Source organism: Olea europaea, chromosome 10 (assembly GCF_002742605.1).
Source record: "Olea europaea var. sylvestris chromosome 10, O_europaea_v1, whole genome shotgun sequence".
In the NCBI taxonomy this organism is placed as follows: Eukaryota; Viridiplantae; Streptophyta; class Magnoliopsida; order Lamiales; family Oleaceae; genus Olea; species Olea europaea.
Window position 1 is genome coordinate 28228952 of NC_036246.1, and position 72089 is coordinate 28301040.

The 72089-nt window shown below is 34.5% G+C and overlaps 4 protein-coding genes and 1 long non-coding RNA gene across 5 annotated transcripts; 4 read left to right on the top strand and 1 right to left on the bottom strand.

The window, feature by feature from the left end:
• The first annotated feature begins 7573 nt into the window (after positions 1-7573).
• Positions 7574-11757, top strand: LOC111400490 (aldehyde oxidase GLOX1-like). The gene is made up of 5 exons (XM_023027903.1): positions 7574-7598; positions 9092-9329; positions 9417-9958; positions 10064-10401; positions 11191-11757. Exons 1-5 carry the CDS (start codon positions 7574-7576, stop codon positions 11563-11565), a joined length of 1518 nt encoding a protein of 505 aa, XP_022883671.1. The 3' UTR covers positions 11566-11757.
• Positions 11758-26871: 15114 nt separating this feature from the next.
• On the top strand, positions 26872-30736 carry LOC111401714 (protein ABHD17C-like). The gene is made up of 5 exons (XM_023029571.1): positions 26872-27432; positions 28988-29024; positions 29291-29527; positions 29685-29732; positions 29941-30736. Exons 1-5 carry the CDS (start codon positions 27131-27133, stop codon positions 30430-30432), a joined length of 1116 nt encoding a protein of 371 aa, XP_022885339.1. The 5' UTR covers positions 26872-27130; the 3' UTR covers positions 30433-30736.
• A 4638-nt stretch (positions 30737-35374) lies between these two features.
• Positions 35375-37096, top strand: LOC111401715 (vignain-like). The gene is made up of 4 exons (XM_023029572.1): positions 35375-35965; positions 36150-36385; positions 36469-36609; positions 36710-37096. The coding sequence occupies exons 1-4, from the start codon at positions 35527-35529 to the stop codon at positions 36974-36976; spliced, it is 1083 nt and encodes a 360-aa protein (XP_022885340.1). The 5' UTR covers positions 35375-35526; the 3' UTR covers positions 36977-37096.
• A 24503-nt stretch (positions 37097-61599) lies between these two features.
• On the bottom strand, positions 61600-64354 carry LOC111401716 (BTB/POZ and TAZ domain-containing protein 1). Its single transcript, XM_023029573.1, has 5 exons — positions 64099-64354; positions 63862-63995; positions 63226-63529; positions 62634-62950; positions 61600-61980 (listed from the first exon to the last, which is right to left on the bottom strand). The coding sequence occupies exons 1-5, from the start codon at positions 64237-64239 to the stop codon at positions 61824-61826; spliced, it is 1053 nt and encodes a 350-aa protein (XP_022885341.1). The 5' UTR covers positions 64240-64354; the 3' UTR covers positions 61600-61823.
• Positions 64355-69774: 5420 nt separating this feature from the next.
• On the top strand, positions 69775-70806 carry LOC111402710. The gene is made up of 2 exons (XR_002704337.1): positions 69775-69934; positions 70438-70806. It is a non-coding gene; the product is annotated as an uncharacterized LOC111402710 (long non-coding RNA).
• Positions 70807-72089: the final 1283 nt, after the last annotated feature.

Sequence of the window (72089 nt, forward strand, 5' to 3'; positions counted from 1 at the left end):
GGTTATCTGCTCCGTAGATTACATTTGTACATCCCAGATTGTTCACTGAGGAAGCAGATTATTAGTGAACTTCATAATGAGGGACATTTTAGGCGAGATAAAACGTTGGGCTTGGTTTCTTCTAATTATTGTTGGCCCAAATTGAGTAGTGATGTATCGCATTATGTAGAGCGGTGTTATGTGTATCTGCGTTCCAAAAGAGCTCTAACTAATGCTAGATTGTACATGCTTTTACCTACACCTGAAGCCCCGTGGATCGATGTCAACATGGATTTTATGTTGGGCTTACCCCGTACACAACGGGCAATAGATTCTATTCTTGTTGTGGTTGACAGGTTTTCAAAGATGTCTCATTTTGTAGCTTGTCTGAAGACAATCGGATTGTTCTTCTTTATTTCAAGGAGATTGTGCATTTACATGGTGTTCCCCAATCAATTAGTTCTGATTATGACACCAAGTTCATGAGTCATTTCTGGAGAAGTTTGTGGGAGAAACTGGGAACAAAGTTAAATTTTAATAGTGCCTATCACTCCCGATAGATGGTCATAACGAGGTAGTGAATCTAAGTTTGAGAAACCTTTTAAGGATTTTGGAAGAGACTAAACCGAAACAGTGGGATTTGGCATTGCCTCAGGCGGAATTTTTTTATAATCGATCAAAACAAGAACCATAGGATTAAGCCCATTTGAGGTTATCTATGATCGAAACCCATTCGGAGTACTTAACCCCTATTCCACATTTGGGTCAAGTCAATCACAAGGTCGATGAGATGGCAGAACATCTTCGGGGTATCCATAAGTATGTGAAGTTATTCATTCACGAGAGTAATGTTTATTACAAGGCTCAGGGAGATAACCATTGTCGTCAGGTGCTTTTTGATGTTGGTGATTTTGTTTGGGTAGTATTAACTCATGATCGTTTTTCAGTTGGGGAGTATAATAAGCTTAAGGAGTGGAAGATTGGACCTTGTGAGGTGCTACAGAAGATCAATGATAACGCTTACAGGTTGCGCCTTCCTAGTCAATTGAAGACTTCCAATGTCTTCAATGTGAAACATCTAAGTCAAATTTTCAATTTTTAGTTATTTTTTTCATTTATGATAATATTTTGTTTACTTTTTTCTAGTTGATTACAAATCCGATTTGAGCCAAATCTTTTTCAAGTTACTTCTTTTATTCCATATTTTAGTTTGGTGTGATTTCCGGAATTTTTCTATTTTTGGTAAAATTTTCATAATTATGTATTTTTCAACTATTTAACCCGACTTGTGGGTTAATTTTCGTAATTGTGGAGTTTTAATAATATTGAGTAAATTTCGGAGAAGTTTCTTTGTGTTTCGAGAGTTACTCTTTTGTTTACTTTTTTTGTGAGTTGTCTATTGCAACAAGCCCGCAGGATAATCGTTATCCTATTCGACATCATACATTCTCTCACAAACGCAAGTCTACATTAAAAATATGCTGAGAAAATAAAATTTTAAAACGAAATTTAGACATAGAAGAGCTAAAAAAAAATAGTTCTTCAGCCAATAAATAAGATCCATTAACCAGGCACATTATGAAAATTATCCATATGAGTAAAGAGTTCAAAAAAGAACAAGGAAGAGAAAGGTACGACCACAAGGCATATATATTTTATCTTCCCAATTTCTGCTTTGTAACTGGACTGGAGAAGAGCCAAAGAATGAGTGCACAAATAATCAAGACAAGTAGGATTAAATGAACATATTATCTGGAATTATCTTTTTTATATTGCAATCCAATCCTTCTTAGTGAAAAACTCTTCGAAAATAGATATGTAAATCAAGAACTCACATGTTATTTTGAGAGAGAGAGAGAGATTTTGGAAAATTTTGGACAAATAAATATCTGAGATGTATCATCCTTAAATAGGCCAAATGATTCGCCTTTGCTACTTCTATAACCAAATTCAAAATAAATATTGAAGTCTATTACTGGGGTGGATGGAGAGAGGGCTAGCCAGCCTATAAGCAAATTGGTATATGAAAAATGAAAATCTTTGTCCAAGTTCATGGTGAAATCAAAAGGAATAAAAATGTGGAAATTACACTAAACCATACTTTAAATATTCAACGTTCAAAAATCAGGTTAGAAGTTTGACATTTCAAAAATCAGATTTTTTATTTCAATTAATATTATTTTTAAAATAGTTTTTTTTACTAACTATATATACTCCAATACACACAAATCCTAATTAATTCCCACTCACTCTCTTTCTCTCTTTACATGTCCTCCACAACCTCTTTCTCTCTACATTTCTCCTACAACAACCTAGTCGCCTCCCTCCATTTGTGGTAGCTGTGGTTGGTGGTGTCGAATTTGGTGGTTGTAGTGATGGTGGTGAATCTGGCCGTGAGGTACGGCAGTAGGTAGCAACACAAAGTGGTGTTTGTGTGGTGGTGTTGATAGTGGCGAAGTATATCTATGACCTGTGTAGGCGAAGTGGTGCTGATGGTGTTTGTGTGGTGGGGATGTTGTGGTGGTGGCTAACCATGTTGGATCTGGTGGTTGATGGTGCATTTGGTGATGAGGTGCGATGCAAAGTGGTGTTTTGTGGGATAGTGGCAATGGTGTGTTCGTTGTGTGGAGGCGAATTTGGCAGTTGTGGTGTGGATCTGGCGGTGTGGTGCGATGGTGGCACAAGTGGTTGATGGCAGGTGTGTTGCAGTAGTTGTGGTGGTTTTGGTTGTTAAGGGATGATGGTGGCAACTTCCATGTTTTGAGGGTGGCGGTATTGGGAGACGGGGTGGTCATGGTAGTGGGTGAGTGGTGATGGTGAGATGTTAGTGGTCGTGGTCTGTCAAGGTGGATGTGTTGATTTTGTTTGAGACAGTAGTGTTGCTATCGGGTGATGGTTGTCCAGGGGTGACGGTAGCGATGGTGCTATTGGAGACAGTAGTTGTTTGGTGGGGGTTACAGATTAATTGGTTGATTGTGATCATTAAATTAATTAATCTGTAACCAATAAATAATATGTGACCAATAAAAATGATAAATTGTGATCAAAAAAATGTGTTACCTAAAAAATTAATAATATGTGACTGTTTAACAAGTTGATATATAATATTTGTTATTGTGACGCATAAATTTTTGATATGTGATCGATAAACAAATTGTGACTGACAAAATTTTTGAATTGTGATTGTAAAATAATTTGTGACATTAAAAAATTCTAATTTATGATCGAAAAATAATACGTGGCTAATTAAATTGTAAATCTATGACCAAATTGTATAGATCTGTAACCTTAATATATTTAATTAATTAAATATATAACTAATTAATTAAATTTTAATGAATACATGATTTTTTAAACTTTAATTATTACTTTTGAAATGGGTAATAATTATCATCTTATTTATGAAATTTTCCCAATAAAAATTTTACCCAGCCCAAAAATTAATTTTAACCCAACTAACTTTATTTTCAACCCAATACCAATGTTCAATTATTCAAATTATATATATATATATATATATATATATATATTCTAATCAAATTAATTTACTATATAATAATTAATTTTTATTGATTAAAGTAAAGAAAAATGACATTTTAACTATATGAGATATCACATTTTTGACTAAGCTTAAAAGTAATTAAATTTTTCATTATGTATTTTTTCATATATTACTTATTTATACTTATGAATTAAAATTTTATTTATATATGTCATTTATATAAACCAAGTTAGTCCTCAACCTTTGAATTAGTTTCCAATTGATTAAATTATTGTGTAGTCCTCACATGTTTATCTTTATGAAATTGGATTTTCTTTTTTTCTTTTTCTTTTTTTCAACTCGAAGTGATGCTCATAAAATTGAAGTGCAATATCTTTTCAAGACAATCATATGACGATTAATTTAGATTTGTGCAATTAATAGTGAAGGAGTTGGACGGCAACGATTCTCACTTCCAAGTGAACTTTCGTAGTCAAAAGGAGATGTGGGCAAGAAAAGCAAGACACTGCGAATTCAGGGCCCGGATAATAAAATTTTAAAGTTTGTCTAATATGAAAAATAAATAAATTTACATTAAAAAAAAAAATACACATCAAAACAAAATTGTTATATCCGAGCACGTGGGGCACGGGCAGGGTCGGAGTAGTTGAGAGATTAAAAAAGTCCTATTTACCTTCCGTTTACTTATTTAATTATTTCTTGTTATTTTTTATATGACTTAAACGTTGAAATATAGAATAAAGTAATAAATAATAATCCGAGTGGATTTAGGATATGACTATATTTTCCTTTCCCACTTTAATTACTAAACAAGACATGAATTACCCGTCACCGGGTGCATGGGCTGGTCGCGGTTGAGTAATTTACCATCCTTGGACGAAGTTTCCAAATAAACAAATAAATAAATAAATTTGGTGTGTGTGCCCATCAATTAGTTTCATATATTCTAATTATGTATAAATGCATATAAATTATGGATTAAATGAGCGATTCTTATATTTTAAGACCCAGAATAAGATCAATTTTAAGTCAATCTTTTGGCTGAATAATCTTTCCTTAGGACATCATTAAATTATATAGTTATAATATATAATCTAAATATGATAAACGCAATCTATCTATATATGAACAATTATAAAGATAATATAAATGTCAAGCAATAATCTTATTCCATCTTATTGACATCCCCCTCAAATTAATGTTGATAAAAGCATCAATTTGTAGTTATGAACTGATGACGATGATAATGTTCGTGCCCACGAAGAAGATGCCTAAATCAAAGCAAACATCTATTGAAAAAAGAACAAAAAATAATGCAGAATCAGCCAAGAACCGCTCCAGAGACCTTACACCTCAATAAGAAGTTTCGAAAGAAATTCACGAATTGTGCCGACCATACATAGCGAGCTCTATTAGTTTGGAGAATTCAATTAAACACATAATTCGGGTTCTGTGAAAAGCTCTAATGACAAAAAATTTAGCAATATATTGCGGCCAAAATGCTGCAATTGGAACAAAATAGAGCACACCAAAAATCTAAAGATGATCCTCCTCTGAGAATCTAAAACTCTAGCTCATCATTCGAACAACCAAAACTCAAAGGTCTACACTCCATGTCTCTCTCTGTCTCCCCTCAACCAAAAACGAATTTTTTTTTCAGCGGTGTCTTTGCAAATCCAAAATTTCTTACGTGACTTAGTAATTTCTATTTGTCACACCTTAAATCTCATATTAAACCCAAACAAGCCTCAAAACTCCAAAACTTCAACCACCAAACCTAGATCTAGATCGACCATCCAATCCACAACCCATTACCCACAAACCCTAACTCAGCCCAAATGTTAACCCACAATACACATACACTATTCATTACATAACAGCCCACATTAGTTCAAAAAAAGTCGGCCCAAGAAAAACACCTAATAGCCCATAAAACTCATGGCCCAAATCAAAGTCCAACAGCGAACAACAGTCCAACAAACAGCAATAGTCCAAAGCCCAATAAAATAACTACTACAACAACACACGAACTAAATAATCTAAAGCTTATATTAATTCAACCCAACAAGGAAAAGCCTAAATAACACTTAACTACAGCCCACAAATGAACCACATCCCAAGTACACCCAACCTAAAACTACAGCAAGTCCCCAAAACCAAAATAATAGCCCATTTAGCTAAATGTAAAAGGGAAAATTCATGAGTAAAAGTTTACATATGACACATTTCAAATCAAGAAAACCAAGTTTCAAACTTCAAAAATTAAATATTTATTAAATTTTATTTATGATTTAATTAATTGATAATATATTTTATTAATTAAATATATTTAGATCACAAATCTATACAATTTGATCACAAATTAACGATTTAATTAGTCACATATTATTATTTTTTTATCACAAATCAGAACTTCTATGTCACAAATTATTTTATGGTCACAATTCAAGAACTTTGTAGATCACAATTTATTCATTGTTCACAAATTAATAGTTCACGTATTATTCTTTGATCACAAATATCAAATTTTATAAGTCACAACTTATTTTGTGGTCACAAAAATATTAAATTAATTTATCACAAATTATGTTATGTTTAGGTCACAAATTAACAATTTTTTAGGTCACAATTTATGTATATTTTATTGGTCACACATTAACCAAGTTAATGATCACTATCAACCAAATCATCTATGACCACCTCAACACTTGTAACCACCACCTCACCATGCCACTACCTGCATCGCCATCGAATCCACTGTTGCCAGACCCACCACCACTACCTTTTGGCAGCAAAACCATCATGCTAGACACACCAACTATGATCATGGGCACCATTGTCTCCATAATTACCATCAACTCACCATAATACCCGCAACACCGCCACTATGCCCACAACGCAACACTATTGCACACCGCACTACCCACGATACACCACCACCACCATCTCCATTTGCACGACACACAACCACTCTCACAAAGGATCCACAACCTTGTCTCCGCCTCCACCATGAAAACACACTATCATCGTCTACACAACCACCACAACAAAAAATTGCAACAAAACATGCCGAAAAATAGCCATAAAAATGATTGCAAAACGTCACAAGACCACCATAGAAACCTCCACAAGCGGCGCTGTGATCCATAAACTGGAGAAAAGTTCAAGTTATCACTGTGATCTGTAAGCCGAAGAAAGTTTAGATTCAGGTAAAACCACTGAGACGTATTGCATTGCTGCACCTCAACTCCATCGGCGCTATGACTTAGGCAAAATGACAGAGTTGCACATCCTTTGAGATGAAGGGGTGGTTGCGCCTCCAATGCCATACCTCAACGCCGGAGTTTTTTTTCACGGGGAAGGGTTGGTGTAGAGAGAGTGAGTGAAAGAAGGTGGTAGGTTTGCATAGAGAAAATGGAGAAATGTAGAGAGAGATCGGTAAATGGGAATTAGTTAGGATATGTGATGTGTGTGTATTGGAGTATATATATTTAGTAAAAATATTAAATAAAATAAAACATCTGATTTTTGAAAACCGAAACCTCTTACATAATTTTAGAACACAGATCTTTAAAGGTATAGGGTGGGGTATAATTTCCTCCAAGTAAAATGACCTACATATCTTTATCAATTAACTTGGCCCAATTACGTCCAAAACCCTTTCCCTTCACATCTCTAAGCCCAGAGCCGCCGGTCATTACTACTAGTTTACCATCATCAAAGGAACGAATCTCTACCTTCAAGGCTTCATCCCCATCTTCATCGATTGTTGTCGAAGTACCGCCCACAAAAATCTTCTTTTTTCTAAAATCTATGATGTTTGCTCATCTTGGAATAGTCCGCTTGATTTATACTTGCTTTCTATTAATAATATGAATTTCCTCAATGACTCTATCAACCGCAGATGGGTGTGCATAGGTGACAAACTCCAACCCGAACCCACAAGGATGCCCTATTTTCCTATCCTTCATTATTACAGAATCCTTAATATCTCCATATTTACCAAAATATTTGACAAGTTAAGCAAAAGTCGTTTCACGAGCAAGACCCCCAATGAATATTTTCTTTTTCAAGACTAGCTCCATCTTCAGAATGAGGATAAGAATTTTCAAAGATGGTGTGTTAAAGGGTTCTTCCAATGCCGCTATCTTCTCAGTTAACCACTTGAGAAAACCTAACCAATAAAATGAGAGAATATTCTTACCAAGTCAATCTTTTCGCTGAATAATCTTCCCTTAGGATCATTGAATTATATAGTTACAATAAATAATCTAAATATTGTAAAAGTAATCTATCTATGCATGGTACAATCATGGGCGGACCCACATAGGGTCATGTGGGGTCAAATGACTTTACAAATTTTTGCCTTCGTTTTTTTTTTTAAAAGAAAATAGTTGTTTTAATCACTTTACGACCTACTTTGATGTACTCAATACAAGATATCAAATGAAGTCGAAATATTCCATTCCTAAAACCATTTCAAAGTGATCAGGGTCTAGTTTTTTGTTAATTAATGACATGTTAAATGGTCAATCATAGCAAAAGTTACGAAGCCTCAAAATAGACCATTTCAAACTAGTATTTCGAGAATTTTGATAATTTGCTAACTTTCAAAATATATCAACAATCATATGCTATCCGAATCCACAAGTTGTTTGTGTCATGTAGAAGCTCGTTTTAAAAACTACATTGTTGTCATATTGAATGGTTCGAACGAATACTGAAAATAGTTAAATATATGTCAAACATACATCTCAAAAAAGGTCGTTTAACTCGTCTTTTTTTTTTTAAAAAAAATCAATTATTTTATTAACGTTTATTATTTTTGCACGATAAATTGTTCAATGTAATTTGCCCCGTTTGGCCCCCATTTTTTCAAATTAAAATGGAAGGAATAGTATATTTTTTGAGAATGAGTGGTTGAAAAAAATGAAAAGTTTTCGGCTTATTTTATTGAAAATTGTGTGATTGAAAATAGAAGAAAGAAAAATAAAATTTAATTTAATAGAGACCAAACATGGGCTTTATATCATTTTATTAGGAAATTTTACATGAAATATGACGTCAAAAATTTTAAAATTGTTACTGATTAAATATAATTTAAATTACTTCTGAATTATATTTGCTTTAAATTTGAATTTCACTTTCTGGAGTAAACTTGGATTTTATTTTAATTCATTTACTTTCTACATTCAATTTAATTTATTCATTGTTGGCTAAGAATTTATCAATGAAATGTTGAACAAAACTATACAAGTAACAAAATTTATTTAATAATATTGACAATGATATAATTAAATGACGTTTTCAAGGTATCAAAATGAGTATTAACTTATTTTCATTAATATTATGTTGTTTTATTTTTTTTTTAAAAATTATATTTTATTTTGACCCTACAACACTAAAAGTCTGGGTCCACCTTGGATACAATTATAATGGTAATATAGACTTCAAACTGTAATATTTAACGATCTCCATAATTTTATTCAATCTCATTGACAAACTAGAATTAAAGTAATTTTCACTAGAATAGTTTCTTCACGAGTCCATAATCCAAACCCAAGAAAATAAAACTTGAGGTGGAACCTTTTTTTTTTTTTTTTTTTATAGAATCCGGGCAATCAGGTTATAGATTGAGCCACCGCCACAATGGGACGAGATGTAGGGGTACGCGTGAGGATTTAGAAGACTCGTCATGCTATGCTCATTCGGTTGAGTATGATTTTTTGAGGAACAAAATTAGGCCTCTACATATTGAGACTGATACTTGGTGTTCTTCGGGTTCCTTCTTGAGCAATGGGACGTTGATTCAAACCGGCGGGTTTGGACATGGTGCTCGAAGAATAAGGTATTGTTGAAACTTGAAACACATCGTTTAGAAGTTAAAATGGTTAGAGAGCAAACAAACTTGTTATTGATTTTATGTCGACAACAGGTATCTTGAGCCTTGTGCACATGGCCATAATTGTGATTGGAAGCAAACAAAGAGACTTTTGGCTGATGATAGATGGTATTCTTCGAATCAAATACTCCCGGGGCATGACCAGATCATTGTAGTGGGAGGTAGAAGGGTTTTTACATACGAATTTGTACCAAGATTATCATCCAACAGTTTTAAATCTTATGACCTTCCATTCTTGCACAATACCTATGACAAAAATGAGGGAGGAAATAATCTCTACCCTATAATCCACCTTTCTTCTGACGGTCATCTTTTCATTTTTGCCAACCGGGATTCAATCCTTTTCAACTATAAAATAAACAAAGTTGCCAAAACCTTTCCAAGAATTCCTGGAAATGGATCTAGGAGCTATCCAAGTACAGGTTCATCAGTCATTCTCCCTTTAAGCCATTCTGATCTCTTCGAAAGGGTCGAAGTCATGATATGCGGAGGGGCGGCTTCTGACGCATTTTCAGCAGCCCAACACGGCAGATTCTTACCGGCATTGACATCATGCGGGAGAATGGAAATAACAGGTATTGAGTTTTTACTTTTTAGTCTCCATCTTAAAACGTGAGCGCTGTCAATCGGAATAGTCCAATTCTTTATATTTAACCATTGTGGGATTTTGCGGTTGACAGGAAACAAACACGAATGGAAAATGGAGAACATGCCCGGGCCTCGTCTAATGAGCGATATGCTAATTCTCCCAACAGGCGATATACTAATAATCAATGGAGTGAAAAATGGTTCTGCGGGGTCGAATTCCGCAGCCAATCCTTCCCTCCAACCCTATCTCTACAAACCAAGAAAACCGTTCGGCAGGAGATTTTCTGTCTTAAGATCAACGAAAATTGCCAGAATGTATCATTCATCTGCCGTTCTATTACCTGATGGGAGAATTCTTGTTGCAGGAGGTAATCCTAATAACAGATACATATTCAGGAATGTACCTCATCCAACCGAACTCCGGTTACAGGTAAGAGAGATAAATATATATGACTAGTTTTTTAGCAAATGCTGTGATTAAAGCAAGTTTACAGCGGTTATCTTGGTAGCATGTAGAAACGTCCTATCAACTAAAACAGCTAAAAGAGCGTCTTTGCATGCTACCAAGAAAAGCGTCTAAAAAAACCACATTCTAAGAGCAGCCAAACATCTTCAATACATGTTTTCGAGCGTGTTCAGAACCTACTTATAAGTGATTAAAATATCTTATAAGCAGGAAAAAAAAAAATACTTGTCGACTTAACAACAATGGGACTTAATTGTCACGACAAAAGGAGGATAAATACCTCCACTCCTATTTATTATCTTATTTTTTAAGTTGATCAACATATTTAGCATATTAACCTAAAATTTCTGGAAATTACTAAAACATCTTGATAAGATAACTGTACCAAAAAAAGCCAAAAATTAGGTAAATTCTCCTTTTGATTATGCTTATAAATAAGTAAGTTCCCAAACATGTTGACTTAACAAGGATTATTTTACTTGTTTTACTTATACGATAGTATCTTTTTTTTTTTTTTTTTTTTTTTAAGCAAATTCAGACAAGCCCCGTTCATCTGTTTTTATCACGTTGTACATCCTTAAAAGGGACATTTGCAGCTTTTTTTGTAAGCGTGAAGAGATTTACTTTCAAGAAAGTATCTAAAAGAGCATCTCTACATGTTCTTTACCAAGAAAAGCAGCTACAATTGCCCCTTGTTTGCACAACCAAACATCTTCAATACCTGTTTTCATCGTCTCTATTTCTCCTTGAAAGGCATTCGTCCCGGACCATATGGACAAGAAATTCGACAAGAGCCGGCCTCATAACGTTTCCATATCCAGCAATGGTAACGACGGCGTGGGATATGGAAAGGAATTTTCAGTTCAGTTTCTTCTGAGGAATACAAGGCTAAGAAATGTAGTGTTCACGGCATACGCACCTCCATTTACTACACATTCAATTTCAATGAACCAAAGGATGCTTACACTTAGGTGCAGAAACTTGGTTAGGGCTGCAAATGGGTTGATAAATGCACGTTTGGAAGCTCCTCCTAATCCAAATGTGGCACCTGCTGGTTATTATATGCTTACAGTTGTTAATGATGGGATTCCTAGTGTTTCTCAGTGGGTTAGGTTCATCCATGCTTGAGTTTTTTTTACTTTTATACTCGTCTCTCGAGAAATTGTACGTGAAACGACCGCACCATTTAATAAGATTTAAAGTGAGATACTAAATGTAATAGTATTTGTCGGTCATGCTAGTTTAGTCGGTTAATCCCCATAGTGTCGATTTTTTTTAAAATGTTGGTGGTGAAGAAATAAATCTAAAAAGTTTAAATTATTAAAGTGCAAAAAAATATATATTAATTTTTTTTTTTTTTTTTGATACCCAGGCGTCCCAACTTTGTCAGACTAAATCCTGGACCTCAAGTCTCCAGTCCCTCATTAGCTTGAGTTTTGGGCTTTTCTACATGTACATTAAGAGTTATATTAAGGGTTAAATAATAGACAAGTAACATTTGATGAACAAATAGAATAATTCTAATTTTTTATGTCATGTTTCCTTACTTTTAAAACTCGTTTTCCATTTAAAAGCCTAACATAATTCTCATAATTAATCGGCATTGAGACTTCAATTTAATACTTTATATGAGCGGATAAATCACTCTGTCTAGAAAGTTATTTGAGTGAATTACCCAAATTGTCACTAAACTGTGGAAAAATTTCCACAGGGTCACTAAACTTTAAAATTTATCAAATTCATCATTGAATTTTGCAAAAAGTTTCCACATGGCCACTGAACTTTAAAAGTCACTTAATTAATCACTGAACTTTATAAAATGCTTCCTAGGGGTCACTAAATTTAGTGACTTCTGTGATACCTTTTGCAAAATTCAGTAATCTCGTGGAAACTTTTTGTAAAGTTCAGTGATAATTGAAGTGATTTTTAAAGTTCAGTGACCTCGTGGAAACTTTTTGTAAAGTTCAATGACCATTTGGAGGAATTCACTCAAATTATTTGATATTGGAGGTCACGTCATATCCCCTCATATGTATGTACCTTTTTCAAATTTTGTCAAGGGTAATTGACATAAAATTTCCCTACCTTTCAAGATTTCCATGGTCACTTCAACGTTTAATATATATTTGGTATGGAGTGGTAACAGCATATAAGGCAAAAATATATACAAATTTTGTTTGTAAAACTATTTAGTTTATTGTAAGTAATGCATGTTTTTCAAAATAACAAATTTCTATCCTTTCGTGAAATGGTTTTATACTTTCTCTTCCGTTTAATTGTAATTTTTTGAACAAATATTAAGAGATTAAAAGTAACTCAACATAACATGGTACTGAGTTTGGTAAAACTAGATCTTACATGAACCAATTTTCCATCCATGAACTATAGCAGTTTCGGTATGATAATTACTATTGTGATTCTTGTAGAAATGATAAGCTGCCCAAGTTCTTGAAATTAGTACAGGATCAATAACCATTGATGAATAGGAGAAGAAATATTATCCAAGAAATTTCAAAGTATGCACATGTTTTGGTTGGTAATGAGAATGCAATGATTTGAAGATGGTTTGAGGAATTAAGTTCGTCTTTAAGTCTACTAGAATTACAAGAACGGGTCATGTCAATTCAGACAGTTCAAACCACCTTTACATAATAACATTTCCAGTTTCCATGCACGAAAATTACTGATTCTGGTTAGTGAAACTGAGGTGAGCTTTGTCCAATAACCTCTGTATGAAACATCTTACATGTGAGAATTCATTAATAGTGTCGGCAGAGATTACAATTTTGAGTAAAACTGCACTGGTTTCACGCGGAATGAAAATAAGGACAACTCGATTTCAATAATAGTTTCACTGGTATGAAACTAGTAGATTTCAACGGAACAAAAATAGATTTCAACGGAACAAAAATAGGGCTGTATGAAAGCTTGAGAAAATTACTGCAATAGATTACTTGTTATTGAAAAACAAGGGAAACAGGGAAACTTCACAAGATTTCTTCCTTACAACTCTTTTTCCATACATATATACCTTTTAGGGCACATTTGCTACTTAGGTCATCTCCAACCCTTTACCAAAATTTGTACCATTTTATACCAAATTTTGCACCAACTCTTGCACTAAACTAAAATTTATCTGCAATTCATTACACCAAAAGTTGCATCAAATGAACAGTGTTTAGTCATTTTCTTCCTTTCTTTTATTTTTAACAATTTATATAGATGAAAATTATTTATTTATTCGATTTACTACTACATAAATTAAGCATACATAATTACATTTTGTTTACGAAAATATGAAATTATTTAATATATTTTTAAAATGTAATACAATTAATAAAAATATCACAACTAAGAAAATATGAATCTCGAAATTATGGTATGGAGAAGTCAACCTAGTGTTTAATTTAATTATCGAAATTCATATATCATCCCACAAATGTTTAATTAATGCATTTCGTTTTGAGTACTTTTATTTTAATTTGCTCATCTATTATTATTAATTATGCTATTAAAGTTTATTACAAATGATGATGATCATCATCATTATATTATTAATTAACCACTTAATTATGATTTAAAATTTATGTATGATGTAAAATGACAAAAATACCTTTCGTATCAACTTGGTCATACATGAAAAAAGGGCAGAATAGACTTTTATCACATTTGGTACAAAATGGTGCAATATTTGTTGTTGGGTTGAAGTGGTGTTTTTGGTGAAATTTGGTGGAAAATGATGGAAGGGTTGGAGTTGCCCTTATACAAACTTAAAAGCATACTACAAATTATATTTTTAACCCTCACCCGTTTTACAATTTTCTTTGACTTTTTAACTAAAAAAACATTACACATTAACAACTAAGAATTACTAAGTGGTATCGCATGCTTTATCCCGAGATCCTTGTTTAGATAAACTAAAGTTTTGACAATGCAAGCGGCCTCAACAAGGCTACGAGTTCCATACTAGAAACTGAGTGAATCAAACTATCAAAATTCAGATAAAAATAAATAAATAAATTGAAATCTTTTCTGTACTAGTGTCCAGTCAAATTGACTACTCGGAAACCCAATACCTTATAGCAAATAATCAACTCAGTACAACACGATTAATAGAAGACCTACAATAATAATACCTTCGATTGAAATCTTTATACAAGAAAAGATGGCTCAGAGGCCACCATAGAAATTCCTTATCCAAATGAAAATGGCTTTAAATCTTTAATTGTTTACACCTCCTAACTACCAAGGAACTAGTTCAAACTGGGCTTTATTCCCTATTCTTATCACACTTCACTCTTTATAAGTGCCATTATTATATTCTTTAAAAACCACAAAATCCAAATCATTGACCCCTTTTTACTTCCCACCCCCACCAAAAAAATGGTGAAACTGACGGCAAACGTTTATCAACCAGCTAGGATTAAGAATATAAGTAGGTTTAACCAGTCAGTGGTAGATCCAAGGGACGGCCAACTAGGGCGAGATATATATATATTTTTTTTTTTTAGTAATAGATTAAATTTTTATCTTATATTTCTGGTAATTGACTTTATTTTCAAAGATCCCTTGTAGTTTACTTGGTGAGAGTCAACCTTAACATTCTTCAAGTCTTAGGTTCGAATCCCTATCAATGAATTTGTTATGTATTATTTTTATTCTATAATTTTTACTAAAATTCAATGAGAGAGGAATAATTAGGATTTGAACCTGTGATCTCAAGTAAGGGTTGTGGTAAACTTAACCATTATGGCACCTCTTGAATTGTATTACTAAATTTAACAAAATAATATTTATTAGGTTTTGGTTGTTTCAATGTAAACAAATTTTAAATATTCGAATTCACACTCTTCCTTTGAATTATACAAAACTTGGCAACAATATTATTTGATGAGTTCTATTTGTTCTTATAACAGAATTATATATATTCAGTTTGAACAAAATAATTATTATATTTATATTTTAGGCCATGTTCGATTCTCCCTTTTTTTAAAACTATATTTTTATTTCTTTTTTTCATTCATACGTTCTTCAATAAAATAATATTACATGTAAATTCAAAATTTTTCTTTATTTTTAGTCACATGTTCTCCATCAAATCACCATTCCAAAATGTATTTCTTGCCAAAAAAAAAATGGATATCAAAAGAATTTTTAATATTTTATTGCGGACAATGGCAGATGGTCAACGGTCGTCCGTGCTGACTCAAACTCCTGAATTCGTCTCTGTTGGTTAGTAACCATAGAAATAACTTGTTATCAGATGACAGTGCAATGATGCATGAAATTTTTGCAACTCATGCTAGTAATGGTTATGTTGGTAATGTGAATCCAATTCTCCACGTCATAGAGGATATTTTTTATTGTGCTTTTCAACGCATTGTCGCTTTATAAATGTATGGTCAATTTTGCTTTCTTTCTTTGGCTAATTAAGTTATTTTTGGTAATTTACTTCTTCTAATATCGTGTCCAGGGCTCTCGCCAGCACAAAAATAAGCTGGACGAAACGGATGCATTGTTAAATCAATGATGAAATCGATGGAGCATTGGCTTTTTAATTACAGAAAGTATGTTGGTGAGGTTAATCGCCATTCCTTTTTAAGAAGTTCCGTGTTCACTGTTTGATAAGTGCTTTTTTTTTTTTTTTTTAAGTGTAAGCAATTGTCGCGCAAGCGCACATAAAATAACAGTGGCTATTTGCAAAAGCCTCCGAGCTATACATGGGATGCAAGGCGGTGATCTCAATAGAATCTTTTGCTATGAAGTATTCGTGTTAAAAATGAATCCACTTGCCAAGTCTGTAGCTTACCTTAAACATGTGTCAGGCATCATCGACCAATCAAGTCCGCTGAAATCCCAATTTGACACGATTAATGATCATGTAAAAGTTGCATTGGATTTAACATAGTGCATTTGTGAGTTCAGGAAGCTTCCATCTGAGTACATTTTAGACGACAAGCCACCTAAGTCATCTGACACGACCCATCCCAAATCATCCCAGTGGGCCTGAAATGTGATAGGCGCCGATGAGGAATACTAACTAGATGTCAGAATCACCATCCAGGCTGACTACGTGTTACCATTAAATATGCACTAAATAAAGTGCTTATAAAAATAACGCAATGGGCCCAAAATAATTAATTGGTGCTTTATCAAAATGAATCATATTACTCAATATATGATGTGGCTATCACCTGAAAATCATCAGGCTCCTCCACCTATGAAGAATAAACTGCTACTTGTAGGAAAAATCGTGGAAAAATATACAAGTTAATAGTTCAGTGAATAGAGAATTTGAAAATAATTATATTTTCTCATAATATATGAATTGATAGCACAATGAGTGGAGAATTTTGAAAATAGATATACTTTCTTGTTTGTACATGTTTATCGAAAATCGAGTTTACATCACTTAACATTTCAAGATATAAGATCAAATAACAATAATCTAGATATGAGACACCTAATAATGCTGAAAAATATCATCTCATGGACAAGATATAATCATCATCTCAAATTCATATAATCATCTCATCACATCATATGTAATTCATAAAAAATATACCCTCTGAATGAAATTTGTAATCCACCCCTCGAACTAAGTACTTTCGCCACAACCCTTTAGCCGTCTCCATGAACGAAAGCTGAGCTTAAACACCTCTGATAATCTATTCTAGAATACGGCCAAGACCCTTCTGTGAATTATATGTTGGAGGAATTTTGTGAATAGTGACGCCAGAATAAGTATAATGATGGTTTGTAAATCCGTGCCGAAAATTGGAAAGAGTAACGGCAAAGAAAACACGAACAAGAAGAAGAAGAAACTAGGGACAAAGCCGAGGCAAGAGTTGGACTCTTTGTCCTTAAGTCGAATTTGCCCCGCAACGGTGCCTACGGATTTCGACAATCGACTCCCAAAATACAACGGCTACACTTGTGTTTGTAGCACTCCAAAACACAAGTACAACGAACCAAATTTAGACTTATGTACTCCAAGGATGAAATGAAGGAAAATCAAAATAAATGAAATGATTTTGATTTTGAATAGAAGAGAGGATGAGAGATGTTTTGTATATCAAATTGTGAGGAATAGGACACCCAAAGGGTCCTATTTATAGACCATGAAAGGGTGTGGACGAAATGGTTGAGGCCAAACCATGCACCATTTCCAAACAATGCACCTTTATGAAAAGGTGTCTATTCGGTTTACCAACCATGCGGTCGCACGGTCAAATATTTTGACCTGATTTTCGTCCTTTTTCGTAATTTCTCATTCATCCGATATTGATTTTCGAAATGCCAAATATACCCTTCAATACATGCAGGTCGATCCCCATTTGTGCGCCCCGAAGCGGCGAAGTGGCAAACAATTTTGCCTAAACGGATTGAGTCAAGCTTTTGAGTATTTGGCCGAAATCGATACGAAGTCACTTTAATCGATTTTCAATTCTCGATTTATTTAACCAATATCAAACATTATATAGACACGATCAAGACCAATGTCCAGTCAAAATCTTTCCGTGTAAAATAAAACACGGTCAAGGCCTTTCTGTAAATTATAAGAAGTATATAATCACAGATACATTTGTGGTCAATCTCAATATCATGTCTTATATTTCAATTTACAATTAATCCATATACGATCTGGAATTCCACATTCATCATAGTGAAAGAGCATTTCCATATTAATCATGTAATTGAACAAATAATTCACATAGTCACGCCTAACATAATAGTATAAGTATTTTATCAATATTTGAAATATATAAGTTCTTCCACTTATTGATCTGTGGATAAACATCTCGTTAAATTGATGAGAATTTCCAAATATATAAGATTCAAGTACTGCGTAAAAAATATGTCCTTTGTGTTTTATATTAGAGTGTGAGACGAATTGCCATGAAATGCATATGACAGGAAGCACAAAGAATACTTTCATAAGCTCGTCGTCTATTTTAGAAAACTCCCAATATCAACAACCACAAGACAATTACACATAATCTACCTCAAGGATGATCTATTGCCACTTGAAGATGGCACTACCACGACAAAGTATATCAATGATGCTATATATTTTTATTCAAAACCGTTTTATATTCTGCGAGAAACAAGTATATTGACTTAATTTAATTTGAATAACATGGAGTAGAAGTAATTAAAGGGAAAATAGCCTTGTTACTAATATTGGATCTCGACATCTCTGGTGAGCTTCGCATACTCGATCATGTCTATAAGGAATCAAAAAGTAGGTTGGAATTCAATAGGAAATCGTGTGGCTCCCAATTGTAGACAGGACAATTTCATGGAAGGAAAAATACAATCTAAAGTTTCATCAGCTGCAGTCGAAATATGCCATGGTACACTACATTATCCTAACATACTAGAATGGGTCATAGTAAGGTACATCAAAGAGGTGCAGCACTATGTAAAGGAACCGATTCTTGTGGCATGGGATCTACAAGGTAAAGTAGTCAACCAAAATGTATTCTATATACTGTGGATATGGGATAATTTGGCCTATCCTTTACACTAGCATGAAAGAGGAAGTGTTATGGAGGGATGAGACTTGGACACTTCCGCTTCTCGTGGATGGCATTGATCAATTTTCATTGGATTGGGTAACTATTTTTTATTTATTCTTATTACGGTTTTTTTTTTTTTTGTTGGAGAGGACATACTAATCTTAGTTTCTCTTATTTTAGATTGTCGACGATAAGTACATCTGTTTGTTTGGGGGAGATGACATTAAATGGATCTGAAGATTTACAATGATAGCGAAGAAAGTTGCAAATGCAGCTGATATAAGATTAGAATGTTCGTGTGGGAAAAAATGGCTGCAGGGAGAAAGTTCAGAGGATGAACAAAATAATATCCTAGAATCATTATAATCGATTTTGGACTGATATCACGTCGGATTGGTATTTCTAGACAAGTCTCAAAAGCATGATGCACACGAAGATTCAATGACACGGGGCTATTAAAGACGATCAAATACAGAAAGAGGTGCTGACTATTCTTACTTATGGCGATAGTACTAATTAGGCTCTAAGTTGTAGGGGTCATCGACTTAAATAGCTTGAAAATAATTTCACTATGAAACGTAAATAAGTAGTTCGCATTGTACTTTTTGTGTTAAAATAATATATTTAAATCTCATAGAAGTACGAAGCATTTGTTAGGTTGTAATATGGGTCGAATTGTTGTGCGAAGATTCTACTACGGGGGAATGGAGATAATGAGGATGGCAAAAATGATCAATTTTTTCCATGTGGCGCAATAGAAAGGAATGCTGTAACCAGAGTGGGTGAACCCTCAGAGATATCAGGTGCCCACATATATAGAGTCAAAAATCTCTTGAGGTTGCAGAAAGGATTGACGGCCTGTTGATCAAGGAAAGCCAAAATGAAGTCTTGCTTCTCTAGCTTGGTTGTGGATCTGCTTCTCCAATGATGGGCGATAGAACACTGTGAACAGTGCACTTTTTGATTGACTGAAGCGGGAATATAACCCCTAGGAATAGCCTAATGGAATCGCCCCTTCGAGCCTACCTTCAGCTGTAGGTTTCAGTGATCGAAGAGTCCTTAGACTCGTAGGGGTTTACCCATAGAATCGGTAAACTCCAAGAGCCTTAGAATAGAATCAATTACAACAGTTGCAACAGAAATAGAGGCTTCAATTGCTTCTTTAGGAGCTTGGTATATCTCATCCTCAACCTATGAAGCTCTACTGTGATAATCAAGCGGCTCTTCACATCTCCGACAATCAAGTTTTTAAAATTTCCACGTCTAGTAGGATGTAGGAAGACCGCCCCTCACTCTCGTCAGCTGTACATATGTCACCTTCCATTGTCTTAGCAAATCGGACCAAACCATTTACCAGGCTACTGTTCCCTCACAATTATGGAGTAAGACATCAATTTCTCAATAAGATGAATTTTTTTTATTGTATGATGGACCCCTTGAAAAACATTGGCGTGTGTGTTGGAGAAGGTGATGCTGATGAAGAGGAGTTTAGGCCGATAATGAAGTATGAGGATGCTTCTAGTTGTGGAGGTGCTTCTACTTTTGGTATTGGAGGGGTTGGTGGTGCGTTGAAAGTGGAGGTGGTGGTGGATTTGAGATGCATGTGAAGTCCACTGGTCGTGAATGAGATAATGGTGGTGGCGATAGTGGGTTGTGGATTTGAAGTGATGACAACGATTTGGGGGGCGGTGGTGGTTGGGATGAGATAAAGAGTGATTGTGACAAGCCAATTAGATAGTTTGAACAAATAAATAAATTGTGACATAGTACATGTGTTAATTGGTGACTTAAATAAGTAATTGTAACCCCTAAATTGTCATTACAACTGTGACCTTGTGTGCTTTGTGATTAATATGTGATTGTGATAATAAATTGTGTGTGATTGTGATGTGATTTGTTTAATTAAAGTATATCACAATATTTCATTAGATGTCAAAAACTGTGATTATCTGGATTTTGAAAAAAGGTTCATAAATTTGTTATTTTAAAAATATATTTAAAAATCTTTATGATTATGTATTTTCCCCCTTACTCCAGATTCATTAGGAATATACTTTGGGTTCGCCTTTTGGGCTATTTCTTTTCCAATTGGCCCAAAGTTGAATTAGTTTTTAATTTAATAAAAAAAAATTATACATAACCCTAAATTCGACTAAATATATTATGTCAATTCAACGATAAATTGTCCCAAACAGAATTTAACTGAGAAATAGTTGGAGACTTCTAAAATTCATACATTTGGAAAAAGATTCTAGATATATTTGATAAATTAATCGCCTAATCATTTTCGGGGAAATTATATATACATTCACCGTGCTAGTCATGAAATTATAAAAGGAAAAGGAAAATGATGAAAAGAAAATTTAAGAACTCAACTGTCTTCCGTGTGAAACCCTATCCGACAATGAATTTTAGTATTTTTAGATCGTTGGTTCCCCTAACATCAAGTCACTAACTCTCTTTATTATTATTTTTTTACTAAAGAAAAAGAGAACAGAGAAAAATATAAAAACCAATTATTCTAAAAATCATGCTTGGAAAAAGATTCTACATATACTTCATAAACTAATCGTTTTTGAGAAAATTATGTATACATCACATGCTTTTTCAGGAAATTTTCAAAGGAAAAAGAAAATAATATTTATTTTAAGAACCCAAATTTCTTTCGTACAAATAGAAACTTACTCGATAAGGTATTTTAATAATTTTAGATCATTATAATTAAAGACCTTACAGCCACTATTCACAAGGACTTCTGTTGGGCTGTGATACCAATCTCTTTGGAGGCAATGATGAAACAATGGACTAAGGCCCAAAATCAATTTTTTAATCTTTAGGCCCTTGTCCAATAACGTGACCTGATCCAAATTCGAGCCAAAACATTAAAGCGTGTTTTAGGGTGTGGCATTTAGTGCAACCCAAATGCGTTTATCTTTATTTTCTAAGGAGCCATCTGGATCATTAGATGATGTTCTGATCAATGGCTGACTCTTAGTGTATAAATAGCACCTTTGGTTGTCCTATTCATTCAGCTCGCCTTTTCCACCGTTTGAGTGGTGCTTTTTGTGAGACTCTTCTTCTCTTCTCTGTGTTCGATTGGAAGTATTTCTTTATGGTTTTCTTTGTGAAATCCAACACTAGTGTATTGTAAAAAGGTTGGTGTGAGTCTTTTACCCTTGTGGCTTCCTTTAATTAATAGAGGAATGCTTTAGGGTTTCGAGTTAGGTTTTCTTGGTCACACAGATGGGTACGACCCTATTTTACTATGTCTGAGCCCTAAAATTGTAACATTTCCATTCTTGGTGCCATGGTTACGATTTAAGAAAGCTTGAAAGGAAGTTGTGTATTTTCTCTAAGTTTTTCTGCAAATCTCTTAAGTTTGATAGTTGTTTGGTTTGATACTTTTATAAGCCAAATTGAAACAAAAAACCCGTGTGTACAAGACCAAGATCAAATAAAGACTAATAACCCCAACCAACAAAATGATCTGATTGAGTATCAATTGGCTAGGGATAGGCCGAGAAGGAACATAAGAGTACCTGTTAGACATAATGATTATCTATCTTTCTCTATCTTGTTTTATCAAGATCTTGCTTATAAAGAGTCTAAGACCTAAAATGAAGTTGTGAGCTGTAATCAATCTAGCAAGTAGGAATCTACCATGAGGGAAGAAATGAGTTCTTTAATGAAAAATAAAACTTGGGCACTTGTTCCAAGATCAAAGACAAATCCATTGTTGACTCTAAATGGATTTACAAGGTAAAAGAAGGCAGATCTGATAATGAGCCTTTAAGACCGACTTGTAGTTATGAGATTTACACAAAAATAATGTGTGGATCAACGAAATATTTTCACCTATTGTGAAATATACTACTTTTAGAGTTTTACTTGCATTAGTTGCTCATCATAATTAAGAACTTTAACAAATGGATGTAAAGATAGCTTTCTTACATGGTGATTTAGATGAAACCATTTACATGTCTCAACCTGAATGTTTCCAAATCCCTTTTCGTGCGTCTGCTTAAAAAATCTTTGTATGAATTAAAACAATCACGTAGACAATGATATAAAAGATTTGATAACTTTACTGTTACTGTTGGTTTTGTAAGAAGCTCTTATGATCATTGCCTTTATTTTAAAAGGAATTCTAAGTTTGTCGTATCTGTCCATTTGTTACTATATGTTGATGACGTGCTCCTAATTGGACTTGATTTGAAACAGATGAATGATATAAAAGAAGTTTTTGGATCTGTATTTGAAATTAAAAATTTGGGTCATGCTAAAAGGATACTTGGGATGAACGTTGTTAGAAAAATGTTTTAATTTATGTTAACTTTGAAACAGTCTGAATATATTAAAAAAAATTTATTTAAGTTCTTCATGCATGAATCATAATCTATTTCACTGCCTTTAGCTAGTCATTTCAAACTTAGTGAAGAGTAATGCCCAATTAATAATCTGATATAAGACACATGGAAAAGGTTCTCTATGTTAATGCTGTACAATCTATTGTGTATACTATGATCTATTCTAGACATGATGTAGCTCATGCAATTAGTATTCTAAGGAGGTTTATGGCCAACTTTGGAGAACACTTGGAAGCTCTTAAATGGCTTCTTAGGTATTTGAAAAAGGCACTTCCCAGGTAAGATTAGTGCTTAAAAACTACAATGATGGGATGATACTAAAAGTCTTTATTGATGCTGATTTTGCCGATGATAAAAACAATAGAAAATCTACATATGCTTATATGTTTACTCTTTGTGGTACTTCTGTAAGTTGGGAGTCCTAATTGTAGGCAACGAAGGCTGAATATGTGGTAGCTATAGAGGTTGTAAAAGAAGCCTTGTGGTCCAAAGAGTTGTTAACTGAAATAAATATGCTTACTGAATTTGTGATTGTCTACTCTGATAGTCAAATTGCAATACATTTGTATAAGAATCCTATTTTTCATTAAAGAACAAAACATATAGATGTAAAAGTGCATTTTATTAGAGACGTTATTTCTAGTGGATCTATCTTTCTTGAAGAAAGTCCTACTCGGTTCAACCCATCAAATATGGGGACAAAGGTATTGTCTTTTTCAAAATTTAAATGATGTTTGACACTTCTGAACATTGATACTGGTTAAATTTTGACTTGCAGGTATTACTTGGTGTCAATTGGAAAACTGCAATTGTGTCTGAAAACCCATTTACATCAAGATGGAAGTTGTTGGGTTGTAATGCCAATTATCTCTTTGAAGGCAATTAAAGCGTGTTTTAAGGCATGGCATTTAGTGCAGCCCAAATGCGTTTATCTCTATTTTCTGAGGAGCCACTTGGATCGCTAGATGATGTTTTGATCAATGACTAACTCTTAGTGTATAAATAGTACCTTTGGTTACCCTATTCATTCAAATCGCCATTTTCATCATTTGAGAGGTGTTTTCTTAGCGACTCTTCTTTTTCTCTTCTCTATGTTCTTCTCATCTCTAATTGGAAGTGTTTCTTTCTAGTTTTCTCTGTAAAATCTGATACTCAATGTATTGTAAAAGAGTTGGTGTAAGTCTTTTCCCCTTGTGGCTTCCTTTAATCAATAGAGGAATGCTTTAGGTTTTCAAGTCAGGTTTTCTTGGTCACACAGACAGGCATATTCCTATTTATAGCGTCTCAGCCCCAAAATTGTAACATCACCGTTGTTGGTGTCATGGTACGGTTTGAGAAAGTTTGAATATTTTCTCCAAGTTTTTCTGCAAATCTCTGAAGTTTGATAGTTGTTTGGTTCAATACTTTTTATACCAACTTTGTTGTCACCTCCGACTCATAGAGTCCCTAAAAATTTTTTATTTTTTATTTTTTTTCCCCCTAAAGAAAATGACGAAATATAAGAACCAATTATTCTATGCTACGTAATAAATGTTTCCATGTGCTTATCCACCTTAAACTATATACTGTACTATAATTTAACAAGATCCGAAGCTTCGGACATCCCTCTCTTCTTTCTATAAAAATTCTCTACTTTACACTATTTTAATCGCACCATTTTTGCTGTATCTATGAAGGAAATTCAATAGGAATAGAGGAGACATGTGGGCTATTTCTGTACACCTCAAGAAAGTGTCTTCAACTTTCTCAACATTAGTGTCTGCAACTTCCTTGACGCAGTCGTATACAATTAATCTAACTGAAGTTGCCATTAAAAATCGGACACGTAAATTAGTTTCTATAAGTAGTTTTTAATGTTAGAGCAGAACTTTTCACTTATTTAACCGAGTATATTTGGGTTAAATATTGTTATTCAGTTGTTTCCCATTTTGAAGCTCACTAACTGTCGTGTCAACCTCTTCTGAACAATTGTTAAAGCTCTTGATCATGAAATGATCGTTATGCTACTTCTCGAGACCATAGTCAAAAATTAATCGAATATTAACGATGGTCGCGTTGCAGTAGGCTAACATTGGTCATGGCTCAAAACTTTTACTTAAAATCAAATTGGATCAATTTATTTAAACAATTAAATCATATGAAAAGACAAATTTATATATTAAATTTGGTATTCAACGTAAAATCATTGTGGTCACTTTGCAGGGACCACCAAACAACGTGGTTCATTGCACCAAAATTTATTATATACATTTTTGATATGCAGCATTATATTTTACAAAATATTATTACGATCAATTTCTTATTTTTCCTTTCTTTTTCAATATTATATAATATTATTTAGTTCGTCGTACAAAATATTGACTCTAATGGTCTAATAGAGTACATCTTCCTAGACAGAAGAACAAATATTCTATAGAAAGAGACATGTGAGGCCAATTCCCAAGCACCGGCCCCAGCACTCCCAACTAGAAACCAGCTCATAATCTTTGATTATTGTGGTAATTTTGACCATTTTTGGTGTAAAACAAGCAATGATCCCATTTCTATGGGGTAAAAAGTGTAATCATCAATGCATTCTTGATTCCTCGAGATTTTGAGCAATTCTCGATATGTCAAATAGAATTCAAAAGTAGAATATAGGGGGAAAAAACTTCTTTTCCGTTTTTAATATTGTGCACTATGAAAGTAACGATGTTGATATCCCAAACTCGAAATATATCGTATAGCAAAGGCAAAAATAACCCCCCAAAAAGTTTAAATTGAGAATGTGGTTAACAAATTTGTGTTAAGAAAAGATTAGAATCGAATCAAGAAGTTCATATAAGTATTGATTAATTTACTTTATTGGGTAGCGATTTTAAGATATGTTTTTCTATTTGTCGATGAATGAATTTTCACCTAAAAAAAAAAATGTTTTTGTTAAGTGTTGTTTAGTTACTTGATGTAATTATATTATTATTTTGAATTGAATAACAATGGATAAGAAAAAAAATTAAATCTTGTATATTGTTTTGCAAATACTTTCCGTTGGTACGAACTAAACATGTCATCATATCCACTAAGCCATTTCGATAAGAAAATTTGTTTTATTACCCTAGATGTCTAAAATAATTTGGACAAAAATGAATCTCCAACATTCAACTTATAAACCTAACATGCGGGAACATTTCTCCACAATTTCTACCACCCGTGAGCTCATAAAAATTATTGTAAAATATTTCAAGCAAAGAACCAACACATAAAAGAATTTATATTTGTTTATTCTTCGCTTAAAAGTACTTCTCCACTTTCCTATTAGATTAAAATTATTTATACACGAAAAAAATATTTCACGTCCCTTCCAAATTTGGTAGCAAATAGGTTTTTCATTGAGGATGAATAAGCTATTGCAATATGAAGACTCTTCAAATTAATGTAGTCAAATGTGATTTCTTCTGAAATGTCGAGAATTTTCTTTTGGATATAAGAGCATCGTGTGTGATTTGAGATACAGTTCGTGTTATTTTATTATCATCTTCGATAATACTGTAGCACATGAACCCTCGCGTAGAAGGCCTATGGATTAGATGGAAAGGAAAAAGAAAAAAATAATTAAGTGTTGTAGTTGCACATGTGACCATCCTCTCATGAACAGTTAACTTCACAGCTGGTCCATAGTATATCATCACTATCACTCTGCACCAAAGCCTCCCCATTCTCTCTTTCTTTTTCTGTCTGTACCTACATTTATGCATACACGAGCACATAGTCTTTCCTCTTAACTTCAAGAATCAAATCTCACAATTCACATATTGATAAAGTTCAATGGGAGGGGTGACGTCGTCAATGGCTGCGAAGCTAGCATTTTTCCCTCCGAGCCCACCAAGTTACAAGGTAATTAGGGATGATGTCACTGGGTTGTTGCTGTTGGACCCATTTCCGCACCGTGAAAACGTCGACGTTTTGAAGCTGCCGACACGGCGGGGGAATGAGATTGTGGCTATATATATACGGTACCCTATGGCGACCTCGACCTTGCTTTATTCCCATGGAAACGCCGCGGATATTGGGCAGATGTATGAGCTTTTCATTGAGCTCAGTATTCACCTCAGAGTCAATCTCATGGGGTAAGTCAATTATGATCAAATTCTGGTTTGATTGAGTTGGAATTTTGGGGAATTTTATGATGATTTTATGAATTTATGTGGTTTTGGAAGTTGAATTTTTTTCGATTCTGTACTGTTTTGTGTATGTATGTGCTGTTTTGGAATATAATTGATGGGCTGTTTGTTTAATTGTCTTATGAGCTGCCATTTTGGCCTTTTTATGTGCGTTGATGAAATTGATGTGAATTGAATTACCTAGTAGGAATTTGGATATATATTTGTGTATACTGATAATTACTGATTAATTTAGCTTATAATTACCAAAAAAGGTGTCTACTTGTGTAGATATAGAATGTCTATTTATAAGTGTCTTGCCTATATTATATTTGGTTTGTTTGTATTGTAGACGGGGTAAATTTGGCGTTCGCTGTCCCATTTTTGTTCCAAGAATCTAGTTTTGTTCACGGGTGTATTCAGTGGGGATAATATTTGTGAATCAGACGATGCCTAACTGGTCATATTATTGAATCTGCAATAGGTGGTATAGAAATCTTAAATGTTTGCAATACCTGTTTGAATTATTACTAATAGTGGAAAGATAAATACATAGGTTCTTTAGGTCGTCTATGTAGACTCTGGCGGTAGGAACAGATTTCCATCTTCACAATGTTGAGTTTTGTTTGGCACATTTACCATCTGATATTGTATTGTCCACTCGAAAATGGTTAGGGATTGTGGTTTTTCTCTCTTTCCATTGCCATATCATGGTTCATGTATCATCTGGTCTATGACCATACTCTACAATTGGGAATATATCTGCGTATTAGAAAGTACAACACAAGCAAAGTAATCAACTTGATCTGGGGAGTTGGTCAGATCGAGCATTTACATGGCTATCATGAATCATATTTGATAAAGCTCAAAGTCTAGTTTGATGGCAAATAGGCTATAAAATAATCAATTTTTATCAGCGAAGGAAAGACATAACTATAATTTTGCAAAGTAAAAAATAAAATAAAAAAAATCTGTTATGAAAAATCATAGCTGATTTCCAACAACAAAGCAAGGAAGAGGATAGGGAACTGAAAGTTTTTGGAATAAAGAATTTGCTGAATGGAATTGATTGGTCAATAGCATTCAATGGCATAATTCAAAACTCAGTTAATTCCTCATTTTGAAGGAAAAATCTGTATGGAAGCTGTAAACGTCTCTTCTTCTCATTTTGTTCTGTGCATAAATTAAAAATTATAGTTTTTGAGTTTGTTATTAATCCTTTCTACTTCAAAGGCAACTTATAATATTAGATTGGAAATATCTCCTCGTACAATTCTAATGTGTCTGTTTCGTAAAACTATATATAAATCTTTGAACACTGCCTCTTGTGCAAAAATGAGATTCCATGTTCAATATATACGACATACTCAGTTCATATTAATCCTTGTTATTGGTTCCAGGTGCTTTTATTATGCTATAATCTGCCTTGTCAGATTATGATGCTTGGTTTCACATGCTACTAAAACTTAATTAAGTTAAGCTCATTTCTTGAAGTCTTTTACGCACGTTAAAATTTATGCAGGTATGACTACTCAGGCTATGGACAGTCATCTGGAAAGGTAACGTTATTGATAGCAAATCTCTTTCTTTTGTATTATGAAGGAACATTTTCGTTTCAAAACATATTTGGACATATTATACTTCTTCTTACTTATATAAAAATAAATAAATATTACTTATTTCCAACTTTGACCAATAAAATATGTATTTATTTTAAAACTTACTTATATACTTGTCATAACTTTTTTAAGGTTTTCAATCATGCAAGAAAGTGATTGAATACCTGAGAGCGCCTGTTGATGTCAGTATGCTTACTTTACTGCAGCCGAGTGAGCACAATACTTATGCAGATATTGAAGCTGCATACAAGTGTCTCGAAGAGAGCTATGGGGCTAAGCAAGAAGACATCATCCTATATGGGCAATCTGTTGGGAGTGGTCCGACCTTAGATCTTGCCACCCGTTTGCCTCGACTAAGGGCTGTTGTTTTACATAGTGCTATCCTGTCAGGCTTAAGAGTCATGTATCCTGTGAGGCATACATACTGGTTTGACATTTATAAGGTAAATTTCTATACAACTAATTCAATTATATTTCTTAATATCATTCTTCCGCCATACTGGTTTTGATGCCTTGTTATTTTACGCTTTGTGGATGCCCTTGTAAAAATGTCGTCGGTTTCTGTATTTATAAATATGACTTTATGTTGGTGTTTTGCAGAACATTGACAAGATCCCATTGGTGAAGTGTCCTATTCTGGTTATTCATGTAAGTAATATATCTTCTCTTTGTGATTGCATAAAACTATTCAATATTTTGCATCATCATCACTCCACTGGCTTTTCGAAGCAACTTCATTCTCATGAGAAATATCTATACCAAACCAGTGCCATACTAAGTTGGATCTTAGCACCCGAACAGTGTTATGATATAGCTAATTGAATTCACTCTACTTCTTTTCAATGTTTTTATGCAGGGCACTGCTGATGATGTTGTTGACTGCTATCATGGGAAACAACTTTACGAACTATCTCAAGAGAAATTCGAACCATTATGGCTCAAGGGTGGAAACCACTGTGATTTGGAACTATATCCTGAATATATTAGGCACCTAAAGAAGTTTGTTTCTACAGTTGAAAAACCACCCTCCCAGAGGAACACTGCCCGAAGAAGTATAGACCGGCCCGAACATTCCAGGAGGAGTACTGACTGTTTTGAGGCTCCAAGAAAGAGCACTGACAGGAGGGAGAAACCTAGAAAAAGCACTGATAGGCCAGAAAAAATGAAAAATTATGAGTATAAAATGCATTCTGATGACAAACTTTCTAAGTTGAGAGTATCATTTGACCAGACAGAAAGATCTCGGAGGAGTGTGGAATATCATGAGAAGTCCCGGAGGAGTATTGATCATCAACTGGAGAAGGCACGAAAGAGCGTGGATTGGCTGGACAGAATACGAGCTGTGTGAATTTGTCAATAGTGGTGTAGATCTTTGTGTTTTGTTTTGATTGGTGTGAAGAGAAGAAATGGGGAAAAAAGACGATTTACGATTTAATTTATGGTTGTGGGTCATGTATCTTGTTCTCGTAATTTCCACGATGACCCCATCGAATAACTTTTCCATTTTACTTTTCTGTTGTGAGGAAAAAGCTGGGGGTATATCATGGTATAATTCATCACTCTGAGACAAATTTTACTTGTCCTTTAGGCAGACCTGTATAAAGAATGTTTAACATCCGATAGTATTGTATCTCATCAATTTGTGCTTCTCATCCTTGTGCAGTGGCTATATTAATCTTCTATGTATCGTTCAAGTCTTATTGAATATTCCTTAAAAACTTGTATATGCTTAAAAAGGGCTGAACACTGTTCAGAGAGGTGCCATACCATATCTGGTTAATGAGCTTGAACTAGTAAAAATGGAGCTGAAATATATTGTCCATTGCCTGATGGGAGCGTTGTAATGCTATTTAGCACCAGTTTATATCATGCCACATAGATTGGAATAGCATTACTCGATGGAGCAAGAGAGTTGTGGAACAAGATTCAACTTCTTATTTGGCTAAGCTTAAAAGATATTGTTTTAGAAAGTAAGTTAAGAAAAAATTTCTAGTTAAAGAATAAAGAATTACTTTAACACTATGGTTGACAAAAAGAAGCCTAAATGTAACTTTTACTTTTTTTTTTAAAATAGAATAGCGTAACAAACTCGTCTCAAGGAATCGGCTTCTTTTGTAGCTGTTAGTGCTTTAGAGCCATATTGCCCTAGTGCACAAGAGTGGGAATAAGTATGTAAACGAGGGATTTTGCTACTTATACATTAAAATAGTACATAAATAGTTACCGAAAATGATATGGAGGGGAAAAATTGAATGAAAAAGTTGATTGTGTTTTAAACTGACAAATAGTATAATGTCATGTAACATATGTAATCTCTTATGTAAACCTTGATGTACATGTAGCAAGATCCGTAAAAGAGTATATAATTTGGACGATGCTATATGTACACCTTGGTGTATATAATGCATTTCACCCCCTTACATGGAAGAGAGCCCACATATAATTTATTGTATGCAGGTCCTGTTCATGTGAGGGGAATGTAATTCATTATATATACCAAAAGTATACTAGTAGAATGATCTGTATAATATCTTAGACTTTGCCACATTTACATCAAGGTTTATATAAGGATTACCTAATCTCTACATGGTACTCTATTATTTGTCAATTTAAAATACAATTAACTTTTTTATTCAATCTTTTCCCTCCACATCATTTTCGATAAACGCTTATATACAATTTTTATGTATAAATAGCAAAATCCTAATTTCCTCTATAATATCCCAAAGTCAGCCAGAGTGTAAAACCCTATAACATAAAACTTTATTGAAAACGAAACTACCATTAACTAAGAAACTAAATAAGTAAAAATAACACAGACACACATATATATAACACCCTAGTCAAACTTTCGATGAAAAACATCGAGGGTTTGCCAAAAAGAAACCAAAAACGACTCTGCGTATGTCTTCAAGAAATTGCGAGCATCCCTCATGTCATGGTTACGCCGAACTAACTAGTCACTGCAAAACCGGCTTAACAATACTGAATTTCCTTCTTTAGAACGAATTACTCCTCCCGACATGACTCAGCTGCAGCCACACAGGGCATAGACATTTTACGTAGTCCACGAGCATAACTCAGTAACGTCAAAACAGCTTGACAATATGAGTTTTGACATCATTGCTGAAGCCAAAATGGTAACCTGAACATAGCCAATAACCGAACCATTCAAATGCAAATGCAATAACTAAATACCAAATCCAAAACAACTCTATATAATTAAATATCTTGTGCCAGATTCCCAACGGTTCCAAAAAAAATATAAGTATCAACCTTAAATTATGATTTCCTGAATCAAACCAAACAGCCACCATTAGTATAGCGCAATACACATGTCGTTGAGGGATAAAATCCACGTCCAATAAAAATGAAAATATAGACCAATTTATCAATTTATAAAGGTTAATTTGCATATAATCGGCATCACATCAGAACAAAATTACAAGATTGCTTTCAGAACTTACTGGAAAAAGGTGAAGCAACAAGAATAATTAAAGCCCGCCTGCGGCAGTGTGCAGAGTTCGATTCCCCGCAAGGTGGAATTGGTTTTGTTGCAAGCGGGAGTTACCATATGGGTTAACAGCCTTGGCCTATCCATATGCTCTCCACCCTGGCTCCTGGGAGGCACATCCTGCGATTTATCTCCTCCACGATGGCCCAGGACAAGGTCGGTGGAGGCCCTTAAGGTTGGGGTTCAACTTTTTTTTTTCTACATCATAGCCACCATCAGAAGAATACGTTTTTATATTTATTCACTATGACAATTAACAAAGATTGAAGATTTCCATCCATTTTTATCAAATGATACTATTTGAGATCGATTATTTAATTGGGACCTAAGCATAAATTAATAATATACATGTCAATTAAATAATGATAAAAATATTGAATTTCATATTTGAGGAGTAATAAAATTTTCTCGACTAGTGGCAAATTATCTCACGCAATAGTAGTCTTACAAGCAACATCTTTTGAGCCATCAGCTTGGAAGTTAGAAGGAACTCGTTTCTTCTTTATCTATACAAACCGATCAAGAGTTAACAAAACTTCAAACACTGAAATACTCAAATTAAGATAGGAATTCGTGTTTATTTTAGTGTAATATCTAATTATCATACAGTCTGATTTTGCAAATACTTGAATTTTTAAGGTCGCTTATTGTAGATTCTTGATCGAATACGGGACAATGGACATGATATTGAAAATAGAATTTATGTTCAATTCAACACAAGCTACCAAGAGGACTAATTCTTCTTTTTATGAGAAAAACGTACTACTTGAACTCAACTTCTATAAAAATTGCAAAATAACTCCTACACTTTTAAAAATAACGAAAGAACTTACTTTTACTAAAAAATAAAAAATAAAAAAAATAAAAGAAATAAAGTTAAAAAAGAGTCATGACTATATACAATAGAGGTTCACAAATACAAATCCAATTTATTAATGGACTGATTTTACCATAGTTATTAAACCCGACTCGGTAGTCGACCTGAAAAAATCATCGGGTCACCGGGTCAGTGGTTCAACCGATGACTCGGTGGTTGAATCGATGAGTCATTGTTAAATTGTAATTTTAATTAAAATATATCTTTGAAGTATAAGAAAATCTATTTTGCTAAATCTAAATATATATGTTTGACTCCTGCTATATGACCAAATATCACAAATTTCCCAATGATCGAGGAAATGAAATATAACCTTGGAAGCCAAGGTTTGAACCATTCTCGGTCCAAACCGACCGATCCTATTTTAATAACTGTGGGTTATACTTTGTGAATGACGATTATATTTTATATTTTATTTTTAAATAATAAAGAAGTCTTGAATAGTTTATTATATTTCACAAAAATAATGAACATCTTCTTCCAATTTTTTACGTACAATTGATATTATAAAAGATTTTAAGTTATTCTATTAGCAATAGAAGTTTAGTGGAATGATTGTTATTCTTGAAAACAAGTGATATATATTACAGTATGAAGCATTAAGACAATTGCCAATTGTATTCCAGTGATCCTAACGAGTGTTTTTTTGCTAAACAGTTCCCTCATGAGACTCGGACCAGACCATGGTCTGGTTCACCGGGTTTCCAGTACCGACCGATCCGGATTTAATAACTATGGATTTTACCATTCTTTAATGTATTTAGATAGAATATATAGGTTTATAACATAGAGTTGGGGAAGTGTGCAGATTTCCTGTACTTATCTCATCTTCTTGTCACTTTTCTCTCCATAAAGCATTTTAAATATTCGTTTTCAGTTATTTACAAAAAAAAGACATATTTGATAAGTTCGACAATATAATATTAAATTATAAAAATAAGTTAAAATCGTCTTTATTACATTAAACAATCTTAGTAGTTCGTACTTTTCTCGCCCTTTTGTATCCTCTCTCTCCATAAGGCATTTCAAAATATTCCTTTTCAAGTCACCAACAACTATGTTCCATAACCTCAGTCGAACAACATTAAGTCATTAATCGCTTTATAATGCTTAAAAGTTTTTTTTTTTTTTCAAGTAGATAAAGTAAGAATCACAATTATTGTCAGGAATCATAATTTGTTTATTTTTAGCCTATAAAAGTGAGTGGCAATACTAATAAGCACACCCAAACATGAGCTAAATTGAAAAATTAGTTAAAATTTATCTATTCATGTAATATTTAATCATGTTTAGTATTAAATACTACACATACCCATCTCTTTTATTACATTATTCAATCTTAGTGCTACTCGAGAACTGACAATTTATTATTAGACAGAGAAAGCTACTAATAGAATTTGTTGTATCCGCCCTTTTGTCACCCTTTCCCATAAAACACTTAAAAATATCCATTTTTCAGTTATCAAAGACGATAACAAGCTCGATTGAACAATTGTAAATTACAAAAATTAACTTAAATCTTATCTACTTCATTACTATTTTATCATGTCATATTAAAAATACTCGTGAAGTGCTCGAAAACTTTGGTCTCAACTTGCAAGAAAGCATGCCAAAAAAAAAAACTAACCACATAACTAATGCTTGCATCACCTTCTTTCTTTTCCCAATATCCTACAAAGTTAACTTTCTTTGCATGGAACCTCACCCCATAGTTTACACACTTGAACAATTTGTTATGTATGTATGCATGTATGGTCCCACTCCCTACCCTCCACCAAAACGTACCCCACCTCCCCCAACCCACCGGCCATCCCATCCCCATTTTGAAAGTTTGTTGTGTGTGTGAACTAAACCAATCATAAGAATTCTTGCTTGTATAGGCAAGTTTTATATCCATTAATTGCTCCTCCATAACACCCATATCCATAATTCTTGATCGTTCTTTCCCATAAGGCATTCCATCCCTTTGTGATTTCAATGAATCCTCTTTTATATAAAGGTGTCTTGTATTTTACAAATTTTCATCTTGTGACAACTTTGCTCACTAAAAAATGACGAAGTTTTTCGTACTTTTCCTCTCTTTGGCTTTAGTTTTCACCCTCGGGAAGTGCTTCGATTTTCATGAGAAAGAACTCGAGACGGATGAGAGGCTTTGGGATTCGTACGAGAGGTGGCGGAGCTACCACACCATATCAACAAATTTAGACGAAAAGCATAAGCGTTTCAATGTGTTCAAGGCCAATGCTCATTATGTTCATAACTTCAACAAGCAAGATAAGCCATATAAGTTGAAGCTTAACAAGTTTGCAGACATGACTAGCCATGAATTCAGAAGTATCTATGCTGGTTCTAAGATTAAGCATCATCGAATGCTCCGAGGTACACGAGGAAATGGAATGTTTATGTACTCGAATGAAGAGAGTGTTCCACATTCTGTCGATTGGAGGAAGAAAGGCGCTGTCACCGATATCAAAGATCAAGGCCAATGTGGTAATATTATCGAGTATTCCACGAATATAGCACGATTAACTTAAATTTTATTTTAATTCTCATACTCGTTCATTGCTATCTTTGACTAAGGCGGCCCAAAACACTTGTTTGGACCTAGGGGTTCTTCCAATCTAGCTCGGTTTACACCTCTAATAGATCTAAATTTTTGTGATTGATGTTACAGGTAGTTGCTGGGCATTTTCAACAGTGGTGGCAGTTGAAGGAATAAACCAGATTAGGACAAACAACCTAGTTTCTTTGTCAGAACAAGAACTTGTTGATTGTGACAATACAGAAAATCAAGGTTGTAATGGAGGTCTTATGGATCTAGCATTTGATTTCATCAAGAAAAAGGGAGGCGTTACAACTGAGAAAAACTATCCTTATACAGCTGAAGATGGAACGTGTGATTCCAAAAAGGTAATTAAACCATCTCGCACGAATATTTAGTATGCAATAATGGATACAATTCAATAATATAATGAACGGAATTTTAAATTCAGGAAAATTCTCCGGCCGTGACAATTGATGGGCACGAGGATGTGCCGGCGAACGACGAAGATGCACTATTGAAAGCCGTGGCTAATCAGCCTGTATCAGTTGCCATTGATGCCGGGGGTTCTGATTTTCAGTTCTACTCTGAGGTAAACCTGTACACTGAACGCTCAATTGATTCAAGCACAATCTCTTATCGATCCCGATGTGTTGACTTTGGTTTGACCAACTGATCGGCTTGTGTGACAGGGGGTGTTCGATGGATACTGTGGGACGGAGCTGGATCACGGTGTGGCGATTGTGGGTTATGGAACAACACTTGATGGAACAAAATACTGGATTGTGAAGAATTCATGGGGTGCTGAATGGGGAGAAAAGGGTTACATTAGAATGCAACGTGGAGTGAAAGCTAAAGAAGGACTATGTGGTATAGCAATGGAACCCTCTTATCCAATTAAATTTTCTAAAAATAATCATATTGGATATGAAAAATCCATCCCCAAAGATGAACTCTGATTGAATCATAGCCATTTATACTTGATCAATAGTTGAAGTTGTTACAAGCTTCATTTGATGTATTTGCTCACATTATGATTGGAGTATGATCAAGAAAATAAATAGTTTATCTTTGGAACATTTATGTGTATAAAGAACTTCAATTCTACTAAACACCTATTAAGTCGTCTCAATGATTTATCGGTTTATGAAGTTGAATCGAAAACAAAGTTCTAAGGCCCACATTACCCTGGATGTATAGCACTTCTCTGAATTTTTTTTCGTTCTTTTCAACGATTCTTTTATTTCATTTATAAAGAATTTAATTCTGTTAAACACCTATTAAATCGCACCCAACACAACTTTACGCTATTTTCTCACCATAGTCAATGGTATCTAATGGCAGGAAAAATGATAACACAAAATTTAAAGTGGCTTACGTATTGTGAATTCAGTGTTGAGCCATATGACAAGTGGATTGGGCTTTAAACAATCCTGTCGATCTTTCTGAGAGAATTTTCGTTGATCTTATCGTTGATTTTTTAATGGGAAAATTTCATATCTAAGATATTGAGTATAATCTATTTCAAAATTAAGAAACAATGTATATCATTTCAAAAATCAGATATTTATTAAATTTTAATCATGAATCATTAATTAAAAATATATTTTATTAATTAAATATATTAATATCACAATATTATATAATTAATGGTCACACTTATGTATTAGTCACAATTATTAACGTCATCGTCACAAATTATAAATTTTATAGATCACAATTTATTTCTCAATTACAAATTTATCAAATTAATAAGTCACAAAATATCAAATTAATTGATCAAAAATTATTTCTAATTCACAAATTATCAAATTATTGATCACAATTTAACAAATTTTAGGTCATACATTATTTATTAGTCACAAATGATCTATTTATTGGTTACTTATTTTTATTGATCACACATTAATTAATTTATTGATCATAATCAACAAAACAATTTGTGTCCACCACCTCATCACCGCTTCTAAAAGCTTCGCTGCCAAAACCAACATCGCCACCACCACCATCTCCACCATTCAAACAAACCAACATCCACTACCAAACATCACTACTAATTCACATAATCATCGTCCCACTGCATGATCACCATCAAACTACCACTGCATGATTTGTAAAACCAATTAATTGTGGCCCATGTGAAATTGTTAAAGAATTAATTAAAGTAGTTTATATATTTTTAAAATTCAATTAGCCCATTGAAAAGGAGAGTTTTATAACTGTCCAATTTAATGGAAAGTTGATAGTTTTTATGACCCACGAGAAACTGTCTCTCTCTACCTATAAACGTGAATGGAATCCATCAAATTAAACATTCAAATATAGAGAGGTATAAGGAGAGAATAATTTTTTTATTTTACTAGTTTCTCTTTTGCAGATTTAAATCTTTCAATTATTGCCATGGATCAATGTATGTTTCTTAATCAATTAAATTTATATAAGAAAATCATGAATTTTAAAGATCTTGGTAATAGGGCTTAATTGTTTGCATGTGGTATCAAAGTCAAGTTAGAAATTTTTTAGTTTTCCTTTAAAAATTAATATTTTTCTGCTTATCAATTTATAGATCAAGGTCTAAAATCACTGCACAATTAAGCTTCTGCTCCAGACTCAACTTTCGTCAACATTGAATTGATTGTTGTGTTGATTTGTTTTCTAGGTGCTTATTTTCTTCTTAATTATTGTTATGGAATCAAGAAATGTGACTTTAACATGTGGCAGAAAAAGGAATAAATTGTTTACATTTTGGTCAAACGTTCTAAAGCTTCGATTTCCAAATGGCAGATTATGTATATCTTTGTGTACAGTAATTACGAAAGGACCGTTTAATTCGAAATGGCAGAATATTGGTCCCTTTTGAATAACAGAAAGTAATGATGGGTTTGTAAAAAAAGAAAAAAAAAACGATTAGATGAATTGTTTCATTCAAAATTAAAGTTTTGATGTATAATTTATATAAATATTTTATCTATGTAATTAATGTTCGATTAATGTTTTTTGTTAGTCACCAAAGTGGCCAAATATTATGGTATTTCGAACACTAAATTACATTTGTCAATTACTCTTAATAATTTGATGCTTATAAATGAAAATTACATTAGGATTATTGTTGTTAAGAGTATATTGACGTTTATAGAATATAAAATTGTTATGAATCGCCCAAAAGTTGATCAATTAATTTTATTAATTTTGAACATAATCGTGGTTAATTAATATACTTTGTCAGATATGTTTTTTATATCCAAAGATAACGGACATGTCGGATTAGAGTATATTTAATTACTAATTAAATGAAATTAAATTAGTATCAGTTATGTTTATTATAATGGCATAACGTAGTGTCACCCAATGGAGAAGTACGGTATACAATTAATTTTATCTGAATTTGAACTTAAGTATTTAAATCAAAACATAAAACATTAATGTTAAAACATTTTATATTTTGCAGTATCTGTTTTCGTTTATCTGCATTCGCATGCTTCATTTGTACCACTGTTCAATGGGTTATTTCTCTTACTGGTGTGAACAAGTCCAGTTCGACTTAGGTTTTTGGACTTAAACTTGGCACTTCAAGTTGAGAAACCTGCTGATCTCATTAATGAGAGCAATGCTGATCAAAGGTCTTTCCATAATGCTTGGGAAAGGTCAAACAAATTAAACATAATGTTTATGCGGATGACCTCAACAAAAAATATCAAATATACTATCCTTAAAATTGAGATTGCTAAGGAATATATGAATTTTGTGGAAGAATGTTGCCAAATAGCTAACAAGTCACTTACTGGCACACATTGATTGGTACTTTAATCACCATTAAATTTGATGGTTCTCATATCGTGCATGAGTATATTATTGAAATGAGTAACATTGCAGCAAGACTTAAGACTCTTGGGATGATTGTGAATGAGAACTTCCTAGTACAGTTTATCATTAACTCCTTGCCTCACGAGTATGGTCCATTCCATATGAACTATAAACCTTAAAGTATAAATGGAATATAAATGAATTGCACAGTATGTTCATGCGAAAGAAGGCAAGGCCTAAAAATCAAGGAACTCATTGTGTTCATCTCATAAGTCATCAAGGAGCCGGAAAGAAATATAAGAAAATGTCTAGAAAAAGCATTAAGTAAGGACAACTAAAGATAAATGAGTCTTCTGCCCAAATCCACAATAAGGAACACAAGAAAGATACATTGCCATATTTGTTGCAAACCTAGGCACCATAAAAGGACTGCCTAAAACGTAAGGAATGGTTTGAAAGTAAAGGTAAGATGATTTCTTATGTATATTTCGAATATAATTTGGTAGAAGTTCCTTATAATACTTGGTGGATTGATTCCATATGTAACACTCATGCTACCAATATGATGTAGAGATTCCTTTCAATCTAGACCATAGATCCAAATAAAAATTTTGCTCTAATGGAAAATTGAGCCAAAGCTCCAATTGAAACCATTGGAACCTTACGTTTGATTCTAGATATTGGACATCATTTAAATTTATTTCAAACTCTTTATGTACTTTCTATTTCTCGCAATTTAGTTTCGTTATTAAAAGTTGATTCCATTGGATATTCATATAATGGTGGAAATGGATGTTTAAGTTCGTTTAAATAAATCATCTTATTTGTTTCGCTATTCTTTGTCATGGTTTATATAAATTAAAGATCGATAACCCTTTTTTGAGACTTTTTTAACTTTGCATCATAATGTTAGTACTAAACGTGGTTTGTTAAATGAACGATCTACTAATTTGTAGAATAAACGTTTGGCTCACATATCCAAGAAAATGATAGAAAGATTAGTAAAAAAAATGAAATTCACCCTGACTTGGATTTTAGTGACTTTGGAACTTGTGTGGATTGTATTAAGGGTTAACAAACAAAACACACAAAGAAATGTGCCACAAGAAGCACGCAGCTTCTTAAGACAATATATACCAATATGTGTGAGTCTTTTGATGTCCTATCCTTTGGTGGAGAAAAGTATTTTATCACCTTTATTGAGGAATTTTTAAGTTATGATTATGTCTATCTGTTGTATGAAAAGTCTCAAACTGTAAATATTTTTGAGATCTTTGTTAATGAAGTTGAATGGCAATTAGACAAAAATGTAAAAATTGTTAGATCTAATAGAGATAGTGAATATATTCACCATTCTTGAAAGGCGTGGCATTTGCTAAAGGGTAACACCTGTTCCATTTGCTAAATTTCTTGAAAGGCGTGGCATATATTCTCAATACACTATGTCAAGCACACCACAACAAAATTGTGTAACTGAAAGGCGTAATCGTACTCTAATAAAAATCATTATGTGTATGTTAAGCAATTTGTCTTTACCCATTTCTTTGTAAAGGTATGCATTAAAGACTTTTATGTATTTGCAAAACAAGATTCCTAGTAAGGCAGTTCCAAAAACACCTTTTGAATTGTGAACTGGAAGGAAACCCAATTTAAGGCACTTACATGTTTGGGGTTGCCCGACAAAATCAATAATTTATAATCCACATGAAATAAAATAAAATAAAATGAAAAACACCACCAGACTCAAAAACATTCAGCAGATTTTTCATGGCTTATACGGAAAAAAATCGAAGTTGTATAAATCTTATTGTCCTAACCATAGTAATAGAATATTTGAAATTGGAAATGCTAGGTTCATCGAGAATGGTGAAGTTAGTGGGAGTTTGGAACTACGAAATGTGAAAATACAAAAAATTAGAGTTCAAATTTCACTATCCTCAACTTCTATAATATTGTTGTTTCTCGAATTGTTGAAAGTATGACAATTTGCTGAAACGGCAAATAAATAATCAAACATCTCACAATGAAGTTACAATCAATGAACCTGCATTAATGAACAACAAGAAATAGCATTAAGAATGTCACAAAAACAACGTGGACCTACTATTTTTTATGATTATGTGGTTTATCTGTAAGAATCTGAATTTTGACTTGGGAATTGTTAGTGACGATCCAGTTTCATTTCTACAGGCCATTGGGAGTGCTAATTCTGATAAGTGGTTAGATGCTATGAAATATAAATTGATATCTATAGAGCATAATGAAGTCTAGGATCTCGTTGAAATACCTGAATCGTGTAAAACAGTTTGGTGTAAATGGGTCTTTAAGGCCAAGCGCAACTCTAGTGGTAATATCGAACGATATAAGACTAGACTTGTTGTCAAAGGTTTTACTCAGAAAGACGACATTGATTATAAGGAGCCATTTTCACCAGTCTCCGAGAAAGACTTACTCAAAACTATAATGACCTTAGTAACTCATTATGATTTTAGCTACATCAAATGGATGTGAAAGCTATTTTTCTAAAAATTAAGAAGTTTATATGGATCAGCTTGAAAGTTTTTCAATTAAAGTAAAGGAACAAGTACTGTGTAAGTTAAAGAAATCAATATACAGACTTAAACAAGCTTCTTGTCAATGATATCTTAAGGTCAACGATACCAGTACTTCTTTTGAATTTAAGAAAAACATCTTTGATCACTGTATTTATCTAAAGGTCAGTGAGAGCAAGTTTATATTTTTTATTCTGTGTGTTGATGGCATCTTGCTAACTACTAATGATCTTAGTCTATTACATGAGACTAAAAAATTTTTCTCTAAAAATTTTGAAATGTAAGATATGGAAGAGGCAACCTATGTGATTGAAATTGAAATATTCCAAAATAGGTTACAAGAATTATTAGGATTGTCTCAGAAAGTATACATCAATAAAGTTATAGAGAGATTTAAGATGGAAAATTGTTTAGCGAGTGTCGTTTCAAATAAAAAATGAGATAAATTTAGTCTCATGCAATGTCCTAAGAATGAATTGGAATGCAAACAAATATCAGCTATTTCTTATGCATATCTTATTGGGAGTTTAATGTATGCTCAAACTTGCATCATGTCAAACATGAGTTTTGCTGTCGAAATGCAGGGCAAGTATCATATTAACCCAAGACTTGATCATTGGAAAGATGCAAAGAAAGTATTGAGATACTTGCAAATAACCAAAAACCACATTCTCACTTATAGGAAGTCTAATAACTTGGAGGTCATTGGGTATTTGGATTCAGACTTTGTTGGATGTGTGGCTACTAGAAAGTCTACATTTGACTATTTGTTCCTCTTAATTAAAGGGGCTATATGTAATGCCGCGTTCATCTTTTGTAAATATATATATATATTTTGTAGTGGAATGTACCTTGACAATCTAGACAATTGACGTGCAAATTCAAGTTGATTATAATATACATATAATTAATTATCATGAAATATATAGGATATAATTATTTTATAGTAAGCTTATAATGTTATAACTTGCTGTTAGGTAAAATGAACCTACTTAGAAATATTTGTTTATTTTTATTTTAAATTGAATAAATGTTACCTAACTTAATTGGGCTTATATGTTAATTAGCTAATTATCACAACTTTATCCTTAAATAAATGACCTAAATTCGGAAAGAAGCTTTATAATTAGTGCGCCTTCCTTTACCAAATAGACCATTATAGTTTATTTCTTATAGTTAAAAGGACACTTCAACGGCTCAAAAAGACTTCCGCCGTAACGTTCTTGAAATCCTCGATCATGTATCAGGCCTCCCATAAGGTACTAGAATAGTTAAATTATTTTACAATGATTTTATCGTTGAAGTTATATTTTATAATATAAATGGGCTCCTGCATTTTGTTGAATAATAGATATTATTATATGTTTCATAAAAACGAATTAAATCATGTAGGGGGTTTGGGTCTTCCTTACGTTTATGAATTTATGTTATTTTAAGCGTATGTTATAGCTATGTGAAATTGTTTGCCGTCAAAGATAAATGAAAGTTTCATATTTATTAATTATAACTTATATGTTTATATGATTTCATTTTATTATTTTACATCAAGTTTTACAAACAAGGTACCCTTCTTGTTTTAATACTGTAAATGTTTTGTTCATTTAACTCATCTAGAGCATGCAAATATGTTGCTAAGTAAATTTCAGTATACATGCGTGTGCAAATAGGTACTCGTGTGTGTATGTGTATATCCATGTTTGTGCTTATATAAGTGTAATTTTCTTGAATTAGGTAAGAAAAAGGATTATTAATTTAATGATGATTAATTCAGTTAGTACCTACTCGGATTAATAATGTCTTTAAAATGAAGATTTCACTTGTAATCCTTATGAACCTTAACACTATTATTTACACTTCGGATTCTACAACAATACTAATAAATTAGTTAATTTAATAAAGCAATTCTTCGTGTTACATTTAAATTGTAAATATGTCAAGGCACATAATGAAGCAGTATTACACATGCAAAGTGGGAGAATGTTAAACAAATTAATTGTGGCCCATGTAATATTATTAAAGAATTAATTAAAGTGATTTATATTTCTAAAATTCAATTGGCCGATTAAGAAGTGACAGTTTTATAACTATCCACTTTGATAGAAAGTGGGTAGTTTTATGGCCTATGGACAACTGTCTCTCTCCACCTATAAACATCAATGGAACCTATCAAGTTAAACATTCAAATATAGAGAGATAAATGGAGAGAACAATCTCTTTATTTTATAAGTTTCTCTTTTACAGATTTAAATCTTTCAATTATTGCCATGGATCAAATCACATGATCACCAAACCAACACCAACTATTCAAACAACCGCTGCATAATCGCCATCAACCATTGCATATCTCGCAGTGGCTTAAAGCCAGACTTCCCCCCAAACTCTCGTCATCATTGAACCTCTTTTCCTTGCATTACCATCACCAATTCCCTACACAAATATCATCACTAATAGATCACCACCGCCTCCTAATCGATCTAGCCCAAACTAATCTGGAACTAATTAAAAAAAAATTGCAATTGAAACCTTAAGCTTTTCTATTCATCCACCGCATTGTAACAACCTCGTCACCAAAAAAACACAAAACTATAGCCATGACATGCAAACCGCCACTACAAAGCTTGCAACCGACCATCAAAGTGTGCAAATCTGGGCATTGTGAAGGCACTTCCATCAGGGGCGGACCCAGACCGTTCGAACTGTGGGGTCAAAAAAAAAAATTTTTCGAACAACATATTATAAACAAAAATGAAAAATCAGTTGTTTGTTGTTCATGTTCGATATTTGCACTTTGGGAAGAAATCGGTGGATTATATGATATATCTATGGACTAAATAATGGATATGGACCATGTGATATGGATATAGATTTAGGATTTGGACTTTTTGGGGCAAAAAATTAAGTTTTCAGCAAAAAAAAAAAAACTCCAGAAAACTGTGGGGTCATTTGACCCCACATGACCCCATGTGGGTCCGCCCCTGACTTCCATAAACTACAATATTCATTTAATACCTTCACGATAATGTCGTCAAAAAACATAAGTCGCAACAATGACACCCAAGGCGCCAGCATAACTCATGCAACCCACAATGCTAGTAACTTGACCTAAAACCAAAACCACCTCACCATTGATTGTGTAGAACAGCTTCAGTTTCGCAGCTTGCGAAGGCTGCTACACATTGATATAATGTCAAAACATCATGGTATCGTTTCGAATGCGAGCGTTGTGCCACCAGAGCAACAACAAATAGAGTATGGAAAAGTAAGAAGAGAGAAGGGAGCGAAAACGGAAGGGGACAAGGAGAAACGAAAATGGTTTAGGCCCTTTAGGCTTTAAAATTGGGTGAGGGTGAGGGTGAGGGTTTTGGTCGGTGGTGGGCGTGTAAATTTATTTAATTTTATAATATTATTATTAATATTAGAAGATGAATTATTATCTAATTTTTAAAAAAAAAAAATCTTTAAATTTGATTTTTAAATTGGGCATTTTTAAATTCTGGGTAGATGTAATTTCAACTTCTTTAATTTCACATAAAAAGAACTTTGTAAGCACCTATTAAGTCCTATACGTGATTTACATGCTTATGAAGTCACACCCAACACAGACCGAGCTATTTTCTCCCTATAATCAATGGTGTCAAATGGTATAATAAAATGGTGTTTGAACAACCCTTGTTTGATTCACTTCAAAATTTTAATACATTTTTCTCTTTTTTTTTTAACCATGCATTTTTCAATAAAATAATATTATACATAAATAAATAAATAAACTTATTTTTTAATTTTTGAGTAGTGTAGTGATTGAAGAATTGATGGTGGATGTGTGCGGTGTGGTGCAGTGATGGTGGAGGTGTCAGGTGTGCGGTGTTGCAATGATGTGCTACTATGGTGATGTAGGTGCGGTGATGCTGCGGATGCAGTGGCTGTGCAATGGTTGGGTGCGTGCAATACAAGGTATGGTACAATGTGTGGTGGTGGCTTTGTGGTGTGCGGTGGTGTTGATCAATTGTCGTGATGCGATAGGGGTGGCTCTAACAATGGTGTGCGGTGTTGGGGTAGTGGTGGTGATTTTTTGGCTATTGGAGTGGTAGTGGTCATTGTGTTTTGGTTGTGCTGGGAATTTTGGTGGTGCTTGTTGGTAGTGGAATTGGCGGCGATGGTGTTGGTGTCAGCGGCAAGATGGTGGTTACCGGTTGTGTGGTGGTGTAGTAGAAGTGGCGTTTGTGTTTTGGTGGTGGTGGTGGTCGTGTTGGTGTTGTGACGAGACAGGGTGTAATAGTGATTGTGACCAACTATTTGGTTGATTTGGGACCAAGTATTGGTGATAGATTGAGATTAGGGTCGGGTGTTTGATATATGTGACTAACGATTTGATTATATATTACTAACTATTAAACTGTGACCTTAAACAAATTTGAATATATGTGACTGATAGATAAACTGTGAACTATAATTTTTTTGATTTGTGACCAATAAAATAAACTGTAATCTATAAAAAAAAAATTATTTATGACCTTGAAATAATCTGTGATCAATTAATTTGATAATATGTGACCAATAAATAAGCTCTGGCCTATAGTTATATATATGTGATAATTAATTGTATAATTGTGACTTTATTACATTTAATTAATCAACATTTTTAATTAATTAGTTAGTACCTGTTTTTTGCCTTTTTTATACTTAAAACCTGATTTTTGAATTGTCCATACTTAATACATGACTTATGAATTTTCCCATTTTTAACTACACATTCTTTCAAAAACTACTATTCCAAAATATATTTTACCAAAATTTCTCATTATAATGGTTTTCAAACGGGGACTTAAAGTCGCTCGTGCATATCAGATGCTTGGTACTGGGCCCATATGATAAGTAGATTGGGCCAAGATAGTTAAGCTGGTTCTTTAAAAAACGTTCAATTTCCTCGATCCCTCCTTATTACAAGGCTCCTTTGTTCATATTTTGAAAATTAAGCTAATTATTCAATTGGGGGGGGGGGACTTATAATTATTTAGTCAAACAAGAAATTAGGACCTTAATCATAATTTGAAATTTGACCCAGCAGTTCTTTGAAGAATGGACGTTATAACCCTTCTAGTTGTTCATTTGGCTTTCAAGTTGTACTCAATCATCTTTGAAGTTTTTAAGTAAAAAAAAATATGTATATGGAAAATTTTACTTATACATAATTATTGCACATAATGGTATCCATAATGTGATGTGGCAATCATCTGATTGTTGATATGCAAGTGTAAGATTTAAATTAAAGGTTGGATCCAGTGCCACGTGTAATTATGGACACCATTATGTAGACAATTATGTACATGTAGCACTTATTTACATAGACGATCATTCAACATAATATTTGTTGACACACTAAAAGTGCAGCCCAAATCGAATAGCCCAAGGAATGAAGCCCAATTGGGAAATTCCCAAATCGAATAGCCCAAAGAATGAAGTCCAACTGGGTAATTCAGGATAAAGGCCCAGATAGGGTTATTAATGAATGCAGTGGAAGCCCACGAACACAGTAATATCATCGCCCAAACTTGCAAGACACCCAAGATCTGAGCGAACGAAGTGCCTTACAGTCGCCCAGAGCTATGACCCTGTTCTCGCCCAAACCTTCGAATCACCCAGAATCTTAGCAAACATAAGATATTATGGTTATCCAAAAGTGCAGTTAAGCAGATATTGAGTAACCTTATCACGTTCCACGATTCAAGGAGTTCAGTTGAAGATGGTTGAACGACAAAGAGCAGTGGCAGTAGTTAGAGACGGCAGTTCCACGACAAGTTAGCCATCATAAAGAAAGTGGGTAGTTATAAAGCAGTCAAGCAGTTTCCAAGCGGTTTGTCACGAAAAAACAACAGTAGTTAGAGACGGCAGTTCCACGACAAGTTAGCCATCATAAAGAAAGTGGGTAGTTATAAAGCAGTCAAGCAGTTTCCAAGCGGTTTGTCACGAAAAAATCATCAAGGGAATATAAAAGGAAGAGAAAACATAGAAAAAAAGACCCCGAATGTTCCTTACACAATCGGCTGATCTGCCTTTAATTTGTTAGCAACTACCCGCACGAAATAATTTGACACGTCCAGTGGGACATTGGTATTTGGTGTTGAAGATACAAAAGGTGAAACAATATGCCTCAGAAATCTGATAAGGAAGCAAGTTAGGGAGGAGTCCAGTCTGTGATCGAACGATATGAGGAGCAGCATAGCACTCCACGAACAGATGGACAGAATCAGAGCAGTCATAGTCGTTACGAACCAATGACAGAGTTGAGTCCTCGAACTATGCGTGCATTACTTCGAGAACTCACACAGGATGTCGTTGAACAGGTAAATCTACGAAATATTCATAATATGGAAAGATTTATCCAGAATGGGAATGCACATTATGACAACATGGCCAAACAACTGAATACTTTGAATGAAATAATGAATAAGTTAGTAGGTCAAATTTGTTAGCCAGTTGTGTCTCTTGCAAATCACTTCCAAGCTAGGACAATTGTAGGACATAATCCCCCAGTCCTAAGTCCAAATCAAGGGATAGAACCACCCTTTGGTCCCTCTACTTCAAACTAGGGGGAAAGTGTAATGCCAAATCAGAATAGTGGCAATGATACATCTAACTTGGGGGGTAACCTAAACGTAAGAGACAATATCCTAAATAATGGACAAAATGCCCTACATGTTAATGATGGAATAAATATTCAGGCTAATGGTAACAATGGCCCAAATCCTGGCAACTTTGTTGCCAACCAAGGACCAAATATCAGGCCTCAAGCAAATCAACCGGTCAACCAACCTGTAGGAATTCCATATGACCCCAACGTCATGTTGAGGAATCAAATTATGGAAATAGTACAGAATCAGATGGCTTTTGGGGTACGTCTTGTCATCAGGCCGACTTACACAAAGCCATATCCTGATTGGGTAGACCAAGCATATCCATGGCCTAGAGGGTATAAAGTGCCAAAATTCTCACTATTTACCGGTTTAGGAGAGGTGTCTACTCTAGAACACATAGAGTGATTCACACTGCAAAGTGGTGATGTAACTGATTACCATAAAATGAGGTTGTTCCCTAGTTCATTAACAGGAGTAGCTTTCTCCGGATTCATCAATTTGCCAGCGAACTCTATTCAAACATGGCAACAATTTGAGCAATTGTTCCACGCACTGTTTTATAAGACTGAGTCCGAAGTTACTTTGGTCGATTTGGTGAATCTACGTCAAATGCCAAACGAATGGGCAAAAGATTTCCTTCAAAGGTTCAAGACAGCAAGAAGTAAATGTTTTATACCTCTGCCCGAAAAGGAGTTTGTCAAAATCACTCAAAATTGTCTAAACTTTGATTTGAAAAAGAAATTGCAAGACAAGGAATTTCCTGATATTTTTCAATTGAGCGCAAACGTGATTAGGTATGAACGATTAATAAGAGAAGAAGAGCAAATGAAAAATTCTAGCAAGGGAACTTATTATAGAGATCCAAATTTTGATGTTCATGCCATTAATGATGAATATTACGATCAAGTCGAAATATGTTTGGCCGAATTGATTAAAGGAGATATGTATACTTGTCCTATAATAACTAAGCCTAGACCGTCGGGCAAGGATGACCCTATAAAATATGAAAACAAAAAGGCTAGAACGTTCTCGTTCGATGTAACCAAAGCTGACCTTATATTTGATAAACTATATAAGGATAAGCAGATAAAGTTGAACGATAAAGATAAATTGCCAAGCCCTGAACAAGTTAAGGGTAAAAAATATTGTAAGTGGCATAATGCATGGTCACATTTAACTAATAACTGTTTGGTTTTTCGCCATGTGTTACAGGATGCCATTGAATTAGGACGAATTACGTTCGAAGATAAGAGGAAGATGGCAGTGGATGAAAATCCTTTTCCACAGTCACTAAGGGTGAACATGGTGGCGACTGGTTTCAAAAACAAGTTGTCGAAATTCAAGTTAGTTATAGATGACGGGGAAGAAGGCCCTGGACCACATCCCAGTGTCTTTGAACGTATCAAAGGAAAAGAGCCTGAAAAGGATGAAGACGTCCTATGTGCAAGATGTAAAAGAGAAGTGAGGGAGACACAGAGAAACTAGGGATATGGCAGCATCACCATCGCCCTAATTTTTTCCCAAACGCTCAGTCTGGTAGAGAGCGAGGTACATCATTCTATAAGGGACCGCCTTTTGAAAGGCAGTTCAGGCCAGTAAATAATGGGAGAACATTCCGGCTGCAACCTCGCCAACCAAATGTATGGCATTCGTTCCAGTATAATGCAGGAAGGGCGATACCCTTCAATGAGATGACTAGAACCCAACAAAAACGTTTTCAACGGAACTATGGATGGATGATGAGGTAACAATAGGGAATGCCACATCCTAAAGCACCTAGACTACTCGAGGTAGCCAATCAAAATATTGTCAAAGACAGTGAAGAGACTGATACAGGTGAATCGATGAAAGAATTGCCAGAGACTTCTTATGGGAGGTCGAAGTTTGAGCGAGATGGAAGAGATGGAGAAGATCCAGATCAGTCTCTTACTATTCAGTTCGGTACCTTACCTCCTGTCATGGCTAATAATTATTTGCTAGCCAATGAGTTCAAGAATAAAGAGAAAGAAGAAGAAGAGAGAGAGGATAACGAAGAAGAAGCATGCGTGCTGGAATATGAAGAAGGCCAAACTTCTAGGGGGCCCACGATGATGAAGGAGATGATGGTATGACGGATATCGAAGAGGAAATTGATTTGGAAGTAGAAAGAAGAAAAAGAAGAGTATCGTACAATACTCTGTTGAAGCAACTACATCGATAGGGGGTTCGTGAAGTGGACTTGTTGGGGGAACCGTCTGGGCATTTTTTCAATTATTACGTGCTGTACGGGACGCCCAAAAGGAAAAAGAAAGTTCCTCGCTCTGAAAAGTATGGATCACCTCCAAGAATAATGCCTCCTCCCACAGGTTGGGTAACTGAAGAAGAAGCATTAGAAAACAGTAAAAAGGAAATTCAGGAAACGGAAGCTCAGTGCGACATGCTGCACGTTGACTTATCACAAAAGGATAACTCGACAGAGGACAAGCAGGAAGTGAAAATAGATACTGCCGAAAAGGTTATTTTTAAGCGACTAGCCATGAAGTTAACTAAACACTTAAGGCCATTGTACGTTAAAACTTTAGTTAACGGCATACCTGTGGCAAAAGTACTTGTCGATAATGGAGCAGCTATAAACACCATTCCATCTAGGATGATGAGAAAATTTGTAAAGACAGAAAGTGATATGATCCCAACAGAAGTCGTTCTTACGAGTTTCAATGGAAGAGCAACTTCAGCTAAAGGGATTATGCCATTGGACATAACTATAGGGACAACTACTAGGACCACAATCTTCTTTGTAATAGATGGTCCTACTCGTTACAATGTGTTATTAGGAAGGGATTGGATACACGGAAGTCGCTGTATATCCTCATCGCTCCATCAATGCTTGGTTTTTTGGAATGACAAAGGCGAAGCAGAAGTAGTGCAGGCCGATCATAGACCTTTTGTCGCAGAAGCAAATTCAGTAGAAAGGTTCATGTATGAAGGAAATTATGGACCTGACAGAGTAGTCCAAGATGGAGAAGAAACTCAAATTGTCGCGCAGAGTGAAGAGCCGTTTTCGGTGGATGCACTCACTGAAATGTTCAGTCAGATGAGGCCAAACATAGTGACCCTAGAAGAGCCAGTAATTGGCAAAAGAATAATCGGTGAGTTTTAAATGAGTTGTAAGCAACAAAGGCAAATGACCGATATTCAGACCTTCAAAGCCAAAATAATGGCTTTCAATAAAGAATGCAAGGACAAGATGAAAGAAGAAGCAGCCTTGAAAGCATTGAGAGACAAATTGACATTGTTTGAGTTGGGACAAAGTATTGGCCAAGAAGTCAACAAGGTGGATTGTTTGGAAGAAGAAGTGCCTACAAGGGAATTGGACGATGAAGTGATGAGGATCGCCAAGCTTGGATATGCTCAAGCACAAGACCCTCTGATTAAAGTGAATATTGGAAATGAAGGAGAAGATCTCCCAATATTCATCAGCCAAATGCTCGATTAAGAGGTTAGTGATAAATTAATCGCTTTATTAAAAGAGTATAAGGATTGTTTTGTTTGGGAATATGAACAAATGTCTGGTTTAGATAGAGATTTGGTGGAACATAGATTGTCAACAAAGCCAAATTTTAAACCTCATAGGCAATCTCCTAGACGTTTTGCTCCTAATGTACTCCCTAAAATTAAGAAAGAGATAGAGCGATTATTAAAAGCAGGCTTTATTAGAACAGCCAGGTATGTCGAATGGTTGTCCAATATCGTGCCAGTACTAAAAAAGAATGGTAAATTAAGGGTGTGCATAGATTTTAGGAATTTAAACATAGCCACACCTAAAGATGAATATCCAATGCCCACAGTAGACTCTTTAGTAAACTCAACTGCCGGACACGTAATGTATTCCTTCATGGATGGGTATTCAGGATACAATCAAATTTATATAGCTGATGCTCTAGGTCTCTAGGATGTTTTGAATGGGTAATTATGCCTTTCGGCCTAAAAAATGCAGGAGCAACTTATCAAAATGCGATGAACCTAATTTTTCATGATATGATAGACAAGTTTGTTGAGGTGTATGTAGATGATATAGTGGTCAAATTCATTAAAGAAGAGGACCATTTTGAACAATTGAGATGTTCATTTGAGCGAATGAAGCAATATAAACTAAAATTGAATCCCTTGAAATGTGCATTTGGTGTTAATGCAGGAAACTTTCTTGGTTTCTTAGTACATAAAAGGGAGATTGAACTTGATAAAAATAAAGCGAATGCCATTTTAGAGGTCAAACCACCTAGCAACAAAAAAGAATTGCAAAGGTTTCTAGGCCAAGTAAACCTTTTAAGACGCTTCATTTCTAACTGTGCAAGGCGAACTAAAACATTTTCATCGCTTTTAAAGTTGAAAAATTAGAACGAATTTGTCTAGAAAGAAGAGCATCAAAAGGCTTTTGAAAGTTTAAAGACATATTTATCAAGTCCACCAGTGTTGGTGTCACGAATCCAAGGACGGCCAATGAAAGTGTATGTTTCGGCTCAAAAAGAATCAATAGCTGGAATGGTCGCACAAAAAGACCAATTTGGTGAAGAAATGGCAATTTACTATTTGAGTAGACGTTAACAAAATGTGAATGTAATTACTCTGCCATTGAAAAATTATGTCTTGCATTGTATTTCACATGTACAAAATTAAGGGCTTATTTACGGTCCGTAACCGTTTATTTGATTTCTAGAGTAAATTTGGTTAAGTATATGTTCTCTCACCCTATTTTGCACCAAATGGTAGGCCTTTGGACATTAGCATTATCGGAATTCGAAATACAATACATACCCCAAAAGGCAATCAAAAATCAGGCTTTGGCTAACTTTCTGACCAATCATCCATGCCTTGACATGCTTGAAGAAATTGATTTAGAAATCAATTCATTCAAATTAAAACCTTGGGTTTTATATTTCGATGGGTCAAAAACCTCTAAAGGTGCAAGAGTAGGAATAGCATTGATAAATCCTTTAGGGATTTGTTACAAGTTCGCATTCACTTTGGATAGGATGTGCACCAACAATCAAGCCGAATATGAAGCTTTAATCATGGGCCTAGAATTAATGATAGATATGGGGGTAAAGAATGTGATCATTAGAGGCGATTCTCAATTGGTAATTCACCAATTGATTGGTGATTTTAAATGCCAAAGTGATTCCATTATGAGTCAATATGAAATCGCCCAAGAGTTGTTGGAAGAATTCGACCAAGTAGAGTTTCAATGCGTTAATAGGATATATAATGACGTGGCAAATGAGTTGGCCCAGATGGCTTCAGGATACTCAAAGGTTTTAAATTGGAAGTCTACTTATGAGTATGGAACAATATTGCCCATGGTCCAAAGAAGGGCGAGAACGATTGAGATTCATTGCATACAAGATGGAGTGCAATAGATTAGAGGGCAGAGATTAAAAGGTTCCTTAAAGAACCTAATAAAGGAAATAGTAAAAAAATGAAGTTGTGTTTGCTAAACTATACACTGATAGATGAAGAGTAGTTTAAGAAATACTCCGATGGTATATTGTCAAAATGTGTAAGTTTGCAAGAAGCCAAGACGATCATGGCTGAAGTGCATGAAGGGATATATGAAACTTATCAAACTGGCTAAAGGATGAGATGGTTGATTATTAGGAACGAATATTTTTGGCCCAAGATGGAAGAATCATGTGTTCAATATGCGAAGAGTTGTCTAACATGCCAAAAGCATGGTCCAATACAAAGGACGCCAGTAAGAGAAATGACACCCATTATCAAATCCTGGCCATTCAAGGGTTGGGCGATAGACCTAATAGGGAAGATTTATCCCCCATCGTCTAAGCAACATACCTTTGTTGTAGTTGCAACTGATTTTTTTACTAAGTGGGGAGAAGCAATACCTTTAAAGAAGATCACCCAAAAGAGTATCATAGAATTTATCCGTGACCATATTATTTATAGATTTGGAGTTTCACAAACTTTGATAGTAGATCACGGAACTTCTTTAAATGGAGATCAAGTGAATAAATTCTTGAGCGAGTTTGGAGTTAGATTAGTAAACTCCACACCATATTACGCTTAATCCAACGGACAAGCAGAATCTTCTAATAAGATTCTAAAAAATATCATAAGAAAAATGATAGATGAAAATGTCAGAAATTGGCACGAATGTCTAAACAATGCCTTACGGGCTTATAGGACGTCGCCTCGGTCAAGTACCAAAATTACTCCTTTTCAACTTACTTATGGACAGGAGGCCGTTTTGCCTATGGAAATCAACGTGCAATCGTTCAAAGTGTGTTTGCAACATAAGTTAAGCGATGATGAGTATACCGAATCACTAGTTCAAAACTTATTGGAGTTGGACGAATTAAAGTTAGACGTCCTAGATAGATTGCAAGTTCAAAAAAGAAGGATGGCTAAGTTTTATAATAAAAAAGTTATAGCCAAATCATTCAGCCTGAACGAATTGGTTTGGAAAATAATACTCCCTTTGGATAGCAAGGATCCAAAGTATGGCAAGTGGTTGCCCAATTGGGAAGAACCATATAAAGTAAATAGTGTGTTGCCCAATGGAGCCTGTCATTTGGAAAATTTAGATGGCACCAAGCACATGAGGTTCATTAATGTCAAATATTTAAAAAAAAAATATGTTCCTTCCTTATGGGAAAGTGAACAAATAAAAGCGTAATCAAATCGCGTTGAACGATCGTAGATAAAAAAGGGCCAGAGCGAAATACGTTCAAAAAATTCCTTTATTATCAAACGTTCATTACAAACTTGCAAGATACAAAATACTAAATGCTCTATAAGCTACAATTGAAAGTAAACTAATCTCTCGGTCGATCGCCAAGTAAGCCTGATCGCACTGCTGCAAAGACAAGCAGAGAGGCCGAGAAGCACTCTCAGCAAGCAAAAAGGAAGAAAAGTACCCTCACATCACCTGCCTAATCGCATTGCTGCAATAACGGGCAAGGAGACTGAGAAGCACTCTCAGCAAGGAAGGTGGCTTGCAGGCATCCTCAAAAATTGTCTTCCATCATTGAACTCCTTGTAAAGAACATGGAGATGATGAGAAGAACTTTGCTGGCCAAAGAATATTTTCTATATCTCCCATACCAATGGTGACATCAAAACAGATAGCAAGACGGGCGAATCAAATGGTCCATTTCTATGGAAGACGAAAATTTTGGATCAATCGTTGAAATGCCAAATGATGGCAGTAAATTAGTTTTTGAAGAAAAGAATGGAAATGAAAATGAAATGTGCGAAATATGCGTGCATTTATAGGGGCGTGGAGGTGAAGAGACAGAATATGAACAGCCACATTCGTGCCTAGTAATTGGAATCAAGTGGCCCAAAGTCTTGGGAAAAGAAATAGAAATACCAAGAGAAGATGTACATGAATCTCAGCATAAAGCAGTTAAATGCTTGGGGGATTGACGTTTAAGGACAAACGTTAATAAATACACAAGAAGACAAATTAGTCGTTCATTAATGACAATGGCCGCTGTTACATTCAAAATTGGCAATAGCTATCAGTATGAGGTTACAAGAGGAAAGTTAATACGAAGTTACAAAAAGAAAAGTTAAAGCATTAGATGTCTTAATTACAATTTGCCCCAGACCAAACGAATTCTTTCCCTAAGCCTCCTCCAATCCTCGCTCTGTTGAGAAGAAGTGACATTCAATTCAACTACAAAATCATCACCAACCTCTAGCTTCTTGTACTGCTCGACTAAAGACTTGGTTCGTTCAATTTCTTGGGAAGCATTACGCTTTTTAGCAGCCATTCTCGCCTTGCAGTCATCCATCCTCGCTTGAAGCTCCTTTATCTATGCAGCCAAATTGGTCATCAAAGAGTCTTCAATCATAACTTCGAAAGAGATTTCTTTCAATTCATCCTCAGGTTTGTTGATCTCCAGAAGCAAAGACTCTCTTTCGGATGCAACGCGAAGATATTGAGTACTCTTGGCCTTCAGTTCAACATTTTTGGCTAGCAAAGAGAGGATGTCAGAGTGGACAACTTTCAACGTCGCTTTAAAATCAGTAGAAATATTGAGCAACGAAAGTGTCAATGCTTGCGCCAACTTCGCACTCAAATGCTCAAGCTTATCCTTATATTTGGAAGCACTAGCCTGACCAATGTCCATGTCCATAAAAGATACATACTCAAATATCGACTGCTTGAGGAACTTCATATCTTCCTCTGAAGAAGCAGAAGGACAACCGATTGAAGTAGGGCGAGACGTCTTGACTTGCCCCCAGGAAGTGAACAAGTCCTGGATGGAACGCACAATTTCATCAGCATCCTACAAAGAAAAATGCCAACATTGAAGGTTTTCACTACAATAAACAAAGTGAAAATAAAAGTGAAGCAAAAGGTTACCTCATCAGCAATCTTGGGAGGTGGCATATCACCAGTTGGCTCCACCACCTGTGGCCCCAACACCTGTGGAGACTTCCCCTTGTCTGGGCGAGAAGACTCTACCACAATGGGCAGATCCATGGGAGCGTCTGCATGATTAAAGAAGCAACAAATCAGAAACCAATAGCACAAGTAAAGGTAAAACATCGAAAAATGTATTACCTTCTGGTTCGACGTTTGGGGGGTCGGCGCCCTGGGAAGGAGGTGGCTCGTCCATTGGTTGTGATGAAGGTTTCGGGACTAAAGGTTTCTCTTTAAGCGTAGTCCCTTCATCAGCTGGTTTGAACGAAGCAGCTCCAGCAAAGGATGATGGAGCAGGAGCTGCCAACACTAAAGCCTTCAAAAGAGCGGCTGAACTTTTTTGAGAATTTCAAGAAAACCATTAGCACATAGAAAGGTATGCTTGTGAGTAAACAGAATTCAATTACCTTTCTCCTGACGATGAGAGGAGTGTCATCATCATCATCCTCCAAAATGGGAGATGCTGAAGCTGACCGTTTGCAGCTTGGGGCACTCTTAGCTGCAGTAGGTTTGGCAGGTAGAGAAGTAGAAGGACGAACAGATTGTTTAGCATGAGCAGGGGAGGAAGGATTCCTAATGGACACAAGGGTGACCAAAATAGGAGAAGTGGAAGGAATGTTTGGTTGATCCAGTGAATGAAAAGCACGATTGGCATCAGTTGCAAACAATCTGCGCTTCACTGATGGCAGAGTTGTTCAAAAAGGGGGTGAACGGCACAGCTAAGATTGAAGGGGGCTAATGAAAAGTTACTCATCAAAAGAATATTGCGAGCATCTATAGTTTGTGCCTTTGCCTTATTAATGATATGAAAGCGGTCTATCAAATTTTTTGAATAACAAGGGGGAACAGGCCAAGTTTAACCAAAACCAAGTTGGCGAGCAAAAAATTGGGGAGCATATATTTCAACCCCAACTTTGGCATTGGTTCCAGTTAAAATATCATGGAACAACTCCCTCCCAGTCAAAAACTGAATCAAAACGAACAGAGAGGCGCTTGCACTGTCCATGGTGGATGGAGGTTGCACATAATCTGGAGTTAAATGAGCAGGAAAGAGAAAGAAGAAAGGAATTGAATTTAAAGTATAAAAGAATGAAAAATGTCCCTTCTGGACATATTTATAGGGCTCAATGGGTCAATGGCTAGCCCATAGTAGCTAGCAGAACGAAAGGACATGGATAGAGCACCAAGTGATGAAAAATAGGCTCTCAACCACAGTTGAGTGAACCAAAGAGGCCCACTGCCAGTGGGAGATACACCATTTTTCAATTGAAATTGAAGAGAAGACATGCCTCTATAGAGGGCAGCCAAAAGAAGGAACACAAATTCAAAGGCCTATCACGCGCCAATTCGTGCGCTATGAGTAAATAGCTCATAGAAGGCTTCATACTGGGCATACACAGAATATATTTATAAAGCCAAATCTGAAGAAAGGCCACACGCTCAGCGTGGAAAGGCTCAGTGTTTGAGTGATTATAACAGCCTTGCAGGCTTGAATAGGACTCGGTGAGTTTTTTGTCAAATTTTGGGGCAACACCGAAAATCAAAATACTAGGAAAATTGGTGTCGCCCAAAGGTAGAAGATTTATCAGGGCCCCAACATCCCTTAAAGTAATAGACATGGGACCAAGAGGGAAAACAAAAGTATTATATTCAGAAGACCAAAAACTTAAAGCAATGGGAAAAAGTGTTGGGTCAAAAATTGGGGGTTGAAGAGAGATCTCTAATAAATCAGAAATCCTAGCACGATCAAAAATTGCCTTGGTAGGACCATGGCCCATAAGGCGAGTATGCCATCTATGGAAAACAATATCAGATTTAGGCCAAGTGCAAATACCTTTTTCGAAAATCGGCCTTAGCGGCAAAAAGTTCAGGAATGGAGGGCCTTGAGTACAAGGGAACAGTTAGCCCACCGCCACTTGTTCGACAGTTTCGGCATTGTTGAATGAAGGACCTAGATAGAACTCATTAAGTTCGGCATTGGCTGGTGCAAGGAAGTTCGAATTTACATATGGATGAGTGAGGATTTTCTGGAAATCTTCGAAACTAAAATAGTCGTCAGATTGGGTTTGTGGAGCAACCATTGGGAATGAAATACAGTTTTGTTAAAATTTGTTTGAGAAACGTAGCAGAGAAGCAAGAAGATGAACAGTGATATGGTGAGAAAGAAGCGCGAAATAATGAGGCGTGATTTAGTGGTACAACGAAATGGCATGTCTTTGGAGTTTATAAGGGTTTGTAGCGTCGCACTTTTTCAGGCTATGGAAGGAAATAATGATTGAAATTCTTGGGAATTTCAAATGTTGTTGGGAAACACAAAGTAAATATGGCAAAAATTAATAATTGGTATTAATTCTGCTATATTGGGGGGTAATTGTTGACACACTAAAAGTGCAGCCCAAATCGAATAGTTCAAGAAATGAAACCCAATTGGGGAATTTCCAAATCAAATAGCCCAAAGAATGAAGCCCAACTGGGTAATTCAGGATAAAGGCCCAGATAGGGTTATTAATGAATGCAGTGGAAGCCCACGAACACGGTAACATCATCGCCCAAGCTTGGAAGACGCCCAAAATCTGAGCGAATGAAGTGCCTTACAATCGCCCAGAACTATGACCCTGTTCTCGCCCAAACCTTCAAATCGCCCAGGATCTTAGCAAACATAAGATGCTATGGTTATCCAGAAGTGCAGTTATTGAAGTAGTTATTGAGTAACCTTATCACCTTCCACAATTCAAGGAGCCCAGTTGAAAGCGGTTGAATGACAAAGAGCAGTGGCAGCAGCAGTTAAAGACGGCAGTTCCACGACAAGTTAGCCACCATAAAGAAAGTGGGTAGTTATAAGGCAGTCAAGCAGTTTCCAAGCGGTTTGTCACGAATAAATCATCAAGGGAATATAAAAGGAAGAGAAGACATAAAGAAAAAGACCCCGAATCAAACACTCTCAATCAGAGAATATGTAATTTCAATTTCTTAGTTTAAACTTAAACATTTCTTTCAGTACTCGTGTGCTTGCACCCTTTGGAGGCATTCTGTTTAGTTCCAATTGTAAATCATCGCCAATAAAACACCCCTTTTTGAGAATTTGTCTCAAGAGGTTTGTTCCTTACATAATCGTCTGATCTCCTTTTTAATTGTTAGCGACTACTCGCGCGAAACAATATTGTTAACACAAAGTTAATGAATTCAAGCCATTATATGTGTAAAAATGTCAAATACGAATTTCTAAACCAATAAAGAATTCAATTCCAATTTGCAAATATGCTTTCATTGCAAGATTGGAGCGAAGAAGTTATTACTTACCGGGACGTTAACTACAATCACAAAGAACGCTATAGACTATGGAGATAAAATAATAGCAAGAAGGACAATATCTTGTATTAGGTAACTTGTTCCAATTGAATAATTGTATAATTAACTATAATCATTTGTTGTTTATCTTAATGTTACAACGATAACAAACGAAGTTTTTTTCTAATGATGCACAATGACACAATTGCGTGGGACTTCATGAGTGTGTGGTTAATAAGGAAGCTAGCCTGCTATTTACGATGGCGGATATAGCATAGTCTTTAAGGACATCAATCGAGAATTATAAATTCAAACAGAAAGAACGCCTCTCTACCCGAAAATTGACTATAAGTTTTAGTTTCAGTGTGTTGGAATAGTAACTTCACAAAAATTTACATTTGGATAGGGACGTCGAATATGATGATTAGCCTATAGATATCACATGACACGCGTATAGACCCCTCTCTTATATTTTCTTCCATTTTTAATATTATGTGTTGCTAGTGGTCGTCTTATCCAAAAAAAATGTTATTTCAATAAATTGAAATCAATTGCATGATTCGTTTTTCGTGATTTCATTATTCCTAACGACCATGACATGCTACGTAAATGTTGATCTATTTCTCTATTTTTTAACATGTTCTACTAAGGTTATATTCGACCACGTAAATCATTCTTTTTCTTAATTTATATCTTCAACCAAAATCATTTGCACGTATCATCATTTCTTTCCTTGTTTTTTCTATCATGATCATACATCTATCTTAGCACCCTCTTTGCTACGATCTTTTGACCGGGTCTAGTGGAATTGGTAAGGATCGTTCAACAACAAAGGAACCAATTATTTGACTAGTTATTCTTGAAGAATTGAAAGCCAATTGGACACAACAAATAATACTTAAACCTACTTCACTGCTGACCCATCCCATCAATAAAAACAGGGCCCACAACAGTATTTAAGAAGCAAAGAATGACTAGAACAGCAACTTTTACAAAAATAAAAATTAACAATTTTAGTCTAAAATATATGTCTATACTAGATGTTTAGTTCAATTCGGTTCTATTCGATTCAAGCTAACTTCTCTAGTTCGAAACTTCTCATTCAGTAATAGTTCGTAGCCACTCTTGGCTCGTCTTCTCTCTTCCTCTTGGCAAGAGACAATGAACATACAGTCTTGACTGAGACGACCTTTCGCACGAGCAATCTCCATGTTGCGTCGTCTCGTATTCTATCTTCTTGGACCTTCAATTTGAACTGTCTGCAACATTAAAAACCAATCATGTAACATTTTAGAAGTATTATTTTCTGAATTTTGCCTATTGAAGATGCGATTTAGTTGTGATGTACAGTTAATGAACAACCTACGAGAACAAAATACTAGGCACTTCAACGACTTTTTCTCATTCAACAAATCACAGCAGGTTCCCTATAATATTGACCTTGGATCTAGAAAATCTAATAAAGCTATTGATAATGGCTATCATTAAGTGACAGAGACCCAAGGGAGAAGAATACATTGGCCCTACGTGACAACTAAATTAGCTTCCTTTGTAGAAAAAAACTGAATCATGATAATCAGATTCATTAATCACGTGAAGAACGCTAGGTTAAGACGAAGACATCATATGGGACCCATCCCGACCAAACGGGATTTCGACATTTAGAGTATAATTAATGTTGAAGAAAGCAACATTATTTTCCATCCATGATGATTTTGGAGAACATTTATCATTTATGTTACTAACATTGTCTTATTTTTTCTTCTGACAAGAATTCATATTTGATCATAACAAGCGTAACGCGTCATCAATTCCTAACTTATGCAACCTAAGACTAGTGCATACGTGTCCTAAAAGCATCTTCTACTAATAACTAAACCAGAACACGAATATTATGAAGCGTTTCTTATACCTGCACAAAGGGACTCTGCATTCATCTGTTTGGTCACAAATCGAGGAGTGCAATCGAAAGAGCTGCCACATTCTTTTACAACGCAAACACCCTCCATTAACCCTCCTCTTACAAGTGACAAAATGCTTAATTGAAAGCTGAAGTCCATGACAAGTCGAGAACTTGCTACACGGACCCTTGTTCTTGCTCGGATCCATGTCATACGGACCGACGCTCGTGCACCCTTCCGTACATATATGCTCAAGACAATCCATGGCTTCACTCAATTGTAAATACAAACTTTGCTCCTCTCTATACCTCCTCGTCCTCTTTTTCCTCTATCAAAAGCAAATTCGTATAAATATTAGCCCCAATTTATCATCCTTTTACAAATTAAATTATTTGTTGCAGTAACATTCTCAACCACACATTTACATAATAAAATATTCTACACACAAACTAATAAAGTTTTTTAAAATTTTAATCATACATTCTCCAAAAAATACTATTCAAAACTCTTTAATTTAATGAGAGACAAAAAGGCTCTTAGTAATAGTCTATTAGATGATCAAAACACAATATGGACAAATGAAGGGAAGTGTTGAGGATATACCGATTCGGCTTCATCCATGAACCGTAAAATTTCGAGTTCGAGCCATGGATCATGGTTTTGCAGAAACTTCCATCCTTCAGTCTCCTCAACAGTGTTGAAATTATTCGACAATAATTTCAAGCACTTTACATAAAGATCAGGTGCGTCGCAGAGTCGAGCAAGCTGGAGTATATCGACCACATTTTCGATAGTCAACCGCTCGGCTAAACCCCTTGTACAATTCTGCTTTAGCTGTGGTACAAAATATACATGGGACAATGCGAGCAAGTGAATTCCATACTTCTCCATGTGCTCCTCATCACACCTGATCAAAAACAAACACAAGAATAACTTATTTTAATTCCTATGTTCTTGGAAGCATCATAATAAAAATTTCTCAAATTATTGAGTCGGTCGGTGCGCAACGTGCCACGTGTACAGTGATTAAAATGGGCGGCTGCTGTATGACATGCATTTTTTTTGTCGTGATTAAAAGTTAGCATTTTGGCGTTTTTTTTTCTTATTTTTTTATTTTTTTGGTAAAAAAGAAGGGATCTATTTCAGAATAATGAAATTTGATTCTGTGAAAAGAAGTAAATTAAATTAGACATTGAAAATGGAAGAAATAATAATGGGCGAGGAGGATGGGAAACTGACTTGGAGGAATACAGAAACTGCACGAACGCGGAAACGGCGTCGTATGGAACGCCGAGTATATGAATTTTCCGATCAGAGCTCCGGCGCTTCTGCGGACTTGTTATTAACCGCTCCACCACCGGCGATGCCGAAGCCTGCAAAAAAAATTCCGAAACCCAAAAAATAAAAATAAAAAAACCCGGTTGAAAATTTCGGAAGGTAGATTGAATTTTGTGGGTTTAAGAATGGAATAAATACCAGAATTCTAGAGTGTGCCGGGATGATTCTGCCACCCGAGGTAATGATTTGGACGTCGGGTTCCAGTAATTCATCGGCAACCATGGTTCCGTCGCCGGCGGACGGAGAATTTTGGAGAAACTGATTCTGCAATTGAACCATGATTATGGAACCAGGCAAATGTTTTTTTTTAATAATTACTTGAATAATTTGTGACAATTATTAACGTGGGATTGCTGTGTAAAATGTAAACACAGTTCTTAGGTTCCTTATGGGAGTATTTGAAATATGTCAGTTTATTTATAGACAAGGGAAGAAGATATTGCCTCGATGAGTTGTGGGCCCCTACCACGATCCTACTTGGCAATTTCTTATCATGACTCAATTAGTATCAAAGATAATTCTACATGCATATTATAGTGATCATAAACGTGTTCATAATATACAGGTGAAATTCCATAATTGAAGAATTGAAAAACCTCTCCAATAATATTATGTCATCTGTACATTATATACAATATGGGTGCCCAATTCAAATTGTTCGTGCGTATGCAAGATGCTTTAAAAAAATTAGGTTCTATAATTTAGTGAATATCTATAAATTTAGATAGTAATTTTTTTTTTAATAATTCAACAACTTATTTATCTTTAACACTTAATTTTATTGCTCTTGTATGTATTTATTATTTTTTTTCTATCTTTTATTTTCACTTGTTAGCCTCTAAATTATTATATTATTTCATTTCATTTTCTTTAAATATACTATTTAATTGTAAGCTTGGACAAAATGTCCAGATCAAATCAAACCAAATCAAATCGTGCGGTTCAATTCGATTTCACAAAAATAAATGAATGATTTTGGTTCTTCGTACCAAGAACTATTTGGTTCTGGTTCAAGTTTGGTTCTAGTTCTAGAACCGAGAACCAAACTTAATTTATAATTTTATTTTTATATGAATATAATCTAGTATTAATTGAAGCCAGTCCAATAGCTATTATTTTTGTATAGACTATTAAGGGTATTACTCCAAATTCAAACCTCAAGAGTCCCAAACCCTATCCTGCATATCCCTCAAACGAAGCAATTGAATATTAAACGATTAATGATTGACTGAATGATAAGGGCTAAGTTTCTATTATGAAACTTGATATTATTAACTTTTCGCGAAAAACCATTCATGTATATTTTGTTTGTTAGTTTGAACTTTTAAAATCTTGATAATTGATAATTTGAACTTGCTACATTTTTTATGCTCGTATTTTTTATTTAAGTATATATTTCTAATTTATGGATATGGCCTACGTCTGAAAATTTAAGTTATAGAACTAGAACTAGACCAAATCAAATCAGAGCCGAATGGATCGGTTTGGTTTGGTTCCATACCTTTAAAAAAGCCATTTGATTCTATTATCAAGAAAACCATTGATTTATGGTTCGGTTCAGTTCTCTTAGAATTAGAACTAAATGAAATTATGTCCACTCCTATTTAATTGTGTTAATATATGTAGCATTGAAATTTGAAATATTTTGAATGCATTTAATAAAATTATTGGAGATAATCTTAGAATATATCTTGTACAATAAAATCGACCCATACTTTTATGTAATTTAAAGAACGCTAACATATTAGATAAAGTGATTGACTGAGCAAACTAAGTAACTCAAAAGTAATCAAACATGCTTGAAATTTTACTAAAATGTCTAATTTTAGTGATGTTAAAATGGGTGTGTCAAGCTCAACTAATCCGCCTAAAGCAACATTCTATTAAGGTTCGTTTAGTGTTCGTACGAACCCGTCTAAAATTATGTTTCGGGTTAAGCCTGGACCATCTTTCAAATATGAGGATCATGTCGGCATACAAACCCATCAAATTGCAGTTCGGGCCAATGCCACCCATCATTTTTATTTTTTGGAAATTTAATGTAATTTACATTAAAGTCATTATTGGGGAAAAATGAATATTGTGTGAAAGGAAGGGGGTGAAAAAGACAATATATATGCATATGCATTTTATGGCCAAAACTTATTCTGTCAAAAATTATCAGATTAGAAAGAAAAAAAATGCTGGGGCGGGAACTAAGAAAAGCTCAACGGTTATTATTTTAATAGATTATGCTACATATACATTATGGTGTTCATAAGGATGCTTATAATGTACAAGTGGCATAACGTCATTGAAAAGTTGAAAAACAGTTTTTTCAACCCTCCAATCATAGAATTTCACATGTAAACTATGGACGACCTTATAGATGCCATAATGTACATGTAGAATTATCGTATTTTAATTTAGAAGAAAATATACTCACACATGTTTTTCAATTTTTAATTTCAAAACTCATATGATAAAATTATTCTTTCAAAAATCAAGTTTACCCTTACCTTACCTCACGCGCCCCGTTCCACATCACACACCAGCCACCAGCCTAACCCTAATACCATTTCTATCCCAAAATTCTCATAATGAACGAATACCATTCCACAACCCACACCCCATGAATGTCGAACATCAACTTCACTTTCCTCTCCGGCAACAGGCTCTTCTTGTCGTCTCATTGCCACCGCCACTTCTCTGATAACTCGCTTATCTTGACATCCCAAATAAGACAGACGAAGCCATTGTGAACTAAGATGACGACGAACAACTAGTTGTGTTGTCCTATGCTAGCAATGGAGGTATGTTGGGGATTTGAGGTGACGAAGTACATTTTCTCTCCAACAATAGGCTCTTCTCGTCGTCCCGTCGCTTCATTTAACGATGTTGCTGCATCTGCTACTTCTAGGGTATGTTGTTCTTGCATCAATGATGGTGGTGAGTTGGAGATTTGAGGTGGTGGTCATCACATGGTTACAGATCTAGCAGTTGCCAATTGTTGTAGTTGAGTTGTAGATAAAGTCAATGGCTGTGGTTCAGATCCAGGTGATGGTGTGTTAGAGGTAGAGGTGGTGGTAAGTTATAGATTTGAGGTAGCACTGCGTTTTGGGTGATATCAACGATAATGGAGTAGTGGTAGAGTTGGCAACGATTCGATTCAGGGTATGTTCGGCCAAAATCATTACTTAACTATCAATTTTTTTTTCATACCATAACCACGTAAGTTGGTTCGATTTGGTTCGGCCCTGTTCGATTTCGACAATTAATAATCATGAAAATAAATTATTTTTTATAGGTCCAACCATCAAATTGGAAAAAAATAATTTATGGAAAAAAAAGTCAATAAAAACAAAAACACAATATTAAGCCAATTTAACAAACAATATCTCAAATAAAATGCAAACAATATCTCAATTCTCAAATGTAAAATCCGAATTTAACAAACAATATTATTAACATAAAAATTCTAAACAATATCGTTGTCCCTTCAACCTTGTACATCGAATTTGATTCCTACTCAATAACTCAAAAGCTCCAACTTCAATTTATATTCAATTTTGGACTGGACAAAATCATAAAAAAAATAATGGAAAGTCCAATTGCCAAATTAATTTTTTTAACAGGTAATCAGATCGGGACGAGGCGATAGTATAGATATCATACCTGTCCCGCTCCAAACCGGGGTATTAAAATCAAATATCATATCTATCCCATTGCGCCATTGATTCGATTTTTTTCGTCCCATTCAATTCAGTTAACCGCAATTTTCGATTTTGATAGTTCGAATTACCATCTCTATAGAGTGGGATGAAGAGCAATTGTGACCAATTAATTTGATAGTAGTAACTAATGAAATGAATAATTTATGACCTATAAAAATGTGTGATTTGTGATTAAATTTATCATTGTGACTCACAATTTGTATATTTGTGACTTTGACTTTGTTTAATTTGTAACTAGTATGTGATCGTGATCATAAATTGCATGATATTTTGACCTTGACATGTTTAATTAATTAACAAGTCACAAAATTTTTGAAAATTTTCCACAAGTTTCTTATTTTTGAAAATGTATTTTGATATATTTGTAGTTATGTATTTTATCTTTAATTTACTTTTTTCTTTATATAATAATTGGACTAAGTTTGGTTAGCCTTCGTGGATTGTCAACCTATAAATTGGATCGGGCTAATCTCGATGTGATTTTTTTAAACGGGATTCGGCATTCGAACATTGAAGGTGATGCCCATTTTAAAATTAGTATACTTCGATCTGGCTTTTTAGATTTCTGAAAGTGTTTATGATGACTTTGTACGAACCCAACGTGGAGTAAGAGTCATTTGGGGATAGATGTTACCCTTGGAGGTCACAAACGTCTAAACGGCTCATATCTTGACCTGTTTGTCTAACCATTTCCTATGTATCATCCTAATCCTTTCTAGTGCATAGCCATTTTTCCAACTTGTCTCAATTTAAAATTGCAAATGTTATAGGCCTTGCAATCCTATAATGCCAGTGGCAAAGGCCCAAGGAATAACTTGGGTTAGATTTTCTTGGTCAAGTTGGTTTATGAAATGTAGGATGTTTTTGTGTTTGTCGCTTGTAGAAAATCACTTGTCATTGGGTAATAAAAAGGAGCACTTCTACACTAACAGATGGATGACTCACAGAATTAATACAGATGAGGGGTGGAAGATTTTTTTGGCATTTTTTATCAAAACATGGGGCCCACACACATGGGAGTCTTCTGATAAAATTCTGTGAAGAATATTTTTGTACAGATGGAAATAATCAATAGAAAGAGCCCCACCATAACTCCACTAGGGGTCGCCATTATCGGATGTTTGTTCACTTGGGTAAAAGGTAAGAGTTATTGGTTTGTTCATGAATGCCCAATTTCTACTTTTACTTTTGATCTAAATTTGGCTATTTAGTTATAAATTATTTAATTACAATTAACAACTTTGTGATTATATAAAAGTTCAATTATGGTACGATTCAATTTGATACTGAATATTACTTAACCAAATTGAGAAACAATTGGAATCTTATATACGAAATCATTGAATCTAACTTTCAACTGTAATATTGCAACCAAACCATTTGGTTCCTCAATTACAAGGAAAGATCTGAGTTAAATATAGACAAAATTTCCACAAATGACGGGATCAAACATGTTAAAAATTCGATTTTTGAGTTGGCAATTTTGGGTACCGTTTAAAACTTAAGCATAACCAAATTGAACTAGTGGAATCACTCTATTTCTCGTTCAGTACTGTCATCCACCCTTAAGTGTATCATTTTAAGATCTTTATCTCGATATTAAATTTACTATTACTTTCATCAAATATGCATTTATGGGCTACTAATAGTTTCTTAAATTTCATATTATAACACGTACTATATATACGAGAATTGTATTGTACGTCATATTATACTTATTACAACCCAATTTTTTTTAGTCAAAAGTCCAGAGTTGAATTTTTAAAGTCAAAGTCACATAGGGACTTAAATGAAATAAATGACTTTATTGAGACTTGAATTGACTAAAATATTTTATTGGGGTTTATTTTACAATTGACAATATATGAGGGTTACATTGGATACAATTGGAAGTTGAAAATTTACTTATACATTTTTGGGAAGTTTAGGATTTAAATGTTAGCTCATATTAGAGAAGAGGGACTTTTCTTGCAATTTGGAGTTAGTGGATTTTTAATGCCTTTGACCATCACTTTTTCTCTCATAAATCACACACACACACTAAAAGAAAGAAAGGACCGGCAGAGAAGAAGAAGAAAAAGGGAAAGAAAAGAGGGAAGAAAATGAAGGAAAGGAAAAAGAGAGGAAAAGAGATTTTAAGGAAGGAATATATATGTTTTCAAGTCAATATTTTTGAATTGGAGATGCTATTTACACTAAGGTGGTAACGTGAAAGTTGGGCAAGGCTGGTAAAATTGAACCAAATTGCTATTCATAGATCTGTGAGTGGAAAATCTACGTTTTCAAAAAGAAGATTTCCTTTTTATTTTAAAGCATGTTAATTACATGAAATGTCTTATTTTCGAGAATTAGTAAATGAGCATGATTGTTTTAAAATTATTATTTAAATAATTGATGTGATTATCTTACTCTAGTGCACTGAGGGGCTACGGTCGTGTACTAGAGTCATGTATTTAACTCTTATACACTGAGGGGCTACAATCGTGTATAAAGGTAGCTCTTATCCACTGAGGGGCTACGGCCGTGTGTAAGGATACCTATTCTACACTGAGGGGCTACAGCTGTGTATAAGGATGATTATGTTGTTTTCATCTTGTACACTGAGGGACTACGGTCGTGTACAGAGTGTTGATCAGACGGTTTATGTGCATATGATATTATAGCTTTCAGATCATCAGTAGATGATTACATGGAGTATATTTTGATGTGAATTTTAAGTATATAGCAGATTATTAGTTTTCAGCTTACATTTTCCCGTATACAGTTCAGCTTATGGATTTCGGATGATGATTTTAGCTTAGTGAGTTTGTCTAATGTTCTCACTCATCTTGTATTAATTATTATCATCTTTCTTTTATATATCGGCTTGAGTCTAATTTATGATTTAGTACCAGAATTTTGAGTTTATACGATGTTATGATACAGACATCAAGAATAATGAGTACATTAAGGTAAATGTAGCTCTATGTATGTATGATCAGATTATAGAATTCAGTTATTCAGTTCTAAGAATAAAGTTTTCAGTTTATAGTATTGAGTAACAACAATATTTCATAGATTATCATGGGTACCAAAATTTGTTATACTTTACAGTTATTTATCTCGAATAAAGAACAAAGAATCTTATGATGCAGTCATGTTTTAGTTCTAAAGGTTTTATCCGATTTCAGAATTCTCAAAGTATTAATAGAGCAAGAATTTTAAGAAAATATGCATAAATGGAAAAAGTTTACTTATTTGCAAATTATCCACTCACTGAGCTATTAGCTCATATTGCTTTTACTCTTTTTCCTTATCAGACAGATAGTAGCTGAGCTGAGCACTACTGGGTCAGTTGATCTATCGAGTTGAACTATAAATTGTCAAGTATTGTATAACTCATCTTATCAGGGTAATAGTTCATATTTTGGAATAGACACCTCTTTTGGTCAGAAATTAGTTCCATGTTTTGGGCTTACTATGTTTTGTATATATTATGCATTTTGGGTACTGTGGTTTATAAATTGTTGCAAAGGTCAAATTGCTAATGTTGTATTTGAATAGTTGATTTTCTGTGAGTCAGTGTACCCTATTTTAAACTATATGTATCTGTTTGGGATATTGGATTATATATTTTAGGTGGTTTTAGTCTATAATTCAGGAGGAACTCTGCCAAAATTTTTACAAAGCATATCATAGTCAATACAAGTCAATGTTGCCTTGATGGTGGGTATGACACTTAACTGGTATCTACCATCGGCGCACGACACGTGTCGAATTTATTAGGATGATTCGGGAGGGGTCGTGTCAATACATATTGAAAAGAATAACTGACAAATTTCATCATTTCTCTTTAGTCTTTACCCAATTCAAATATAATCCAAAGAATAACTGAGAATTGATTTTTTGACTAAAAATATTAAAATAATAAATTATGTATTCATGTATGAAATTATTTTATTGAAAGAATTCTAAATTGTAAATTTTGGTAGATTGCGTGATTAAAAATTAAGAAAAAATTTTGAATTCATATGAAGAATATTTTATTGTGAAAATGTCCAATTAAGAATGAGTATGAAAAAAAAAACGAAAAAAATATAGGAGAGTGGTTGTCAAACAAAGCTAGTTCTTGCCAAACGAAAGCTTAGAAAAAGGCGCCCCCGGGGCACATCCAAGTTGGCGGAACAATCACATTGGGGGGCTCTGGAACGAAGCGTGGGGAGTTCGATTCCTGGTGAGAACCTTTGATCCAATAAAGGAGGAATTATTGGTGGATTAATCACTATGGAGGAAGGCTCCCTTTGGGGAAGGAGTTAAAGCCGTGTGGGAATCTAGGAACCAACAAGTGCAAATCCCGCGATTTATCTCCCTGAGCTGTTGAGGGGCTGGAGGTTCAGGGACGAGGATATAGTCTGACGCAAGCTGGGACACATCGTT

Excerpts from the sequence above, each read along its gene's own strand:
- LOC111400490 (XM_023027903.1), top strand. The coding sequence starts at position 7,574 with ATGAGGATAAGAATTTTCAAAGATG. Across the intron at positions 7,599-9,091 it reads GATAAGAATTTTCAAAGATG|AATCCGGGCAATCAGGTTAT; the intron begins GTGTGTTAAAGG and ends TTTTTTTTATAG. Across the intron at positions 10,402-11,190 it reads CAACCGAACTCCGGTTACAG|GCATTCGTCCCGGACCATAT; the intron begins GTAAGAGAGATA and ends TCTCCTTGAAAG.
- LOC111401715 (XM_023029572.1), top strand. The coding sequence starts at position 35,527 with ATGACGAAGTTTTTCGTACTTTTCCTCTCTTTGGCTTTAGTTTTCACC. Across the intron at positions 35,966-36,149 it reads CAAAGATCAAGGCCAATGTG|GTAGTTGCTGGGCATTTTCA; the intron begins GTAATATTATCG and ends TTGATGTTACAG. Across the intron at positions 36,610-36,709 it reads ATTTTCAGTTCTACTCTGAG|GGGGTGTTCGATGGATACTG; the intron begins GTAAACCTGTAC and ends CTTGTGTGACAG.
- LOC111401714 (XM_023029571.1), top strand. The coding sequence starts at position 27,131 with ATGGGAGGGGTGACGTCGTCAATGGCTGCGAAGCTAGCATTTTTCCCT. Across the intron at positions 29,025-29,290 it reads ATGGACAGTCATCTGGAAAG|CCGAGTGAGCACAATACTTA; the intron begins GTAACGTTATTG and ends ACTTTACTGCAG. Across the intron at positions 29,528-29,684 it reads ACTGGTTTGACATTTATAAG|AACATTGACAAGATCCCATT; the intron begins GTAAATTTCTAT and ends GGTGTTTTGCAG.
- LOC111401716 (XM_023029573.1), bottom strand. The coding sequence starts at position 64,239 with ATGGTTCAATTGCAGAATCAGTTTCTCCAAAATTCTCCGTCCGCCGGC. Across the intron at positions 63,530-63,861 it reads CAGTTTCTGTATTCCTCCAA|GTGTGATGAGGAGCACATGG; the intron begins GTCAGTTTCCCA and ends GTTTTTGATCAG. Across the intron at positions 62,951-63,225 it reads TCATGGATGAAGCCGAATCG|AGGAAAAAGAGGACGAGGAG; the intron begins GTATATCCTCAA and ends TGCTTTTGATAG.